General features: G+C 49.1%; 1 protein-coding gene across 1 annotated transcript; it reads right to left on the bottom strand.

The window, feature by feature from the left end:
• Nucleotides 1-14,301: 14,301 nt before the first annotated feature.
• On the bottom strand, nucleotides 14,302-68,525 carry LOC113929243 (ferritin, mitochondrial-like). The gene is made up of 4 exons (XM_035727538.1): nucleotides 68,446-68,525; nucleotides 67,698-67,897; nucleotides 67,435-67,548; nucleotides 14,302-15,189 (listed from the first exon to the last, which is right to left on the bottom strand). Exons 1-4 carry the CDS (start codon nucleotides 68,523-68,525, stop codon nucleotides 14,462-14,464), a joined length of 1,122 nt encoding a protein of 373 aa, XP_035583431.1. The 3' UTR covers nucleotides 14,302-14,461.
• Between the last annotated feature and the right edge of the window lie 301 nt (nucleotides 68,526-68,826).

The raw sequence follows: 68,826 nt of genomic DNA, 5'->3' as shown, positions 1-68,826 counted from the left end.
ATTCGCTTACAGGGGACACACAAGAATGTTTAAACACTCAGCTGTTATATCTATTTTCAGATCATTTTGAAAATGATAATTAAAATCAGTGAAAATTTTAAGAGATACTGTTCAGTGACAACCATCCAGAAATGACTCTAATGGGACTCTGAAATTAGAAAAAAAATAAATCAGATAACAGATTTCAATTTTTACTTACAGTAAAATTCCTACCAAGACAATTCAATGGGGAAAGAACAGTCTTCTCAACAAACGGTTCTGAGGTAAGTGTATATCCACATGTGAGAGAATGAAGCTGGACTCCTACCTCACACCATATACAAAAATTGACTCAAAGTGGATCAAACACCTAAATAAAAGACCTAAAACTACAAAACTGTTAGAAGATCTTAATCTGCATGATCTTGGTTTTTGTGATAGCTTCTTGGATACGGCACAAAAAGCACAAGCAACCAAAGGAAAAAATAGACAGATTGGATGTCATCAAAATGATAAACATTCATATCAAAGAACACTATCAAGAAAGTGAAAAGACAACCCAAAGAATGGGAGAAAATATTTTCAATCCATATATTGATACTGGCCTAATATTCAGAATATATCAAGAACCTTTAACTAGTTAACAATAAAAACACAAATCACCCAAGTTAAAAATTGGCAAATGATTTGAATAGAACCCAAAGAAAGTATACAAATAGCCAACAAACACATAAAAAGATATTAATCATCAGTAGTCATTAGCGAAATTAACATTAAAACTGCAATGAGATAGTACTTCAAACTCTCTAGGTGGCTATGATAAAACACACACACACACACACACACACACACACACACAAGTGTTGGTGAGGATGTGGAGAAATTAGAACCCTTGCTGGCGGGAATGTCAAGTGTGAAAAACAGTTTGGAGTTTCTTCAACAATTAAACATAGAATTATCACAGAATCCAGGAACTCCACCTCTAGGTAGATACCCAAGAGAATTGAAAACTTGGTCACATAGAAATGTGTACACCAATTCCTGGCAGCATTGTTCACGGTGGCCAAGCCCAGCCTGGAGGATCACCTTCACAATACACTTTGTGAGAGACAATGATAGTTCTCTCCCTTCATGTAAGCTTCTATTAAGAGCCTCATAATCATCACTCTTTTAAGAAATCAAGAAAGCCCCAGTTTTGCCAGGAGCCCTCCCAGCACCACCTGCCACAGCCTCTGGCCACCGTGTTTGAGGCTGCCCTGGTGCCTGGATTCTGCCCCTCTGCCTTCATCCCCCTGGGATTTTGGTTGCTGTGGCTCTCCCTGGTCTGGATCTCAGCGGAAGGACAAGGTCTCACAGAGCCCAGGGTGGGGCAGTGCAACCATGATTTGGCAAACCCAGGACATTGCGGAAACTGGTTCAGATTTCCCCTCCCCTTGTCCTGGCACTACCCAGAGTCAAATTTAGAACTCAAAGGCAAACCTACTAACGCGTGGATTTCTTTTCTTCTCAGAGATATTAAACCATTTCTAGAGCAGGGTCTCCTTTTGTTTTAATGACTGTATTTTATGATCGATCCCAAATTGTCCACATTGAGTCTCTAAACAGCCCAAATTCATGAAAGAGTTTTCATTCTGCCTTTTTGTATTAATACAATTTGTGGTGCAGTTGATTAAGCTTGGCAGCTTCATTGTGGGGCCTCCCTCTCTCCTAAAGATTTGAGTCCAGAAGAAAAATGTGTGGGTCTCCAGAGAGCCAGATCCTTGGCCAGGGAGGTGAGGATCTCAAAGGCAAATAACTGAGGAAAGCCATTCATCGAGCAATCCCTTTATGGAAAAATTTATTGGGATGTGGCATTGCAAAGAGATTGGAAGTAATGACGGGGGAATCCCAGGAGAGCTGAGCGTGAACACCAGCGCACTTTTCCCAGACCCCCCACAACTTCCCGCCCCTCTGGGCCCCAATGGGCCTCGCTGTTTGTGGAAGCCTCCATACGCCTGCTTCCTCTTCACATTACTCATCATCCTACCATCACTCAACTACCCCTCACGCCCCCAGACAGCTAACAGAGCACCCTTGTCTCTCTTTTTCTGGTAATGGGTTCTAATGGATTCATCTTCAAGTAGCTGAAGAATTGATTGCAGATGGAAATGTGTAGCCTGGGCCACTTCCCCAGGCATCTTTCCTGTGACCTGTGTGGGGGTTCCTCAGACCCCAACACCCATGAGGGGTCTGGCACAGTGCTCACGGACACCTCTGTCCTTGATCAGCATATTGGGCGCTTCAAACTGACCGGGGAGTTGATTTTGAGGAAAGCTAGCCATTTTGCATAACTGAAACCTAAATTTGACATCTCAGAGCAACTCCAGGAATGAACGGACCACTGAGTCACTCTGCGACCGAGGGCCTTGGCAGGGAAAGGAATGGCACAGACACCCAGACACCTGCCCACAATACCTGCCTTCATAAGAGGAGACAATCATGACCTGCTAATGGAAGCTATTTATAGCATGGAAGGGAGCAGGGGGAAGGGGGTAGCTTCCCCTCCTGGTTGAAGCTCCCCTGTTTGCTACCCCATCGGTCAGAGACTATGACTGAACATTAGTGGGTCCAGGACCCTGTCCTGAGGCTGGATCCTGAGCTCACGGCCAGGTCTTAGGCTCCGACCCACCCACCCCCCCACCCCCCGCCTCTGTGTCCTGCCTCACAGAATTACTCATCCCCTGAGGCACTGGAGGGTGCTGGAAGGGTTCACCTGAGCCATACACCTCCACTGTCACCCATGATAGCCCCCAAAATGTTTGTATATTGTTTGGCTGAAATGTTTGGTGATCCAAAGCTGTGGTTTTAAATAAAGCTCCCACTATCTATTTTATAGATAACTTATGCATGCACTATGCCTTCTTCTTCTTTGCTTTTTTTTTAATTAAGACATAATTCACATACCATAAAATCACCCCTTTAAAGAGTACTGTTCTGTAGTTTTTAGTCTATTCACAAACCTGTGCAACCAGCACTGCTACCTACCTCCAGAACATTTTTGCCATCTCAAAAAGAAACTGTGCTGTCTGCAGGTGCTCGGCCTCTGGAAGCCCCCAGTGTCCGTTCTATCTTTATGGCTGTGGCTACTCTGGACTTCTCTTTCTGAAGGAATCGCACAGCAGATGGCCCCGTGGCTGGCTTCCTTAGGCGAACGTGCTTTCCACTTTCATCCATGTGGTGGCCTGTGTCAGTGCGTCAGTCCCTGTTACTGCGGGTAACAGAAGTTCCGCATTTTGTGGTTCCATTCTTCAGTAGGGGGAGGTGTGGGTGGTTTCTACCTTTTTGTTTTGATGAATGAATGATCGTGCACGTGTTTTTGTATGGACTGTTTTCCTTTCTCTTGGGTGTTTACCTAGGACTAGAATTAGTGGGGTCCTTTGGTGAGTCCCTGCTTAACATTTTGAGAAGCTGCCAAACTGATTCCCAAAAAAGTTGCACCATCTTGTGTGCCCAGCAGCGAGGTGGGCGGGGCCCACTGCCTCCACGTCTTCTTTATTGTTGTGTTTATGTATCTTTATGTATTGTGGATGTAGGGACAAGACCCTTATCAGGTATGTGATTTACAGATATGTTCTCCTACTCTGTGGGTTGTCTCATCACTTTCTCGAGAGTGTTTTTCTTGAGAACAAGTTACTTTTGATAAAGTCCAATGGATCTATTTTTTTCTTCTGTTTTTGCTTTTGGTGTCGTATCTCAGAAATGGAGGCCTCATCCAAGGTCATAGAGATTTATGTCTATGTTTTCTTCCAAGGGTTTAATCCTGTTTTGTTTTGTTTTGTTTTGTTTTGTTTTTGATAAGTCCAGTGATGATCTACACTTTTCAAGGAGGACCAGTAAGGAGTGGAAAGCATTACAGAGAAAATGAGTCAGTTCGTTTTATTGTTTTCTAAGTAACCCTAAGAAATTAACGCTTGGCGCAATAGAGAAGACCAGTACTTAAGGCAACACGGCCATGGCTTCACTGTGTAATTTAGGGAGACTCGCACTCACTCCTCCAGTGTCTGGTCCTGACACACCACTGAGGTTCTCACCGTTTGCATTTTGCGTGTGATATGGTTGAGCTGGTTCATGGCCCGGCAGATGGAGGCCCCAGCCTTTTGATGACATCTGTCTTTCTCCAGCCAGGGTTCTGCAGATGAATGTCCTCCTGTGTCCCCTTTCCAGCAGCATTACCTGCCGCTGTGTCCACTGCAACATGACCCTGGTGACTGGCCCTTTTCCAGCGTGTGGCTGGACAGCGGCACCCAGTGTGTGCTTCTCAGGGTCAAAGCGGATGGTCCCTATCATTTCTATGCTGCATGTTACACTGTGAACTTGAAACCTCTTAGGAAGGTGAATCAATCTTTTTCCAGGGCCTCCTGAGATCGCTCCATCGACACCTTGGCCCCTCAAGGCCCCTTCTTCTGAATGTAAGCGGCACAAATCTGCAAACTGGTTTGTGATCTCCCGCAGACCAAGAGGATTACAGGAAAGGTCCAGGCTTGGCTGCACACCACCTTTTCCAGCTGCCCGAACACGTGTTCGATGTCCTAGGCCCTCAGCCCGCGGTGTGGAATTTTGCCCCGCCCTTCCCCCTCTCCCAGACAGAGAGCCCAGCTGAGTTCCACCAAGGGGGCTCCCCAAACCCTTCCCGCATCACCATCTGGGATTCACTGAGTGGGCCGGGGGACGGCTGCAGCTTGATGCCCACCCCAGGCCTTCAGGGCTCACAACTATTGCCTACATATTCAGGAAATTAAGAAAAAATAAAACAAAAAGCCATTCAACCCACACATCCTGCCCTGGAAAAACCCAAGAATTGTTCTTTCCGGGGCAATATCCCTAAAGCCCCAAATTTTCACAGATTTTATCACATCTGCCCCTGGAGGCAGGAGTTTCTCATTAATACAGAGTGATTCCTGGAGTGTGTTTGGTTTGGTTTTCTGTTGCCATGCTGGGGGTTGGGGGGCAGTTAAAGCCAAATCCCAGCATCTTCACACTTTGCATCACGTCTGTCCATCCTGCCCAACTCTCTTACCAACTAACTTTTGAGAGGAAAGAGAAGGAGCTAATTTTAAACACATACACACACCCTAGGGTGGTAACAGATCTCAAATACACTCAGTCATCAGATCAGAAATATAATCCTACTACCTGTTAATTTGCAATCACTGCACATCTCAATGTGCTTATTTGATGTCAGAGGATGAGACATCCTTATTGAATGCCCTTCCCTACCCAGGATGCTTCTTTTCTGGCCAGCTTTCTCAGGCTTCCCTCTGTAGCCTTGAGATCATACAACTGACCCACCACGCCCTGGTGTTTGTCCAAATTCTCCACACTCAGACCAGAATTATGACCAAAATCACTCAAATAATTTAAATGTAAAATGCACTAGGTGAGCCTTGGTTAAGATAGATAGTAATTGCAAGGTCTACTCAGAATATGTGAGTATAAAATGGCAAAAATCTCTAATATGTCTGAAGAAAAAGTGTTTCCGGTCCCTTTGGGAAAAAAAGAACTAACAGAATTTATCATGAAAATATTCTTGTCTAGTTTGGGAACTGTCTTTATTTTGAGTTGATATTTAGGGCACATAACTTATCAGAGCAATATTAAATTACTAATGATGTATATTAATATCAGACTTCTAACTATGAGCCAGGCAAAGTGCCAAGTGTTTATAAACAGGGATCCAAAATGTATAAAATAGTATGAGCATCTTAATTTATAACACACTAGTATATATGCATGTAATTTATATTTCAAAAAGTAAAAGAAAGTATACATGTGTGTACACGTGTGGGTGTGCCTGTGCATGTTCCTGTGTGTACATTTGTGTGTGTATGTGTGGGCATATGTGCACATGCATGAATGTCTTTGGTGTGGTGTGTGTGCATGCATGTGTGAGCATTATGCATAGTGTGTGTGTGGATATTTTGCATGGTATATGTGAATGTGTGCATGTGTGTGTGCACGTGTGTGTGTGTAATTGTGCAACACATAGTAAATGAAGGATGCCGAGGGGTCATCTCTGGAGGCTAATGGGAATGGTGAAGAGCAATTTCTACGGTTTGGACTGATACGTACATGTAGCTTAAATCTTGCCCAGTAAAAATGTATTCGCGTATCACATACAGAGCTTTTCAAATAGAGAAATCTAAGAATGAATGGCCGGCAGCCCCAGCATGCAGCATCTGTCAGGGCTGAATCCCGGAGGGAGGGGGCAGGAGAAACCAGGAGCGGGGTGGGGCACGGGGGCCAGGCTGGGCCTGGGCTCTCAGTGTCGTGGACTGCACCGGCCTCACAGGCTCAGCTTTCGCCCCGGGGAGCCTGCTGCTCACTGCCACCACCTTGCCGGGCTTCTCAGCCTTCACGGGGCCTTGCCACCTGCCCAGAGGCAGCCTGACCGAGTCTGCCCTTAGTAAAATAGAGGGGCCGCCCCCCAGGTGTCATCCAAGGGCACCTTTGAGCTCTCCGCCCCTCAAGGGCTTGTCAGAAGCCATATTTAGGGAAGATTTCCTTCTGTAGGACGGCCCTGGGTCCTAGGCTCTCCTCCCATCCTGCACACACATACACAAACAGTTGCACTCCCAACACACAAATACACACATACACACACATTTACACAAGTAAATGTATCCCCAACACACACACAAATGCACCTCTGACACACAACACACATATACAAATATGTACACACACAGACACACAGACACACACACCTACACAGAGACACACAGACACACACACACCGAGACACACAGACACCACACACACACATACACACAGAGACACACAAGTTATACATTTAGAAATGTGGCTTGGTATAAATTATTTCACTTTGTAAAGAGCAATGGAATTTATTTAAAGTTAAAATAGATCATTGTGTTTGGGAGAACCAGGGTTTTGTGGCAGGATCTTAAAAGGGAGAGGAATCCACCCCACTTCCTCTATGTATGGGTGACTGAGAGCCAAGGATGGATGCTAAGTGGCTTCTCCAGGATTCCACCACGGGAAATGGACTCCCTACAGTCCTGCGTCTCTCTCCATGGCTCCAGAAAGCAACCCCTGTCTTCCTTGCCAGATGCTCTGTCTGTCCCTCCTGTAAAATTTTAGGGACTCCAATCCTTTCTTGTCAAAATTTATGGACACCTGAGCTATCCAAAGATCTACCAAGAACCTCCTAGAGGAGAAGCGCTCATAATTTGGAGGTAATTTGGAGCACAGGCTCCAGGATCCAAGGAGCTTCCCATTGGCCGCCCCCGAGGCCTGACTCTCCTGTGTTGATGGCCCCTCATCCACAGAGATGCACATGTGCCCCCCCCCCCCCCGGGTCAACCTGGTGGGCTCGCTGGCAGCCTCAGCCCTTCGAAAGGGCAGCAGGAAAAAAAAAAAAAAAAACAGATTATTAGACGATTAGAAGGGAAACATCGTACAGGGCAGGGCTGGCCTCAGTAGGAATTTGAAAGATGAAAACACCAGCCAGGGAGCAGGGGAATGAGGAATACCTTATTTCAACGTGGAGTCTCTCCTGGGGCTACTGGGTACCTTGAGGGGGGTGAACTCTCGAATTTGGGGGAAGGGTGACAGATGAGTGGGGGGTAGGATGAGGAGAAGGAAACGCTACCGGACTCCCATGCACCAAAGATGGAGAGTCTTTGAGGTTTCCCAGCCTCTCCGAGAATAGTCCTCTGTTCCCAAGCTTACTTGACCATGACCTTCTGAGTTTCCAGGGGAAATACTACCCAAGTCACGGTGCTGGAGCAGCCCGCAGCTGTCTTCAAGGGCTTGATGGTTTTCTCTTTTTCTGTTTGTGCCCATGATTCAATTCCCTGATCTTGTAAACTTTCTCAGGCACTTTGTTCTGAGATCCTAGCGACAAGCTATGGCGATTGTCAAGACGACTGATAAATGGACTCCCCGGGCTGACATGATATTTATAAGTCAGCACTAAATATCTCTGTCTGGGCCATAAACGTCTTAGGACTCTTTCATCCCACTGAGGAGTAATGTAAACAGTGTTTGTGTGCCTGTCTGACCCCCTCTCCGTTCTGCTTGCTGCAGGTTGCTGGCGACGGGGGCTGGGGAGGGCAATGGAATGACGAATGCCGTGGTCACCCTTCTTCTCTGTGACCCATGAGGCACGTTCAGACTCATCCCACACTGGGGGCCGGAGGGATCTTTCACCCTGGATGGTGAGCTGCCTTTCCCCTGGGGATACGCTCTGCCCACCCCCACCCCCCGCCACACACACACCCCAACAGACCAACGGAGGAGGGCTCACTGTGCAGAACTCCCTGGGGGGGAGGGGGGCACGGGGCCACATGTTTTTGGCCACACATTTGCAGATCGTCCCTTCATGCTGCCCATTTCTCTCCCGTGTCTCCAAATGGAACCGCTGACTAGTTATCTTTTCCTATAAAATTAACCTGTTTTTCTCCCCAAAGCAATTCAGATTCCTTTCCTTTCTAGGATCAGGATGACCCATCCGGCAGGCTCCACCTGGTCTCAAAGCAGAGGCTACTTGCAGGTATGCAGTGGGTCCTGACTTCACTCCCCGCCCTGCAGCAATTTCCCCAGTATCTGCACCAGTGCTGTTCTGGGGAAGGAGGGTGGGGCCTCCAGTCACACCTTTCAAGTGTGGACTTGGACTCAAGAGTTCGGCTCACCCTTGCACAACCTGGTGATCTGCTTCCAGTTCCAATGGGACTGGGGGTTGGGGGCGTTTTTCCACACCAAGCAAGTTCTGCAACAGCATGAAAAAAGGAAGGGGTTCTCCAAGCAAAAATCAGTTCATTGGGTGGCAGAAGCAGGAAGCAAATGCTGAAGGCAGAAGAGGCACCAACAAATGACTCACATTTCCACCGCCACAAATCCTTACTTCTGGGAAAGCTATGATGTGAGTGCCTGGTGCAATCTACTCCCACTTAGCTGTTCCCTATCAGCTGCCCACCAGCCTTGACCGCCCACCCCCATGTCTAAGGTCTTACGTAGACATCTTAGTGACTCTCATATTCTCTCCTTTCTCTGCTTATTTAACTTTACCCCATCCACCTTACAGCCACGCTCAGAGAGGGGTTCTTCCCTTCATTCTCCCTCAGTCTGCACCCCAGTCTGAATCAAATCATTGCTGCTAAAGCCAGTCCTTAGTGGGTCTAAGAAATTGACATCATTTCAAAACTTCCTCTGGTTCTTTCTTTCCTTTTGTCTGAGGCTAAATTTTAAATACTGGGATAACCTGATTTTTAAGTAGAGCTGTGATATTGTGATTTATAATAAGAAATGCATATCGTTCTTCATCCCCTCCTGGCACAGAGCTCCTAAAACCCTTGGAATTTCCTAAGCGTTGAGAGCAATAAAGGTGCCTTTTATACATCAACAAGATGACTTTTGGAAAGCCCTCAGGTAGCCGAAGGCTGGGGCTGGGGCTTGAGATCCAGCTGTGTGAGGAGATGTTTGGAACCTTCAGCCCCATCCCCAGACCTCTGGGGAGGAGAGAGGGACTGTAGATTGAGTTTAATCACCGATGGCCAGTGATTTAATCAGTCATGACTCTGTTAGGAAACATCCATGAAAACCCCGAAGGACGGGGTTCAGAGAGCTTCTGGCTTGGGGAACCTGTGGAGGTGCTGGAAGGTAGCCCGCTAGGAGAAGACGAGGAAGCTCAGGGCCCCTCCCACAAACCTCACCCTGTGCCTCTCTTCCATCTGGCTATTCCTGATCCACATCAGTTTATAATAATCTGGTGACCTAATAAGTAAATTGTTTCTCTGAGTTCTGTGAGTTGCTCTAGCAAATTAAATTGAACCCAAGGAGGAGGTCTTAGAAATCTCTGATCTAGAGTGGTTGGTCAGAAGCACAGATCCAACCTGGACTTGGATGGGTGTCTGAAGTTGGGGGGAACTGTATTCTCGTAGGATTGAGGGCTTCACCCGTGGAATCTGGCACTGTCTCTAGGTAGTATCAGGATTGAGTTGAATTGTAGGACCCCCAGCTGGTATTGCAGAATTGCTTGGTGTGGAAAAACTCCCCCAACCCCCATTCCCATTGGAACTGGAAACAGAATAATAAGACCACTCAACACAAAGCCAACAACAGCATGTTAAGGTGTAGTTGTGGCCTAATTGGTGAAATATGAAGATTTGGCTATAGGACTTAACCTCTTCTCTTCAAGTCATGTGACTTCTCATGGTCTCTTATGAGATATTCCTCACTATTAAAGGATCCTGATTTCCCAGGATGCCACAGCGGTCACCACCAACACAATGGTCTTCTAACCATAGCTACATACTTATCGGCAGTCCAGCAGTTACCTGGGGGGGGGGGGTGGGAAGTTGAGAAAAAGAACTAGGGGCCCTGTACCTCGATAGCTAGGGAATGTGCAGTTTGATATTCTCTGACCACAGAGGATCTAATAATTGCTTTATTTGGGTCAGTTTCAACAGAATTAGGAATTGGCTCTTTCAAGTGGCCCTAGGTCCTACTTAATGGTCAGTCTAGGCACATGATACATGTCTCCTCTAGTTTTTGGCAAGATGGGAGGAGGCGGTAAAGTGGGCACTGATCGGACTGTGAGGAGTCTGGCGTCAGTTACTGTCATCACTGTGTTGATCATGTCACACAGCAGAAGGCAGGTCGGATGTGAGCTGTCGTCCAGGGAGCCCGGGTGAGCTAGGGGAGCGGTACCTTGCTGCACCTTTTTTCATGCGGAGGCAGTGGGTGGGGAACGAGGACCACTTCTCCAACTGAAAAGGCAGAGAGAACAGGCCCTATGTGGCACTGAGCTTGTACGTGCGGTTTTGTGTGTATGAATGTGGACGTGTGTGCGCGTGCGTGTGCATGAAAGTATATACAGGGAGTTCTGTTATAATGTGACATGGGTGTTCCTAAAAGCCACCGAGCTGTGTAGAATTGTAGTAAAGACAACAGGGCTCATGGGGCGATGGGGCCGGTGGTAGGACACTAAAATTCTTCATTATGAACACACTAAGAAAAAAGGCAGAAACCTGGCAACCCCAGCTGTACAGTTTCATGCATGTTCAATGGCCAGGAAGCACGTACATACTACAGACTCTACCTTGGCAAAGACCTGAATCGAGTTTGACCTGCGAGGGCACCCCAGCTCCACCTGCCTCCGCTGACCCCGCCAGCCCCCTGCCCCCATGCCAGCAGCCTAAGTGAGAGAAGAAGAGAGAGTGGGAGCAGTGGACGCAGGTGGAACCCGCCACGACAGGCTGAGGAGGGAAGGGAAGGGAGGGCCCTGTGCCACGGAGCAGGGGTGGCCTTGGATGCGAAGGGCACCAGGTTCGGGTGACAGCGAGGGCTGGAAGCAGGGTTATCTGAAGCTGGGCTGGAGCCACCACACCAGACAAAATGGGGTGTGTGTGCTCGCTGTCCTGGGGAGGCATTTTGTGGATGCCAACATGGCAAGGTTCACCTGGGTCCACGTTTCTATGTTCATCTAATGTTCGTCTCCGACACATGTACATGAGCGGACAGGGGACTCATGCCACATATGACCTGAGCCCACTCTTTGACTGAGATCCTAGCTCTGCTGCATACTGGCTTTGTGACCTTGGGCAGCTCACTCAATCTCTCTGGGCCTAGGCTGCTTCTGTGGATCAGACAGGGTCCCACCAGGAAACCGTGCGGAGTGTTTAAAGACAAAGGAGACAGGAGGCAAGGATTGGGTTAATCAGGGAGGGGTTATCCGACTAGGGGGTGGTAATGATGAGGGAGCAGAAGGCAAGCTGAGGGCAAAGCACAGGCTAACACCCCACAACCCCTAGGTGGGGAATATGTGACATCCCTCAGGCCCTCCTGGCTGCTGGAGAACAAACAAATGGTTAATTAATCACAGTCCTGCAGGACGGGAGTCCCCATCAGTCTGCAGCTGTCTCAATGACTTACAAGAAAAAAGCAATGCCCGGAAACCTATAGACTCCATTTCCTGGAGCCCTAATGTCACCCTCCCCTCCCAAGGAGAGACCACCTTATCTAATCAGTCACTCCTCCGGGCCCCAGGGCAGCTGTCCTGCCCAAAAGGGTCCTGTCCCCTGCGCCTTAACAAAACCACCTCTTTGCACTGAAGACATCTCAAGAGTTCTTTCTTGGCCGTCGGCTCCGAACCCCAACCTTCAAACCACATCAGTAAGGCAATCCGGAGAACAGCAACAGGAACCTGGGCCGCCCTAAGGGCATTTTGCAAGAACATGGCCAATGCCTTCAGCCCAATTTCCCTGGTGATGGGCAGGACAATCTGTGCTGACTCAGGCTTCTGTTCCTTGTTCTGCCCTAAAGCTTCCTCGCTGGCTGCAACAGCACGTCCTCGCTGGCTGCAACAGCACGTCCTCGCTGGCTGCAACAGCACGTCCTCGCTGGCTGCAACAGCACGTCCTCGCTGGCTGCAACAGCACGTCCTCGCTGGCTGCATCAGCACGTCCTCGCTGGCTGCATCAGCACGTCCTCGCTGGCTGCATCAGCACATCTAAACTGCTTGAGTTTGAATCAGGATCCTTTTGGCCCTTCAAATGCCAAGAAAATTAGTTTCTATTGCTATCTAGTGGTTTGGGCATTCGGGAGATAGAGTCACAGAAACATTAGCCGTGCTGGCACTTGAGAAACTCCCACTGCTGGGATTCTAAGGAAATCGAGACACTGTCCAGGAGGGAGAGAGGGGGTCAACGTGCTGCCCACAGTCGCAGCAAAGGCCTCTCTGAGAAACACACAGCAGAGTCCCCAAGAACCGATGATGGGTTCTGGAAAGCGGTTGGGCTGGAATTACCACTGATGCACCATGAGGTCCCTCCAAGTGCATCAAAAGTCAACCCCCCTGGTAATCAAGCAGAAAGAGATACAGGATTTCACCGGTTCCAACTCTCTTCCGCCACACATTGGCCTTTGCCAGCCCCGCCATGTTCCAACACAGAGCAGAGCTATTTTACCCGCATTGGTGCATTTGACCTTCAGGGAAAGCAGGTGACGTGGGCAGGACGCGGTGCCTTTCCCCTTTGGACAGACGAGAAGACGGAGGCTCGGGGTGTGGGGCCCTGCCCGTGGGCCTGGGCCCCCGGGGCACCTGGAGCTGAGCGCAGCCTCCTGACTCCATTCCAGAGAAAGGCTGCCCCACTCAAGCCTTTTCACAGAAATCGGCTGGGAGGCAAAAGCACCCAGCCTTACTAAGTCCTTACCTTTAGGCCTGCCCTCCCCTCGCACACTCACAGAGTCCACCCCCCGAGGCACACATATACGTGGGCACACAACCGCGATGACAACTATAAAAACAAAGTCTCCTTAAGGAGTGATTGTTACCAAACCTCTGAACTGTGTCACTGAGACGCGAGCAGGAATGAGCACGGATGCGGATTTCCCATCTCACTAAACAGAAAAACAAAGGCTATAGAAAAACTGTTTTTCCTGAAGACAGTTTCATTGGTTACCAATTAGGAAAATGGCCCCTTGGAGAATCTTTAATGTAAAATCCCCATTTGCTTGGAGCAAAGCTGAGCCCTCATTACAAGCCACAATCCCTTGGGGACCCTCCCCTCTGGCAGCGCCAGCCTGCTGTGGCCAGGCCTCCCCCGCTGGTGCTCGCCTACACGCAGGGCCGCCTGCCAAATCGTGCAGCCCCCTCCACTTTTCCCCTCATTATGGAATTATCACATACTCACTGTAGGTGAATTTGGAAAGCACTGGGGAAAAAAAAAAGAAAAGAAAAGAAAAGAAAGAAATATCCTCACTATCGCATCAGCTGGAAATAATCACTCTTAAACTTTTTGTATATTTCTTCCCAGCATTTTGAAAAGTATTTTGTGATTACAAACTTGTGGATGTTAAGAGTCCTACTCCATTCAAAAAGTGAACTCCCTTATTGGTATTGGATGCCCAGAATCTCCCCGGGGGGAACCTGAAGGGGCTCCCTGGCCCAGAAGCTGTCGGAGGAGGGCTTGGGAATTGTGATTATGCATCAGCTGGGGGGCTGCTGGCCTCAGACTAGCCCCCTCTGTCTCCCCTAGCTATTGGGGTTCTGTGTACGCTTATATCTGGAGAAAGGATTTTAGTGCTGAATTCTTTTTTTTTTTTTAAGATTTTATTTACTTATTTCACAGAGAGAGAGAGACACAGCGAGAGAGGGAACACAAGCAGGGGGAGCAGGAGAGGGAGAAGCAGGCTTCCTGCCGAGCAGGGAGCCCGATGCGGGCCTCGATCCCAGGACCCTGGGACAGTGACCTGAGCTGAAGGCAGACACTTAATAACTGAGCCACCCAGGCGCCCCTTTAGTGCTTAATTCTTTTTTTGGGGGGGTACCAAATTACTTTATTTGAAGAATGGTACAAATGAAAGAAGTTAAGTAGATGTTTTGGTACAACTTATAGAAAAGGTAAAGGTAACCCCAACATGCATGCACTGCCTTGGCGACCAGGGAAGTCACCCTTGTGGCTATGGGAAGACAGCCTAAGGCTTAGCTTTCACTACCACTGTTTCCCAAGGTGTGCTTGTCAAAGAGATACTCTGCCATGCCAGATTCGGGAGCCCCCATCTTGCGCAGGTTGGTTACGTGGTCACCCAATTCTTTGATGGATTTCACCTGCTCATTCAGGTAATGAGTCTCAATGAAGTCACACGAATGGGGGTCACTTTTATCAGTGGCCAGCTTGTGCAGTTCCAGTAGTGACTGATGCACGCTCTTTTCCAAATGTAATGCACACTCCATTGCATTCAGCCCGTTCTCCCAATCATCGCGGTCTGGTTTCTTGATATCCTGAAGGACGATTCGGCCACCTCGTTGGTTCTGCAGCTTCATCAGTTTCTCAGCATGTTCCCTCTCCTCATGAGATTGGTGAAGAAAATATTTGGCAAAGTTCTTCAAAGCCACATCATCGCGGTCAAAGTAGTCAGACATGGACAGGTAGACGGAGGAGGCGTAGAGCTCCAGGTTGATCTGGCGGTTGATGGCGGCCTCCGAGTCCTGGTGGTCATTCAGGCGCACCTGCAAGGGGGACGCGGTCATCATGGCGGTGGCTGAGAAAAGGCGGCGGCGAGCGGCGGCGGGGGCCTTGGAGCGGTCCGAGGGCGCGACGAAGAGATGGCGGAGGGCTGGCCCTGAACGGCCGGCCCGGGTGGGGGACGAGCGCCGGCTTCCGTCGGAGCACTGTTGAAGCAGGAAACCGCGGCGACTCTCGGCGGAGACTGTCAGTGCTTAATTCTTTTAAAAGCCCATTACAGTAGAGTTGTTTAAAATGCTATCTGCTTTAGTGAAGGGGAGACTCACACTTTGTCCTGATAGCTGCATGGTGTACCTATGATCATCGAGCACAGCCCATTTCCACTCGGGACACGCCTGCCACAGGCCCGTGAACTGGGTCTCGAGGTCACACATTTGACAGCAGGAGACAGAGACTCTAGCTTCCTGGAAATTTAGTTTTGTGGAGAGAATTTGTTTTTGAATTTTTTGGATGCACTCAGACATGCTGATCAAGCATGTGGATGAGTATGCAGGCTGAAGTGTACAAATTCCACTCAAATGGGACTTCTTGCTAAAAAGAGTGGATTTTTTTTTTTTTTTTTGACAGAGAGAGGAAGAGAGAGAGAATGATTGGGAGAGGCAGAGAGAGAGAGAGACTCCACACTCAGCATGGACCCTGACGTGGAGCCTGACATGGGGCTCCATCTCACAACTCGGAGCTCATGACCTGAGCTGAAATCAACAGCCCAAGACTTAATGGACAGGGCCACCCAGGCACTTCATTAAAGAGTAGATCTTAAGGGCTGTTATCACAAGGAAAACTTGCCATTCATTAGGTGTGGTGATGGATATTAACTAGATGCATTGTGGTGAGCATTTCACAATATACACAAATATCAAATCATTAGGCTGTGCACCTGAAACGAGTATAACCTTACACATGAGTTATCTCTCAGTACAATAGATGTGGCCCCTATACTTCGTAGCTGACCTGAACTTCTCCAAGTGCCCATCGTATTGCTGACGGCAGAGGTAGACTAGTTCACCGTAGCTCAGACTGTTCTTGCTGCAGCTTTCCACAGAGGTGCATTTAGCTCTAGTAGGGACCAGACTCTGCCCCACTTCCTCTTCTTATAAAGATGCCGCCGGGAGCCCAGGACTCTGCTGCCCCCACGTCCTCCCTCCCTCCCATGCTTCCCGCTGCCTCGCTCTGTCCCTAGCCAGCCTGAGGTGTCCAGGGCTGGACGGCCTCAGCGCCTGACAATGTTCTATCCAGCCAATCGAACGGGCGGGGACATATGGCATCGCCTCCGGGCTTCCTGATGTTCCCCCGGCCCTTGCATCTGATGGTGTTGAGCCTTGTAGGCTATGTACGTATTTGCCATCTGCACATCTTTCTGGCAAAACATCTCAAATCATTTGCCCACTTTTATTGGATTGTTTTTTATTTTGAGTTTTGATTATTTTGTATAGAAGCCCTTTATCAGACACAGGTTTGGCAAGTGTTTTCTATCTGTGGTCTATTTTTTTTTCCTTCATTTTCTTAACAGCATCTTTCACAGAACAGAAACTTACCATTTGATGAGTTAATTAATTTTTCATTTTTGTGAATTGTGCTTTTGGTGTCATATCTGAGAAGTCTTTGCCTAATCCAAGATAACCAATATTCTCTCTCATGCTTTCTTCCAGAAGAATTATAGAACTAGGTATCCTCTTTAGGTCCGTGATCCACTCTGAGATTCTTCTTGTATAAGATGCGAGGCTCATTTTTGGTGGAAGGACATTGACGGCTCCAGCACCACTTGTTGGAGTAGCTTTTATTGTTCATATTACATATCACAGCTACACAGCCATGCTCGAGGAGTTTATGTAAGCTTCCTCCTAATCTTCAAACCAGTGAGTGAGGGGGTGGGGTGCCTCCATCCGTGACAGACAGGGAAACCAAGGCAGAGAGTGTGTGAGTGGTTCCTCGGGATCACCCAGCAGTAAGAGGTAGAGCTGGGGTCCGCGCAGTGCCTCACTGACCCCCGATCCATTTCACATTCCACTTTGGGTGGAGTGAGGAGGCGTTCAGGCCAAGGCACTCTCTTTGGCCTCTGGGCAGCAGACTCTTCTGGGCACCCCAGGCCTCGGCAGTGCTAGGGAACGCCCCAGGAGCCTCATTGCATTGCCAACTCTGTCGGGCTAAACATGACTACAAGTTTCAGCCTGTACATAACCTGTACACCCTACAGCCATCAAGACTGGCATTGACTCGCTTTTCCTCCACCTGGGGGTGGGAAGGGAGGGGGGAAGGGGGACATGGTAGGCAAGGGGAGGGGAGACAGGAGGGGGAAGTGAGAGGTGGTAGGCGAGGGAGGGAGGATGGAAGGGGGGAGGCAAGGGAGGGAGAGGGGAAGGGGGAGGGGAGACAGGGGAGGGAGGGGAGGTTGGGTCAGGAGCCAGGGCTCCCCCTAGAAGCCAAACAACACCTCAGATGAAGAAAAGGTATTGCTTCAGACCAAAAGAGAGAGGGCCTCCTCTGGTGCCAAGGCCTTACTCTCTCCCACCCGGGATAAACATCTTAATGAAAAAGCCCAGGGACTTGTATTTTGTTGCATTTTTGGGCTTCCTTTATCCTATTCTAAACATTGGTTTTGGACAGTGTGCTAAAGCCCCACTCCTATTTGATCTTACCCTTTGTAAAATCATGAGCATCCCAATGGTCTTGTACTTCTTTTAAGTTTTCGGTAAATAAACACAGTCTGGCACTGTTGTCCCCTGCAGAGTGACACATCCCTGCCCCAAATATGTCTCATCAATCATAGGATGGTGAAACCCCACTGATGTTTAAAAAGTCTCATAATTGTACATGTTTCTGATATTCTTTTATTTAAGAAAATCATGGACTCAGCTATTTAAAAATGACTTTTCATCTTAAATCACTCAAGAGAAATACCTGCCCATGAAGCCCAGAAATATGTGATCCCTTGCATTTTAGATCTTTGATTCACTGAAAAGAACCCTAGCCTAACATTAACCACTGATATTTCTCTCTGGAGAATCAAAGTGTGCATTTGACATTGGATTTAGCCATTAGACTGATTTGTTCCTTGTTCTTGAGAAAACACAGTGCTTCATCTGATTGTTACAGTTTGATGATAAAGTTGGTGTGCTTTCGCCCATCGGTCATTTGCCGTACTATCGATATCTGTGCTGACCACAACCACGACCAACGACCTTCTCAGAGGCTCTGGTCATGGATAAGAATTGGTTCCTCGTGACCAATCCACAGCACTTGCCCCAGCGGCTCTTCCTGACCCACCACAAGCCCCAGTGATGGTGAGAGGGTCCTCGGCACCCCGGGTGCAGTGAGAAACTACCTGCGCTTCCAGGCAGACATGCACCTGCTCTCCAGATTGCGCTCCAGCTCCAAGAGTCAGATGAGGAAGCTCTGTGTAGACACCCTACTTGGATACCTGTGCCTTAGTCGTTCAGTCGGCTCTAACAAATTATTACAGACGGGACGGCACACACAGCCGGCAGCTCCCCACAGCTCCGGGGGCTGGCGGTCCGAGAGCAGGATGCCAGCAGGGGCTTGCTTCCTGGTTCACAGAGGGCCGTCCTCCCACTGTGTCCTCCCATGGCACCGAGAGAGCGAGTAGCCCTTTCCTATCAACAGGCCACCGATCCCGTCATGGGAGCCCCGCCCTCATGACCTCACCTAACCCTTCTCACCTCCCAAAGGCCCCTCTCTCAGATACCATCACACTGGGAAAAGGGCTTCAATGTATAAATTGAGGGGGGACAAAAACATGCGGCCCTTGGTACCCTCACATCTATGGTCAGTCCTCAAAGCTCCACCCACAAGCACATTCGTGGCTTCAGACCATCTCCAAGCTCCCCACCATTCTTGTAATTCTGTGTGTTCCCCTAACTCTTGGAACTGAATGAATTCTGACCTGAGAGAAGGAATGAAGGGATGAGCTATGTCTCAGGATCCATAATTCTCCACATTATTCCCCACAACAAAAGGAAAACCCAACTTACTGCATTTCGAGAATAAATGATTGAATGGTGGGTGAATGAAAGGGTGGATAGATGGTTGTAGCCACAGAAATTGACATGGCTGGCAAATTGACATTATTTGGTTTAATAGGGCCAAAATATTTGGAAGTTAAGGTCACAGAGGTTTCAATTACTCAAATATCAGAAATTTGAGGACCAAGTTATATTTTATTTTCTGTGAAAATCATTTCACCAAATTCCACAGTCAATCCTGTAGGGATAAATTAAAGTTCAATTTTGCTAAATTCTGGAGAACATGCCATTCTTTTCTCAAGGATCATAAACTATCTGTTAAGCCCCTGAATTAGGTGCTCATTTTTTAAAATGAAAACCCATTTTTTCAACAATGAAGTAATCACAGTTATGAATATACTTGTATATGTTTGTGTGTGTGTGTGTTTCTATAGTCTTCTTAGAAATAACCTATGATCATAACATTTAATATCTGTTCTTTACAGAATACAAAACCCAATCAGCCATCTTGTATGTCAAGTCCACAGACTTGAAAGGTTTACCTTCTGAAAGATGATTTTTGTTACCATAAGTTTGTCAACTCCTGGGAATGCTCACCAAGGAACACTTTGGTCTTTTCTCAGAAGGTAAAGAGGATGGCATATTTCAGAAACTGGAGTGAAGTCTACTCATCGAAATGCTTTAAAATGTAAATAGTCTATGATCATGAAACAGACTCACTTTTGGACTTGGGATATCCTCACACCTAAAAGCAAAATAAACCCGCTGCAAATATGCAAAACCAAAGCACAATGTCACCAAGGAGGGGCTAAGAGAGTTCTTATCTTGCTGCAGGTCATGAAAGATACAGACATGTGGACACAACCTTATCTGCAGTTAGGGCAGCCCTGAGCAACTCTGTGCATCCCCGCTCATCCCTGTGTATCTCTGTGCAGCCCTGAGCAACTCTGTGCAGCCCTGTGCAGTCCTGTGCAACCCTGTGCATCCCCTGCAGCTCCGTGCATCTTTGGGCAGCCCCGTGAAGCCCCGTGCAGCCCTGTGCAGCCCTGTGCAGCCTTGGGCCGCCCCGTGCAGCCCTGTGCAGCCTGAGTAGCTGAAGGATCTTGCCAGACACCGTGTGGGTGTAAAGACAAAGAGAGCTCAGAGAATCAAGCTGCCCTGTCAACACAGAACATTTTGATAATCCCGACTAACGCAACAATTCCTTTCAAGTCACATCATGATGAAATGTCCACAGTCTCTGACATTCCAAGGAAAAATTTTTAAAAAGGACATGTATGAATTTTTTAATGTTTCGGGCTGCCTTTTAAAAAACGTTGATTTGGCTCATCAGTCAGTTATAGCAGCTGAATCACTGTGTGTGATTAGACAGCCTGGGTGCTGTCCTTCTACTAAGGACTAGCAGGTTCACGGCCATACTTAAGTGGGGAATTAAGATAATTTGTGGGGGGAAACTTTGGCACACTACTTAAGTCCATGGCCAAGGGGTGAGGGGACAGGGAGCTCAATGGGTCTCTTTCCAGAAGGACATTAATCCCATTCATTAGGGTCCACCTTCATGATCTAATCACCTCTCTACCAGCACAGTGGGATTAAGATTTCAACATATGAATTTGAGAAGACATAAACATTCAGTCCACAGCACCAAGGAATGTTCCTTCCATGAGCTTGGTTCTCGATAGGGAAAAACAAAGTTAAGTTGTGAGTTGTAACTACTAGGATGTCAAGGCTGTGAGCCTGCTCGGGAGGGCTGTTAGTTAGTGCTGACCCTTTCATTTCACCTCTGTTCCCCGCCCCCCAGTCTGGGTGCAGGATCCAGTACCCCGGTGTTCTGGACTTGCCAAGACCACATAAATTCCCAGCATGTGTCTTGCGCATTTTCGCACACCGTGAGCTTCTCCTGGAGCTGATTGCCATGCTGTGGTCTAAGTGATGGAAACCAGTGAAGACAGCAGAGAGGCTGGGAAGGGCAGGAACCTCACGGGGTCAAGTCAAGGAGAGCGAGAGGAAGGGAGAGCAGAGGAAGGGGTAGGAAGGCCCAGCCCAGGGGTGCCTGGTGCCTCCTCCCCAGGGAGCCTCCCCCGGGGAGGGAGAGGGAATGGGGTTTCCCACCGTAGCAGCCACACCCCCAGATCCAGAGTGAACAGCAGGAGGTGTGCCAGAGCGGGGCTATGGGCAGCCTGAGCACCACCATAGAGGAGAGAGATGGCTGCAGGTGGGGGACTGAGGGCCGGGGCGTGGCTTGGGAATGTGTCAAGGGCACCTGCTCAAGGCACCAGAAACACTGGAGCTGCTGGGTATGTTATGCTGACTCATAGAACCGCACTAAGAATTCTACATCTCTAGTTCCCACATAGTCTTGCCTCCTGAACCCCATTTTCACGAGCCTGCCTTGCTGACAGCAGGCCTCTGCAGGGGCTGCATCCCACTCCCAAGACAGCGGAGACGAGTAGGGTCGGTGGGCTTGCAGACGGCTCCTTCCCCTCTGGATTTTCTGGACTTTTACGGTCAGGCTGAGACCCGCCATCACATTTGATGGAAAATGACCCACAGAATACAGAATTGCCTGACTGCTGCTCCCCGACACCCCTAAAATCTTCATAAGACGTCTCTACAAAACATCACGTCCTGATTTAGACGTCTAAAACGCAAGGTCTTTAAATGATGAGTTCTTTAAAGGTGATTTAGGGTCCCAAGTTCCTCCACCCTAAGTAAAGAGGTGAGTGAGCAGATTCAGAGAGTTAAACACAATAACAGAAAAGAATGGAGTGCTTTTTCTAAAATACACGGAGGAACTGTGAGGTGTCTCCTAGAATGTGAGGGGCTCAGGGAACTTTGAACATACGAGGCTCAGAGCCTGAGAAATTGAGACAACTCGAGGCTCAGGTGGTCCCTACCCTGTTGACGGCTGGTCTCTGCCTCTAAAAGCTCATTCTGTGTGTGCAGGAGACAAAAGCATCACCAGGGGGACCAGACGTGGTCGGCAGGTAGAGCTGGCTGCGCACAGAAGGTGCGGTCCCACAAATCTTAATCTCCCATCATCTGCCCAGAGACACAGATGTCTGTCGGGGACGGTCACCTGGAACTCAGGGACGGAGGCAGGGCTGGGGGTCCGAAGGCTGACCTGCAGTCAGGTCCATGCGAGATGTCTTCTGCTAAGGCGGGGCAGGGCGCATCTTCAGTCCCTCTCTCCCCCACACCCTGCACACGCAGATTCGGATCCCAGACTCCTGGTGAGTCAAGGCCCTCTGTCATGGGGGCTTCACGTACCGTCTAAGAAATTGAACGTAGAGAGTGAGACTTATCGGAGGTACTCTCAGCCAGTGTGAAGCCCTGAGGCTGGGGATTCTGTGTCCAAAACTTCATTAAAAAAAATAAGTAACCACATCCCAACTGAATGGGGAACTGGCTTCTTTCTAGTGTCTTGTGGGTTGGTTCTGCTTGAAAACCATTGCTCTTCTGTGATAGTCTCAGATGGTGGTTATTTGTAGCAGCAGTAAAAGAAAAAAAGTCTTAAAATTTCCTTCAAGTAAAAAAAAAGATAAAAACGAGCGCTCTATCAGAGCTCCCTTTATCTATGCACGTTAGTTAGGTTTTACTTGAAAAGGATGTATATTTTACACTCAATTTGTTCATCCAAGCCACGTGATTTATTTAAAGAAGTTCACGAATAGAACTGAGTGAAGGGATTGAAGTCTAGCCACCCTGCATCCAGACACAGACTCAGGTGTTGCTGTTCTGCTTTACTTTTCCTCATGATAGGTTCCTTCTGAGGCGTCAACACAATCGTCAATTAATGTTCCCAGAATGATGAAAAAGTCTCATTTGCAAAAATGGGTTTGTGGATTTATTAGGTGCTTCGCTTTTGGAGAAAGCTATGTCTTTGCGATTCTTTTTGCCTTGTGCAAATATTTCCCATTCTTGGCAGAAGGTTGAGTTAGGTTTTTGCCCGTTGCAAACAAATTTGTTCGATCTGACATATGACATTTGAAGAGAGCTTTACTGAAGACGGTCACATTTCTGTGTCCATCTTTTCTGTGTTCTCATTACATTGTGCCCGGAGGGGTCCTGATGGCAAAGGTGATGGGGGTGAGTGACAAGAGCCCTCTATGCCAGAGCTGACTGGGGGATTTTAATTGTGGTTCTGCGTAACTTCTGTTTGACCTCAGGAACAAGCCTTCCATTTTCTTCTGAGGAAAAAGAAGAGGTTTGGGATTGCTGTTGCCTGGGGTCCCTTTCAGCCCGAAGTGACCTATGGTGTCTTGTCCATGGGCACCTGCAGGCTGTAAGCGCCCCTCAGACAGTCACCCAGACGGTCAATTCTTCATTCATGTCCACAAGCCTCTGGGTTTTTTTGTTTTGTTTTTTAAAGATTTTTATTGATTGATTGATTGATTGATTGATGAGAGAGAGAGAGAGAGAACCAGCATAAGCAGGTGGGCGGCGGTGGGGGAGCATGGCAGGCAGAGGGAGAAGCAGACTCCCGCTGAATAAGACTCGATCCCAAGACCCCAAGATCATGACCTGAGCTGAAGGCAGATGCTTCACTGACTGAGCCACCCAGGTGCCCCCACAAACCTCTGGTTTTGGATCCAGAGTTGGAGGTGAGTCTGGGGGGCTGTGACTCCCTGGAAGCACATCCATGCTGCCGGGCCTCCTCGGTGACCATGTAGGCTCTGCCCACCCCACTGGGTGATTTAGAGACCCAAGTCCCTCCACCCTGAAACCAGTCTGGTCCTGGGACCCCCCTCCCCTGGGGCTGGGCCCACTGGTCGCCTCCCCAGTCCAGTGGCACAGCTGCTGAGTGTCCTCAGAGTCGGGCAGCCCCAGGCTGGAGAGGCCCACCTGCAAGACACACCTCGGCCTCTCAGCGGATGGACCGTGGGCAGGTGCAGGCTTTCTGCAACCCGATGTGGGCACTTCACTGAGGCTGCTTCAGCTTGACGGCAAATAAAATCTAATCCAGGCTCAGTAAGGGGAGACTTTATTCAAAAAGATTATGACAGTGTGGGGAACATTCTGACGCTTGGCTCTGCACACGTCTCGGGAATTAAAGAGAGGGGGTCTTTTCTACGGAGGTGCCACGGGGCTCAGAGGAACCCGGTGTGGGGGGTGTGAGAGTGAAAGGTAGCCTGAATGGATAGGGGTCAGAGGATGTCGCAGCCCCCAGGACAGACAAGGGGAGGCTTCTCGTGGGCAGAAGCCTTAGAGCTGGGGGAAGGCCCCTGGAACTGGCCACAGACATAGGGCCACGAAGAGAGATCTAGGCTGCTAGAGGGCCCCATCCGCTTCACCTTGAACACCCGGCACCCACATGCAGGCCTGGTCACCTGGGGCACAATTTTGCTGCAAAAGTAGCACATACTTAAGAAGCTGTGGTGAAGGGTTCTGTACCTGAGCTCTGAGAAGAGGCTTCCTGCAGCCCAGGCAGCCGCACGAGGTCTGTGGGGAGGGGCTGGTGACAAGACTTAGGTCGGGGTCCCCCACAGGTCACCAGATTAGGGTTTCTGGGGGAGACACCAGGCATTGGCATTCTTTTCCGAAACACCAGTGTTGAAGAAGCGTTCCATAGATCCTGCGGATGGTGGGTCCAAGGGGCTGGAGTAAAGGGGAGAAAGTTCCACACAGAGGAAAGGATTTGAAGAAAAGATGGAGGTGGAAATTAGTTTCCAGGAACCAGAGAATATCCTGGGGACCAGAGTCAGCTTACAGGGCAGGGCTGGAGGCTGCCAGGGAGAAGGGCAGAGCCTTCCGGAAGGTTCCAACACTGTCCACAGAGCCAGGGGCTGCTTCTTCCAGCCGCGGCCAAGCCTGTGGGCGTCCCCTAGAGCTCCAGCCTTACTGTGTGCTATTTACTAAACTCTTTTTCTGGGAACGTTCATGTAGTCAATCACCATTTTACTTCTTTTCAGGTATGCAATTCAGTGGCATTCAGTTCATTGACCTTTTATTCTAGTGTAGGAGTTTGTTCCCGTATAATAATTTGCTGTTTTATTTTTAACTCAACTCTTAAATCTGAATGTCAGAACATGGTTTGACTTTGTGAAAGTAGTAGCTCATTCCAGGGACGTGCGCTTCGAACATTCTCTACGTGGGGTTTGTGAGGGAGGGAACACATTTTCACATCATCTAGGTGTGTTTATTTCATATAATAGTATCAATAACATCTTATTAATAGCCACACGGCCTGATGAAGAACTGAGGGGAAGCCAGGAGCACTGCTGGCACCCGGCAAGCCTGGCTTCAGAACGCAGAACCTGCCCCCACTGCCCTTCCCCACGAGCATAAATAAATGTTTTCTGTCTTCCCTGACAACATCTGTCAAACTAAGGTGTCAGTTCTCTACAAAAACAGAACAGAACCAAGTACAGAAGAGACAGGCAAACGTGGTGCCACCGCCATCCGCCCAGGGCCCCGTTCCCGCCTGGGCAGCCTGCTCCGCGGTCACAGCACACCGGGGCCTGTGAACTGTCCCCCTTCTGTGCTCCTGCCCTTACCCGCCCCGCCGCCCTGGCTCCCCTCCCACTCAGAACCGGCCACTAAGACTGTGTGGGTGTTTGATGGTTACAAGGATAGTGGACACATGCTCACACATGTATACACACACACTCATATGTGCACTCATGCACAACACACGTTTCCTATATGTACACGATGGCACGTGCCACATATACACGTGTGTGCAGCCACACACACGTGCACACACATACCACATCGCAGGCACACACTCTTACCCATGCACGCACACATGTTCACATGCACATGCATGTGAACATGCAACACACACATATGTGCACACGCACACACAGTACATCTGCACACATGCACACGTCTCACCGTGCGCACACATGCACACACATGCACACATGCACAAGTCTCACCGTGCGCACACATGCACACACATGCACAAGTCTCACCGTGCACACACATGCACACACACACATGCACAAGTCTCACCGTGCGCACACATGCACACACATGCACACATGCACAAGTCTCACCGTGCACACACATGCACACACATGCACACATGCACACACACACATGCACACACATGCACAAGTCTCACCGTGCGCACACATGCACAATTGGCTTCGAGTCCCACTTTTTTCAGAACTGGGCTAGGTCCAAGATTCCTCTTTTCCAGGCCCACAATCCATTTCCCTCCTGTTTCTTTTTTTACGAATATATATTTTTCCATCAGTAGACTTGTTAGTTTTGAGGGATGGAGTGCAACCAGAGGTTAACTCTCGTTGGAGTAAAATCTCACGTCCTCTTGTGCACCTCTGGAGGTGCTATCCTTTCTGCATGGGAGCCGCTTCCTGAGCACGCATCACACCTGCTCTGTTCCTTGGAACCACCCTGGGCTGGCCGTTCTCCCAGTTCTCCCGCTGCAGACCTGTTCTTGTGTGGCCCCTGCCCGGAGGCCATGGAAAGAAGCACCATGTAAATTTAGGATGGAAGAGACCCAGTGGCGACAATTGAGGGGTGAATAAACACGGGTTTTATAAGGAGTGCGTGACTCCGGTGTTACCCCCAGCCAGCCGGAGCGGAGATCTGCCTACATTCACAGCTCTCTAATTTCTGAACTTGATTCTGGCCCTTGCTCCTTAGACCGTGCAAGGCCTCCCCCTGACGTCTGCCGCCAGGCTCTGTAGGTGCGCACGTGTCTGATGGCAGGTACGGCCTGTCCTGAGCCACCGCGTGTGGGTGTATCCGCCTGCCCCCCCCCACTCTATTGTGGCCTCCTCATTCCCTATTGGCTATGACTTTGGGGAGGGGGTGGGGCGTCCACAGGCGGGTCAATGGCTCTGAAAATGCCTATGGAGATATTTCTGGTTTATAGCTTAAGTTTTACCTCATTTCATACTTAAATGTTGCTTTTCCCATGGAGGCAGGAGAATGACACCTTATCTCTAGTGCACAGATTCATTCAGGTGTATTTATTGGGCACCTACTGTGTGTCCTGAATGAAGGCACTGGGGTACAAAACAGGATGGTGAGATGGCATGCATGGGAGCCCGGGGCATGGGAGCCCAGGCAGGGGGACATGTGGGCAGGGCAGCCACAAGGAAGAACCTGATGCATCTCCCATTTTATTAAGTATAAACCAGGGCCCCTCACTTCCCTCAATTTGTCCTACAAGTAGTCTTGGCCCAAAGTGAAATGAAATACACAATTAACACAAACCAGAGTGGGTAGAAGGAAACCCCATTCCAAGGCCATGAACAGAGAATCCAGGAAGTGCAGGACATCCCGCCCCACCCGGCTGAGTCCTTGCTGCCACCAGTCAGAAACGACCCAGCCCCTCCCTGAGCAATGATGGGGTCTCGTCATATGTGGGGCGTTGGGGGGCAAAATCGGGGAGGGAGCATTTGGGGATGTTAGAGAAGCTTACATTTTTCTTATAGCCAAGTTATGGGTTTTTTTGCATTTGTTTCTCGGCTTTGAAGGTGAGCTTATTTAGAGGGTCATGGAATGCACGGACAGGGGGGTGGGACCCTTGCCGGGGCCGTCACAGGCAGATGGAGACACTCAGGCTCATTGTCCACCAGCCTGGGGCTCAGGGTGGAAGAAGAAAGAGGGGATTGGACCCAGGAAGACCCCAGCAGAACTCTCCTGGGGGTGTGTGGCCAGATGAGTGGGGGCTGTAGGGGAGAAGGAGCATGGATCTGGGGGTGATGGAGTAAAGCCCTGCTCTTGGGGCGCCTTCCTCATGGGGAGCAGGGAGAAGCCTACAACAAGGCAGTTCCTGCCTAGGCCTCCCTCCCTAAGTTCCTCCCACTTGTGCTGACAGGGCCCTGCTTCTTGGGCTACTTTGTAAAGAACTTTGTATTCCCGTCACAGCCTGCGCGGGTGTACTGTTCCCAAGGAACGGTCAGAAGTGGAGCTCTGGTCACGGGAGATGAGGGGACACACTGGGGAGAGGATGCGGGAGCTCCTTTGCCCCGTGCCCACCCTCTCCGTTGAGTGAGGAAGTCTCCGCCTCCCTGGATGGACCACAGTGGACTCCGTCATGGGTCACTGTGGCACCCGTGATCCCACGGGCACCCAAAAGACAAAAGAGAGAGGGACTCTGACCCCAAACTCCCCCGTGGCTCTGTAGCTTCCCAAAAGGCACCCTTTAAGAAGGGAAGCATGTCCCCGTGTGTGTGAGCACAAGACTGTGGACCCACCTCCCCACACCAGAGCCCCATATGTGCAGAGCTCCCACCAAGTGGGGTCTGCAGGTGGGGACCCCGCTTCAGGCCAGCCCCAGCCACTCTCCTGGATGCCCATAGGCACCTGAATTGTGTGTGGACTCCCCCATTCCGGGCTGGGGCGTGGCCTCAGCTCTCCACCAGACGGCCCCCTGTCCTAGCACGGTCCCCGCCAGACCCTGGGGGGCAAGGGTGTCAGGGGCTGTCACACTTTTGCCAGTCTCTGCACGTGCCCGTCAAAATGAAATCCGACATGCCCCATGACTGCCGGTCTGTTGAGATATCAATAAAAGAACAAGTTTTTTGCTTGTCATGTTGCAGCAAGGTTGAAAACGCCTTTGCACTAGGTTAAGTCCAGTGTGTTGTAATTTTGAGTCAACAAAATAAGAAAAAAAGAGGTGGAAAATAGAAGCGATCTGGCCAAATCCCCTGAATTCACAGTAAGCCCAATAATTTGACTTGATGGACCCAGGGTCACAGGGAGCAATAGGGGCTAGATGAAAGCCTGTCTCCTTGAGCAATTGACATTTCCATGAAAGTAAACACTAAGAAAGAGAAGTAGCGCAGTGATTCCCAAACTGTAGCGGCCGTGGAAGTCCCCCAAGGGCTTGTTAAAACCCACCTCAGAGCTTGGATCCCGCAGGTTGTGTGGGGCCGTATCATACGCTTTTCTTAATTTCCCCCGGTGATGCAGATGCTGTTGACCTGGGGACCCCCCTCTGCAAACCCCTGATGCTGTCCCTTCAGCTCAGCCACATGGCAATTCCTCAGCCTCCTAGACTCTAGATGTTGTGCTGACAAAGGAAGTAATGTGTGCAGGAGTGGCTGATGAGTCATATGGGGCTCAAGGATGCTTGCATATAGGTTGGCCCTATGACTGTTTCTAAACCAGAGGATCCCTGAAGTTTTGGGGTCGAAGAAACTGGATCCTTTTATTCTTCCTCTGACATCCGGGGTTTCAGATTTTGGCTATGGTTTACTTCCAGTTGATGTCAGCTAATATTGGACAGAATTACATCCTCTAAATTACTCTTAAACGTGATGTTTAAAATATCTTTTGTTTCCAACATCCCAGAATATTTAACCCTTTTCCAGATCAATAACATCGCCTGCATTCTGATTTATTTACAGTTTTTTTGAGGCCGCAGGAAAGCCAAGCCTTATTGTTGGCACACAGCTGGGTGTTGTCCACCCTCTGCCACCTGCAGGTTAATTGAAGCGAACATCCTAGAAAGGAGAAAGTCTCCAGACACATGGCAGAAAAGTGAGGGGCCTGCTGCACCATTACCAAGTTCAAACAGCAAAAATCCCAAACGAGGGTGCAGCAGCGTGGCAGTGACCCCCAGGCAGGGCTGGGTTCCCTTCTCTGGGAAGAGATCGCTCTGATTCCGCTGTTTCCTTAATATTTTATTACGAAATGACTGCAGAACTGGAGAAGAAATTTAAAACTAGAACAAATAACACCTGTATATCCTGTACTCAGAATCAACTACGGTTTCCTTTTAATCCATCAGCTTCTTCGTTCTGTGTGTGTGTTTGCGTGTGTGTAATATTTTCTGAGCCATTTAACAACAACTGTCAAACATCACGTCTCCTTACCCCCAGAAAATGGATCTGCTTTCCGCCGGCCACGGTGCAGTTCTCCCCCACAGCGGATGTCACATGGAGATGGCCTCCGATCTGGCCCACAACCCACATTCCATCTGTGGCCATGGGCCTAGTGATGTCCTTTGTGGCCTCCCCCTCCAGCCCCGGAGCCGCGGTGTTGACCACTCCCTGCCCTTGGCGGTCAGGCGCGTCCATCTCCTTTCCCCTAAAGCAGTTCGGCATCGGGATCGTCTTGTTTTCATGGAACGTGTTCTCAGCGAGTGGTTGCTCACATGGGACCGGTGTCTGCATTGGGTCGCGCCCAGAGCATAGGCTGTGGTCCCATTTCTCCGCTCTGCACAGACTAGTATTTCCCTGGCATCTAATAAGGGATCTGTGCAGAGGCGCTCTAAGATGTGTCCATATCCTGCTCCTCATGGAGACCCAGCCCTGCCCCGGAGTAGCCTGAGCGTTCACTGAGGACCTTGCCTAAAGCTCTCTGTATGGCGATGGCTGCCCAGCGAAGTTCTTCTACCCAGCACCCTTACAACAGTTGTCACCCTGACTTGGCATTCGGCTGCAAGCCAGAGCCCATCTACTTCTTACTGGCATAGACTCATGGATACTTAGCAGGAACTCATTGTCGTCCTTGAATATACTGGAATGCAAACAGTCCCGGGCTGGCTTTTGGGGGCTCCTTCTAGCCGCTCCTGTGTCCTTTTCACAAGCCTGTCTCTCTTTTTTTAGTATTCCTTACTTTTCTGACACAATAAGATGTTCCTTGTTCATCTTCTACTCTCTCCACCCAATATCCAGCATCTGCCATTTTTGTGACTCAAATAAGTTGCTTGATATCTAACCAGTTTACTTCAGTGCTACAGAGAGTTTTCTTGAAAAAGGAATTAGACTCTACAATGGAAAGCTACTAGTCCAATAGGACCCCTCTGATGGCAAAAAATAGAAAACCTGACGTGAATGAGCACAAGGAAAACATCAATTAATTGGTTGGCAGAATCCAAGGAAGGGGTGAACATCTAGCCCCTGGAAGTGGGCAGCACTTCTGAGCCCAGGGGGTACTGAGCCCTGGACATAAGTGTTCTCAGGCTTCTGTCCATGGGCTGCCATGAGCCCCGACCCCTTCCTCTAAACAGCAGAAACCACGGTGCCCAGGGTGCCCTTGGCCTATGTTGTTCAGCTTCCATCCCCGAGGTAATTCCTGTTCAAAACCCTGGGGAAGAGATTCAGCATTTCCTGACAAGGACCAGGATAAATCAAGGGGCCCTGGAGATGGGCTCATAAAAGAACAGGACAGCTTCTGAGCTGGACGAGCAGAGGCTGAGGAGGAGGAGGAGGCCAGGGAGCATCGGGCCGACATGAGAATGGTTGGCTGGATTTCTGCTCACTGTTCTCCGCTGCGGCAGATGACTTATTTTCTTTCTCCTAAGTGATGCTGGAATGTAAAGTTTCCAACAACTACAAAATCATATTACATCCCTGCTGGTTCCTGGGGCATAGCAGCCACGTATCAGAGTAGAAGCCACCATCACCTCCTTGTGTTGCATTCACCTGTCTGCACTGTGGCACTTAGGTTTTAAAAATTTATTTAATCTGGAGAGAGGGGTGGAGGGGAGAGAGAAAGACACTCAAGCAGATTCTGCAGAGCCCGATGAGGGACTCAACCTCACGACCCCAAGATCATGACCTGAGCCAAAACCAAGAGTAGGGTGCTCAACCGACTGTGCCACCCAGGCGCCCCTGCACTGTGGTGTCTAAACAAACGGTGGAGAGGTCACTGGGAGGGAGGGAATTTGGTGACTCGAGCAACCGCCCTGACCTCATGGATTGTAGACTCGTTTGAAAGTCACTTCCTCCTCTGCAGGGATCGTGTGGTCTGCCTTTGACCAGAGTCATTGTTTTGATGACTGTGGCCTTGCCTTCACATAGACCTCCACCAACCACGACTGTTGGTGACCACAGATGGACAGAAAGCCCAGTCATAGACTAGCCCCTTTCCCTCCCTATTACTTAATTCCCAACTCCCTTCGCGCATGCCTTTGACACTCTTTTGGTTTGGACCCAATCTCTGGGTCCTGTTTCACGTGTCAAATTCCAAACGAGGTGTGTCCAGGGCCATTACTAGGAGTGGCCATTGGGAGGCCAGCATGCCAGGCCTCCTCTACACTGAAATGGCAACCACTGCTCTTGTCATCTCAAGAAAAGCCCACCCCGGGTCCTCAGACCACATCATCACCAGCCGTGGTGGCCCTAATAGCAACCACTCCACCAGCAGCTGGCAGGGTCTCCATGCGTCCAGAGCTCCCACCCGGGTCATGGAAGCTGCAGGAAGACATTTGGAAGTGGAGCTGGGTTCCAGGGCTAGGTGACTCGTGTTTGGACTTTATTATGAATGTGTCATGTTTCCAGGAGTATGAGCTTGCCTGAGACTAAACTATCGGCCCCACCATGAGGGATGGGATTAGCGGTTCCGGGGCCCTGCCAGAAACACAGCTGTATAGACAAGCCACGGTGACCTAATCTCCCAAACTATGAGCTGGCCCCGTCCAGCTGTCATGGGGAGTGTGAGAGGGATCTGGAGCAAGTGTTTGTGGATACGGGGTGGGAGGGAGAAATATACTTTATGATCCCAGGGAAGGGCTATGTGAGCAGATGGTGAGCATCCCTGTGCCCAGGGAGAAGAGAACAGCAGCAGAGAAGATAGCGAGGCTGTAAGCAAGATAAAAGAAGGCAGTGCCTTTGGGAGGAACACAGAGCAGCCGAGAAGGGGGTGGACTGCTTGTGTCCAAAGGAAGTGAGTTATATTTCATTTCCAGAAAAGTAGCTAATAAAAAGAAATCCCTGGTAAAATGAGTGAATTTTATTATTTTTTTAAAGGTTTTATTTATTTATTTGTCAGAGAGAGAGACACACACACACAAGCAGGGGGAGCAGCAGACAGAGGGAGAAGCAGACTGCCCGCTGGGCAGGGAGTCCGATGTGGGACTCGATCCCGGGACCCCGGGATCATGACCTGAGCCGAAGGCAGACGCTTAACCGACTGAGCCACCCAGGCGTCCCTAAAATGAGTGAGTTTTAAAATACTTGGTTATTGGGGCGCCTGGCTGGCTAAGTCAGAAGGGCATGTGACTCTCGATCCCGGGGTCATGAGTTCGAGCCCCAAGTTGGAGGTAGAGATGGCTGAAATTTAAAGGTATATATTAAAAATTAAATAAAATAAATGATTATTTTTAAGAAAGGGGAACTGAGATGTTGAGTCCTCATCTTGACAAGGTTTTCTTTCCTGGGGACAAGTGTGGACAAGCTCACATCTCTTGCCCACCACTTGAGACTTAATGAGTAGGTGGTCTGGTGGGTATCTCTACCACTCACTCAGTTGACATCTGCTAAGCACCTACTATGCATGCTATAACCTCTGTATGGGATGCAGGGGACACTGCATGGGGAAGGCATCGAAACCCAACGTGAAAGAAGAAGAGATGTGACCAGATGACAGGGTGGCAGGGCTCATGCTGCGTATGGCATGCGGTGAGAGTGGGGTGTGCCCACGGACGATCGGGAAACCCAGGAGATGAGCAGCCCCATCACCCGGGGAGATCAGGGAGTGTGTGGAATGATGCTGGCCCTCCGGATCCCTGCAACAGGCTCACAGGGCGTTAGCATGGGGGCTTGAGGACGTGGCCGGATCCGTTATTTCCTAGACGGAGGGTTAGGGACTTGGGTCCAAGGCAAAGTAGATACAAACACAAAAGCTGTCTCCTGGCCCGGGATGCCCATCTCAACTTCCTGCCCCTGTTGATTCTTCTCCTACCTCTGCCATCTGCCCCCACATAGCTGCTCAGATAAGAGGGACCTGCCCCGCCCCAACCCAAGCCCCTGCACAGTGCCAGGCTACAAAGCCCCTGCTCAATTACTCCAGTTGTCGTTCCGTCCGTCACTGTGGAAGTGTTGGTGGGCTAGTGTTCTCTCCTTCCTGCCCTCCCTCAGCCCCTCCTGCAAGGCTCCTCTCCCCAAGACACATTTCTAGAACCAACAGCCCCTGAAGGAGAGAAGTCTCATCAATACTTCGTTTGCTTTTACTGATCTTTTCTATTTATTTTTGGACAGTCATAAAATCATTAAGGTATTATTGAAAGCATGGTTGGCCAGCCCTTCTGAGTCAGAAATTCAGAACAATGTCCCAAGAAAAAGAAACCACTGAAACTTCTAGACAACGAGTTTCAAAGATTCACATTTTCATATATTTCTTTATTTCAGAATGAAATACTTGAACTAGAAAGATAGCACCTGTGATCCACAGGTTGACTGTGGATCACTCTAATAATACACGTGACCGATTCGATGAGAAGGGGACATTTTGGAAAGAAATGGAGTGAATTATGATAATTCCTGAATGACTCCAATTAACTGGTTTCAAACGTCCAAAATTTAGTCCAAATGCTAGAAACAGACTCCCGTAAAATTGGAGTCTTTTATGCAAATAAATAAGTTCCATAAATAGTTTGCGGGCTTCCCCCTTTATCTTTGTGACCAATACGGAGTCAGCAGTGTTGTTCGGGGCGGGGGGACACAGAAGAGCCCTGGTGACCTTGGCTGGATGTGTGGGCTCACCTCCCCCCACCCCTGTCCTTCCTTCCCGGGGCGGCGGGGTGGGGGTGGGGGTTGCTGGCATAGATTTGACTCAAAAGCAACTTGTTTCAAGGAGAAGGTGCCAAACTGAGCTGTTGAGCTTTCTGCGGACTTGAACAGTAAGGGGGTCACTGATCAAACCTGTTAGCAATGAAGAGTATTTTCAAAACCAAGGGATTTGGAAGTAGTAGTGCTCTAAATGGACAGTGGATGCAGGTGCCTGAGGCTCTGATCTGAACGCCCAGGGAAAGGGCAGGGAGCGGGATGTGGGGCTTTGAACCACAGCAGAGCGCTCCATAGTCATCCTGTCCTTAAACTCATTAGCAAGGGAGGCTGACATCCTGTGAGCTACCCTCCAGTGAAGTCACAAATACACCTGAGGGTAGGAGTCCCACGGACCTGGAAGGTACACGATTAAATTGCTTAGAAAACAGGAAGTACTTCCGTCTTCGTGAAAGTTATTTGAACACCTGAACATCCTCTCCAGCTACATTTTTGTCTCCTTGCCGATTTGGTGCTGACACATCAATCTACTTCCATGAAGATGTACTGGACCGAGCTTCTGCTCTGCACTTGAATTCCCAGGCAGTAGTGCAGGGCTCAGGGGCACCCCTGATGCTGGCTATTGGACCAGAGGTCAGGGTTCACTCCACCTCAAAACACGCACTGTCTCCCAGCCTCTGGACTGGCCAATCTTGAAATGAAATAAAACCCAATCTTCTCTCCTGTCAGCTTTCGGCTTCTTGGTGAAGGTTGATAAATGGTTTTCCTGGTTAAATTTGCAAAAACCAGAACAATACTAGGGTTTTTAATAAACCCAAGTGGGGAGAACCCAGAGGGCTGGGCGAAAGCTCGATAACGAGTCCGCTGATCGCAGAGCCACCAATGCAATGACTTGGGTCACAGCCAGCACGTTCCCGGAGCAAGCCAGAACAGCCCGGAAAGAGACTTGCAAGCCTCATCGAGTTTACCTGGCTATGTCTGGGCTGCTTTCCCCATTTGTGCTGCAAGATAACCTGCCTTCTAGGTCAACTCTGAGGAACAAAAAGGCAGACTTCAGGAACCAAAAAGATAAAACTGCTTGTTCAGAGTGAGATTAAATCTGCACCTGGATTCCATCCAACTGGTGTGATTAATTCAAAGAACCCACTGGAATCGGAGACTGAAGTATCTCAGGCTGCTCTCTTTCCATCACTCGCTCCTACATACCACAGTTCAGGGGCTTAAGAAGAAGCCAAATTCAATAGGGACAGATATTTGAGAAAAAAAAAAAACTCATTTTATTTAAAACTTCGTTTTATTAAACTCAAGGAATTTGTCTCTAGGTTTAGAGAGTTGATCCCGTAACTCAAAGGTTTTGTGCTGGCCTCCTCGGAGGGCTTGGGAAAGCCTCGTGTGCCCACAGAGGACACAGCTGATAAAACAGAGACAGCGCTTAGCCCCACATCAATGGGCACTTTCCGTGGGCTCAGATGGGATGGAAATGCCCCATTTGCACTGAGCCCTCCAGTTGCAGGAAAACAGAAGCATGAGCCTCTCCGCAGGCTAGGAACGGTGTCCTGGTTCTTCGTTGGCCACGTCTATGACTCTTTCCTAAATTGAGAAGCTGGTCCGGCTGCCACATGTGTGCAGATCTCACTTCATCACCGTGTCCCTTCCTTCCGTGTCCACTCTGCAGAAGGGCGACACGAAAGGATGTCACAGATGAGCCAAGTTGATTGGCAGCTCAGCAGTGCACCCCTGCCCCTGGAGGCGAAAGCCGAGGGCAGAACGGGAGACGCCCCTCCCCTGCGGGCGCAGAAAGTGTGTGCTCCGGGAGGCTGCTTTGTCTGCAGCTTTGCGTTTGCAATCACCAGGAGACACGCGTTGCCCACAGCAAACACCAAGCCCTGCCCTGTGTGTGCACAACAGCAAAGCACAGACGTTGTCTCTCGTAGGACATGTTTCACAATGGAGCCAATTATTGACATTCTTTGGTCTTCCTTAATCACATAAACCAACCTTGATGAGCACATATGTCTTTTTATCAACCCAGAAAGTGCTGAGTGATGCCTGGTTGAGAGGGGTGGGTGAGACCACACGCCTCTGTCTCATGCGGAGAAGGAAACGGCTTTCTTCCTGAAATGTCTCCGTAGGATGACTGGAGGTCATTTTCTTAGAAAGCTTAGTGTGAGGCAAGGCAAACGGGTTTTGCCTGACATGCACACACGCGCCCCTTGCAAGTATCTGTGCCTTTAATTATTATAATTAATTAGGAGAGTAGATTTCACTCAGAAGTGCTTAGCTGAGACATTTGTTTGCGATGAGCACTTCCCCTCTTTGGAACTCGAAATTTCGTCGTAAATGTGGCGATTAACATCTCTCTCTCCAGCTCAGAAAGTGTTGACACAGATGTTTGGCTAATCATTCAGAGCAAATAGCTATTCCCATAAAGGCTAAGATTAGTCGGAATTGGCATGCATTTCTTTCTTCTGTGAGCCTCGTTTGATTATAGATGATGTTTTGTTAGAGTGTATCCATGCAACCTCATAAATGATGTAAAACCCAAGAAAAACAGAGACTCTGTGCCAAGACCAAATTAAATACACATCAGAAAAATGCGGGCTTGATTCGGGTTCAGGTACCATGAAGCTCGCCTTGGTCGATTGTTGCTAAAGCCTTCAGGAAAACTATAAAAAGCAACCTTGACATTAATATCAATTTGAAGTTGGTGTGGCTGCCAACATTTATTCAACACCACGCTCGGCTGGCTGTATCCTCTCGCACACAACATGTAGTGGCAGCAATCACAGCCTCCAAAAGCTGTGACAAACGGCCCGTGCGGAGCAGGCAAGGAAAAGCGTTCTTATCGGGGTCGGTACCCGGCGACAGCCACCATCCGCCCCGCGGGCGGTAGCACAGACAGGGCTGGGAGGTGCATGCAGAGCTTGTGCTCTCGGTGAGCACCTCCGAGGCTCCTGCCCCTGCTGTGTGCCTCTCTCCTCCCGTCAACCAACCCCAAGACACACCGCATCCCGGCGGCCGCCCCTTCCCTCCTTGGCTGGTTCTCCTCACACGGATCCCTGGAGACCCTTGTTGAATTACCACAGGTGCCCTCTGGCACTTCTCGGGGAATCTCAAGTCCTCGGTCTTATTGCCCTGCTCCCCACAGTGCTGGTGGACGGAGTTCAGGAGGCCCGGAGCAAGGCCAGCCCCCAGCTGAGGACTGGTGCAGAGCCCGGAGGGCTGGTGTCCACTGACCACGCTCCAAGGTGTGGGCTCCCATGGCAGAAGCCTGCTGCCGGGAAGCACCCTGCCAGCGCTGGGGAGGAAGGAAGACCAGGGTGGGAGCTGAGGGCATACACGTTGCCAGCACTTGGACCCCATGGAAGCAAAGGCCCAGCGGGAAATCACGTGAATAGTTGAAACTCCTGGATGATGGGCAAGCTGGTAACCAAGTATCCTGGCAAAAAGATAACTGTATCAGGTGAGCAGAGAGAAGGCTGATTGAGCTTCTTTCTGGGGGGAGGCTATATGAGCACGGGGGCCCCCCGTGTGGATGGACCCCCACTCTACAGCTGCGATCACTGCTCCCACAAGGTGCTTTGCCTGCGGGATGTGTGGACTCCCACTGCCCTCATGGTCTTACCTAGAGGCATTTTGTTCACATGACGATCTGTTACCTCCCGCTATCTCACGCTGCCTCTTCTATCTCAGCCACGCTAGTTAAGCTGCTTCCGCATGGAGTAACATGTCTCGACAGCCCCAGCATTTGGACTGGGCTGTGCCTCTCTCTACATTAATCCAAGGAACACAAGGGACATGCTCTTTCTCTTGAAGCAAGGTGCGTAAGGAAGTGGTGGGATAATGGGTAAGCGGACGCAGGCTTGAGGTTTTACACCTGTGTACATCTATATTTATTTTCAGGATACTTGGTAGGGTTGACCCCTGATGGGTCACAGTCTGCTCCACCTGGTGGCTCCTGCTCATCCTTAAAAGTTTGGCTCAGGGTTGGCACCTGCTGGGCCCACCGCTGCTTTGATGCTAAGTGCTCGGCACCTGTGCGTTCATCTCCCGGGACTAACCGGATACCATTTCCCCGTCCATCCTCCAGTAGCCAACTCTGAACCCCGTCCGAGAGCATGATGGAGACCCTCCTACCACTTGGCATGGCCGCTCTGTGCGGTAGGACTTTGGCAGCGATGCGGGAGCTCCGCGTCTGTACCTGTGAGCAGCAGAGACATGTCTGGGAGCTGGATAGCTAACGTCTTAGGCAGCTCAGGCTGCCATGAGCAAGCATCGCAGGCAGGGTTGCTCAAAAAACAGACATTGTTCACGGCTCTGGAGGTGGGAGGTCTAAGATGAAGGTGCCATCCACTTTAGCATCTGGCGAGAGCCCATTTCCTGTCTGTGCCCACGTGGGACAGACGGGAGGGCTGTGGTCTCTTCCTCTTCTTATAAGGCAGAGCACTAACCCCGTCATGGGAAGGAGCCCCACCCTCATGACTTTATCTAACCCTACTCACCTCCTAAAGGCCATGCCTCCAAATGCCATCTCCCTGGGGGCTTGGGTCTCAACATGAAATGGGGGGGGGGTCATTTAGTCCACTAGCCACGTGTGGATTCTTCAATGTGCATAGTGAAACTGAGGGACTGGATATTTCATTGTGGTTTACCCTAAGTCGATTAAATGCATATTTCTATAGCTACATGTGGCTAGAGGCTCCCAGATTGGACAACGCGACTCCAGAAGCTTCCATACTGCTTGGAATAGAGTACGTAGTCCTGAGGTGAACTGAACTTAGGAGGGGAGACTATCTTGGCTCTTAGTTTAAACAGTTAAACCTTCCAAGATATCAGGGAAGTGACACATCTTCCTTTATTCCTTTTTCAGACTTTGGTGGGGTTGCCCTGTGCAAGCCAGGATCACTCTTGCCTTGGGGACTCCTGCCCCCTGGGGCTCCCATCCTGTGGCAGCAGGAGCTCTCTGGAGAGGGGACATCTGAGCAGAGGCCTGTGTTCCTTGGGAAGATCTGGAGGGAGTGTGTCCGGGTAGACGGCCCGGGACCTGCGCGGGCCCTGACGGGGGAAGAAAGTGGGCAGAAAGGAGAGGCGCCTCTTGGAGGCCAAGGGGAAGAGGAGGCTGCAGCAGAGAAAGCAGGCTGCAGGCCGCTGTCGTATTTGCATTTTCTTTTAAGCAGGATGGGCAGCTGTTGGAGGACATTGAGCGGGGGCACAAAGTGATGTTATTTGGGTTTGGAACTCATTCCCCTGGCCCCCGGGAGGACACTAGGTATTGGGGTGGGAATCCCTCCCAGTGGTCTGTGGCCGAGACGTGGCCTAGCCGGAGGAGGGAGGCGGAGAGACGCAGGGCCGGGAGGACATCCTGTCAGGGGATCTGAGCTCGGAGAACACGGGAGAAACCCAGGAACACCTCCCGAGTGAGGTGTGGGGGCGGGGGGCGGCTGCTGACAGAGAAGGGGGAGAGCTGGGGCCCGCCAAGGGGGAGAGGGAGGGGTGTGTGCCGTCCAGGCCCACGGGGCACCCGTGTGGGCACGTGGAAGGGAGGAGGGGCCCGGAATAACTGACCTCACAGCCACCACCCTGCTCTTGAACAGGACAGGGCACGGCACGGGAGGCAGGGCTGCAGGGCGGCTGGCTCCAGAGACGGGGTCTCTGCAGGCTCGGGGGGCAGCCAGCTCCGCTCCGCAGCACGGTCGCTGAGGGCTGAGCACCACGGAAGGCCCTGAGGGAACCCCCCCACCCACTCTCCTGGCCACACGCTGAACCGCTAGATAAAGTTGTTTAGAAAATCTGGAACGCCCCCCAGATTTCCGTACGGTTTTATTTCTCACAGTGGACTATCAGCAGTGAGATAAATTTAGACTCCCTGCTAAGCGTGACACACCATGGTAATTGTACAAGCATGATGTCTTAAATTACAGTTTTATTATCTTGCATTTCTCTTCCAGCTTATAATTCTTCTTTCTCATCACTCTCTGCCTGTGCCTGATCTGTGTCCCTTCCTCCTCCTCACAAGACAATCATTAAACTTCTCCAATCACCAGGAAATGGTGGAAAGAATGAAAGAGTTTGGCTTTAAACACTTCTAAGTAGACAGTTGGGAAGTGGTTGCAAATTAAAACCAGGCAGCTTAATGATATTAGCGTGGCCCTGCTTGAGAAACCCAGCCTGGCCCCGTTCTCTGGGCCCGGGGTACCTATGATATCAGAGCTTGGAGGGGATGGGGGGGCAAGTGGTGCAGGGGTCCCTGCGGTGGGGCTTGTGCACTCAGCGCCCGGGGGGGGCTTGCTTCGTGTTGTAGCAGGAAATCCATGGCAGCTTCCTCCAGTTGGTGGGAAGTTGGTGGGAAGGCAGATGATTCCTCCAGGGGAGAGGAGGGGGCTGTCCCTTCAGCAGTTCCCGGTTCTGCCGCCCCCTCCAACACTGGCTGGACAGGGGGAGCTACAACCAACCAATCAGGGACCCCACGGAATCTGGTTTGGCTAAATGTTTTCACTTGCTGAATTTCACTAAAAACGTAGAGCGACATTTACAAACTTGCAATGAGGAACTCGGGAAGGTGAGGCCAGGTGAGCCAGGGAAATCTAGCAGTGCCCAGACCTGACACTCATGGTACACAGTCCCCGGGTGCGGGCTTGGGAATGGCAAGGCGATCTCCATCGATTGACCATCAAGGACAAACAAAATGTGAATGATTTTAACATCCTATAAAGAACAGCAGTGCCATAATGGTGAATGATTTAATTGCCCCCATATACTGAGCATTATTTCTGCCACAGACAACAAATGGAGCTTAAAATAAGGTCTTAAAAAAAAAAAAAGTTGTTTTTTTTTAAAAAAAGAGACTTTAAAAAGTCTCTTTAAAAAAACAAAACAAAACATTAAATGGCGACCATTGAACCATTGCACAGATGCTTTCCAACCCCAGGACAGCAGGGGCAGGGAGCCCCAAGTGAAGCGGTTTTGCCAGACGTGGAAAGAACATGGCCCGGTTGTCAGCAGCGGCTTCTCTGGAAGTCTCATGTGTTCTACTACTTCTAACTGAGACTAAATCTCTTCTGACTCATTTTTTATTTCCCCAAACACACACGGAGTATCTTAGCAGCAGGGAAATGTTCTAAAGCAAGTGCTGTCCTGGTACCCCACCCCATAGGAAGTGAAGGTGGTGGGCAGAATTCTCCCACAGCCTCCCCAGACAACCACCCCTTCCCCCAACACCACTGTATACACAAAGTGTCTCCCAGATATGGGATCAGCACTAATGTAGACACTGCGGTGGCTGGATCTTGCAGGTGGGATTAAGGTCCAAAACACATTGACTTCAAGACAGGAGATTCTCCTGGGTGAGCCTGACCTAATCAGGTGAGCCCATAAAAGGGATGGAGCTCTTCCTGAAGCAAGAGACATGTTGCGTGGGGGGATTAACGTGAAGGAGATTCCCTGTGGCTGCCTTGTAAGGTGAGGGATCACATGGCAAGGAGTGTGCACGGTCCCTAGGACCTGGTGTCCTCAGTGCTATAACCGTGAGGAAATGAATTCTGCCAACAGCCCACATGAGTTGGAAGCTGAATCTTCCCCTGAGACTCCAGAAAGGAAGGAAACGCAGCCAACCCTGATTTCACCGAGTGAGCCCCTGAGCAGAGAACCCAGCCGCACTGTGCTGGATTTCTGACCCGGAGGACTATAAGTTAACACGTGGCTGTTGGTTTACGCCATTAAGTTCTGTCACTTTACACAGCAAAGCAAAACTAACAAAATCTGTTGGGCAATCAACAGATGCAGATTCTCGCGTGGGTGCCACTGTCCCGTGGCCACGGGACACCATCAACGTTCTCGGCAAAGAGGGATGATAAATCCTACCCTGCACTCCTGACGGGGGAGCGGGGAGGGCTGCCAAGAAAGTGTACAGAACTCAATCGGGAAAACTGAAACTGCCACCAAAGATAGAGTGGATCGTGTTCTTGTTGTCAATGATTACCATTAATTATAGCTATTTTCTTTTGCTCTGTTGGCGACATTTTGTCTTTTTCAGTTTTGCTTGAAAAATAATAGTATCTGGGAAATAGTGCCTGCCAGGCTGCAGAGCTTAGACAGCCTAGTGTTGACTGGGATCTTGGAGAAAGAAGCCAAGGTCTAATAACCATCACACTATTGGAGAGTCACAGGATATGAACAGATTAAAGGTCCTGAGAAGTCCTGCTGCAGAGAACCTTGCTCAACATGGTGTAACAGGGCATTTTCTCACCTTCCTATTTTGAAAGAACTTTTATCCGGCCACTCCGATAAATCATATGGGACTGGAGGAGTCATGTTTGAGAAAACTGGTTCAGAGGTTAATACAAACAAACAAAACAAATACATAAAGAGCTGCTGACTCCCCTTTGCAAGCACCCTGATCATGTTGTGTCATGAGCGTAGGAGAGTCTGCACCTACTCAAGTGCCCGGATGCCCTCCCTCAGCCAATTTCTGCATACCCCTCTACGATCCTGGGCCTAAACATTCCCAGACACTCAGGCATAGGAAAAGTGTGCCTGGTGAGAATATTTAAGACAAGTGGCACAGCCTTCCACTCCACAGAGAGAAATTCCATGCCCTCCAAGGGTTCAAGAAGAAGTGAAAATCTTCTCTTTAATAGGAAAATAGTTGGTCTGATAAGATAATGAAAAACCACCATCCATAAATAAAGAACACCTTTTTACTTATCTAAATTCTATACAAATAGTCACTCTATCATTTGCAAATAAAAGCTATGACATTTAAAATGAGACCTGCTCTTGCAGATAAAGAAGTGTATGATGTATCAATAGCGATTTACATTCTGTGGCCTGGGGCCAAGACGGCAGGCAGATCAAGGGAATAGAACAGGCTGTCCAGAATCAGACTCTTCCACACAGAGACTTCACATCTGAGCAATAGGACCTAAAAACATGAATAATTCAACAGAGCCAAGAAAACTGGCTAACTCTTCCTGGGGGTGTGGGGGGGCGGGGAGGAAATAGTTGTATCTCCAACTTTCATCATTTAGAAAGGAGCTTCGGATGGAACACAAACTTAAGTATAAAATATTAACTTCTAAATATATTAGAAGGAAGCATAGGTGAAGACTTAATCCCAGGGCTGAGAAAGGGCTTTTCAACATAAAATCTCAGACATGAACCCATGAACACAGATACCGGTGGACCGGATTCTGTATCGATTTCTTTATTAAAGGGAAATTTAGAAAAAGCAGTTCTAATATTTATAAGAGGCAAATGATGCATACATAAACGGCTTGCAAGTGTATGAGGAAAAGTGCGACTCTCTGAAAGGGAAATCGCTAAAGGACATGCAGGCAGAGTAAATCAGAGCGGAAATGGCCCACAGATGTGTGAGAACATCCTGAAGCTCACAGGAGCGAGGGAGATGGATCTAGGACTCGAGGCACCTGTCTGATGGGCGATGGGCGCTAAGGGAAAGGGATGCTCCTCCCCTGTGCCGGTGGATGCTGGGGGGGCGGGGGCGCAATCAAAGGGAGAGGACAGTTGGCACAATGCCAGGAAGACAGCGCTAAGAGAGAAAAAGATGGAAACGCAGAAATAGGCAAGAGGGTGGCTCTGTTTCTTTCAGGGTACATGGGGGTGTGCGCCACAGCCTCCTGAGTTGTTTCGGAGTCAGCAGGAGCCACCGCGTCTGGTCTGACTTCCCGTTTCCATTGATGAGCGTGTTTCGGGCCCTGTGAGAGTCCATGCTGACGCAGGGAAGGCTGACCGCAATGCAGACGACCCGCGCTCTGGAGCCTCACGGAGGACACAGCCCACAGGGAGAGCTTCATTGTGCAAGAGACTGAACAACTCCCCCCAGGGTTTTCACCGTGATTTGGGGCACCTCTCTTTGTTTCCTCCTGAACCAGCCCTCCGCAGCCTGCAGGCTCTCTCACTGAATGAGACAAAGAAATCTATGACGTAGGCTCCCCATATACGTGAGCGACAATTGTGCTTTCAACTTTTTAAAAATGACACTTGGATAGAAGTTTGGTAAAAATGGATCGGAGTTCTCAATGGATACTTCTTCTCCAGGATAGTAATATAGCATCTAGGGATGTACCGTCTGGGTGTGCTCGGATAGAAGCAGAAAGGGGGCTGTAAAGAGATTCAGGCAGCTTTGTGTAATGACAGTCAAAGCAAAAAAAAAAAAAATAAATAAAAATAAATAAAACGAATTATGCTCTCTCTCTAAAAAATAAACAAATAAAATCTTCAAAAAAATTTTTTTAAAAGGGGGCGCCTGGGTGGCTCAGTCAGTTAAGGGTCTGACTCTTGGTTTCAGCTCAGGTCATGATCTCAGGGTCATGGGATTGAGCCCCGCATTGGGCTCCATGCTCAGCACAGTCAGCCTCTCCCTCTTCCTCTGCTCCTCTCCCTCTCCCCCCAAAAATAAATAAAATCTTTAAAGAAAAAAATTAAAACAAACAAAAAAGCAACTTACATCTGTGGTTCTCAACCTTGGGTGATTCACCCTTGGGGGACATTCAGCCTGTGTGGAGATAGTTTTGATGGTCACACTGGAAGGGGTTGCTCCCGGCATCCAGGGGACAGAGGCAAGGATGCTGCTCAGTGCTGTGCATGGGACTGCCCGCCGCACACGGTGGTCTGGCCCGGAGAGCCAGAGTGCTGGGGCTGAGGCACCGTGTCCAAAGTGCACAGATGTAGAGACAAGGTCGAATCGATTAAGTGAGATGTTTTGCAAGGAAAAACTGTTAATCATATTAATGCTTAGAGCTCTTTGTTAAGTGAAAAAATGATTATAAAATTATATTTGTGATGGTCACATGGCTAGAAAATGTAAATACGTTAATAGAGTATATAAATATTTATAGAATATTATCTTTCACATTTTTCATAGAAAAATGTATTGTATATGTCTCTATAGAAAGTAGCATATGAAAGAAATATATACTATTATATATGTAAATGTATATATATTGTATACACACATATGATAGTATTTATTCTTCTACACCTTTTCCAATTTATCTCTCTCTCTCTCTTTTTGAGCCTTCTTCTACGGGGTGCTGAATTCAGCCTGGGGTCCCATCAGGAAGGAGTCTTGCCTCTAAGTGAAGACACTGTTGAATCTGTAATAATACATGTGTCTTGGGGAGATGGCCCACTGACTCCTTATCAGCTGGGCGCCCTGCCTATGAAGCCCCCGACTGGATGGGCTGGCCTGCCCGGCACTCCGCACCGCCCTGAGGGGCAGACAGGTGTGGTGATGAGCTAGAACTGGCCCCTCTGCGTGGCGCTGCTCCCAAGAAGGGCCCACCCCCAAGGAGCACAGGGGAGAGATGAGGCTGGTCCTGCTGCCTGCCCGGAGGCCAGCCCTGTCTGGCCACTCACTGCGTCAGCCTGACAGCAGAAAGCACAGAGAGGTGGGGAGACACAGGACCTTCTCTCCCAGATCCGGCCTCCAACCCTGGCTCTCTGCCTCTGATCCCAGGCTTCTCATCTGCAGAATGAACGCGCCGACCCAGCTGTCTCCAGGGTATTTTCAGTGCTCAGATCCTGTGAGTTCTTCGTCTCGTGTCTCTCCCCGGATTTCGCAATGAATGAATGGTTTACATCCTTACTGCTGATGGGCCTGTGGAAATCATGCCCTTGGCTTGACAGCTTTCTCCTGTTACTTTTGAATGATCACAGACTCCAGGGCGAGAGTTTAGGTAAGCCGCTGTCCAAGTGCTGGGCCCCAAGTGTCCCAGAGAAACGTCTTCCTACAAAGCTTTCTGAAGGTCTGGGATGTGACCGTAGAAATCCAGAGAGCTGGCCAGCCCTGCGGCTCTCATGGGAAGAAAGCAGTGGAGGAGGCTGGCTCTCTAGTGCATTTTCTAGTCTTTGGTTGGTTCTAATCTATCATTCGATAACATAATTTTCCTTTTATTCCTTAAGCCCAATAAATCTTTTCCCACTCTGCAGCACTTACAATTTTTGCCTCATCGGCTAGTGAGTGTGAATGTCTACCCAAGATTGCTATGGGATTTAAAACGTGCTGAGTTCACTAGGTGCTTTGCAACCAGCTGTTTGCCACTCTTCATTTCCATTGGGTTGAGCTACGAGGAGCCGTGATTGAGAGAGAAAGGATCACCTCTGTAAACACCCTTCCTGCCCCAGAGCATCTCCAGCTTCACATTTCTCATGTAAGGATTGAGACCAGGGGTTCTCAGCCTCGGCACCGTGGTTGTGTGAGGCGGGACAGTGCTTTGTGTTGTGCGATTTCCCCCCGTTATCCCTAGGCCCCACCTACTCGACACCAGTAGCCCTCCCTCTACCCCGAACACTGCGATAATCAGAAATTCAAAAATGTCACATCACCTGGAGCTCTATTGGCCCAGTTGGTCAATGGCCTCCACTAGCAGGTGGAGAAGGAGCTCCAGAAGTTTCTCTCACCAGTGAAGATGGAAGCCTCCTCTCTGTGTCCTATAAGAATGTGGCTGGGCCCCCACTGTATTTGTGAAGAGTCCTCAGTCCACACTGAACAGTAAATCATGACTGAAAGAAGTCATAACACTTAAGTGTCATAAGTGATCATCTCTTCATGGTAGAAATAGTAATCACTGGGAATGATTTTATTTCCCTCTTTGGACTTATTCATGCCATCTACATTTACTATATTTATTCCTTTTGTAAGTTTTCAATGCATAAGAAATGGAAGGGTTCATATAGCTGTTTAATAGACTCTGAAGTGATGCGGTAGACATACCATGAGGCAACCCTCACCAATGATTGATATCCTACATAATCCCCACCCCTTGAAAGCGAGTGGGGTTTGTGACTGATTTTGGATGATAGAATATGGCAGAGGTGATCGCTGTCACATCCGTGGTTATAGGTTGTATAAGACTTTGAGGAAGAGAGCCTCTCCCTTGCTGCCTTTGAAGAAGTGAGCTGCAATTTTGTGAGGCCACCTGTGAGAAGACCATGTGGCAGGGAACTATGCAGCCTCCAGGGCTGAGAGTGGTCGGTCCCCTGATGACATCCAGTAGCAAGATGGGGACTTCCGTCCTGCAAGTCCAGCCAATAACCTGAGAGAGCTTGGAAGCTGATATTTCCCCACCTTGGGCCTCTGATGAGACCATGACCCTGCCCAAGGCCTGACTGTAGCCTGGTGAGACCCAAAGCAGAGGACCCAGCTGGGCAGTGCCCAGATGTCTGACCTGCACAAAGTATGAGATAATTAACATGTACTGTTGTAAGTCACTTCATCGGTGGCGATTTGTTATGCAGCAATAGATTAACAAAATGTGGCAAGCTTCCCTCTCCTTTGAGAACACATGAGCCAAAAAACTTCATTAAGTATTACAGCTATCTCTATATACAGGGAATAGTGGGCCCTTAATCATCCAAGACCTGATGGATCAGAACCTATGAATACAACGGAAAAGAAAAGCAGACTCCAGGTGCTGGCAGACCCCTGGTACCCTTGGCCATGCTCATGCCCCCGCTGAGATTAAACAGTGTCAGAGAGCCCTGGCGTCACAGAAAGCCACTCTGTGGGCTTGATGGAGCCGAGCAAAATGAAGACCCCTCTGAGATTAGTCTGGGCACGAGCAAAGAGCCTTGTCAAAACCACAAACGTGGCTAAACGTCCCTCCACCCTGGCTAATGTGAGTGGCTGTTGCTTTTTAACCAGAGACCATTAGCCTCACTCTGCTCTTCCCACCTTCTAGTTGAGAGTTATTATGACATTCAGCCCTGGAGTCTCATGAGCCAATTCCTTAAAATCCCTCTCTTTCCACCTTCTCTCCTAATAGTATGTATCTCTCTCTCTCCAGTGAGATATTTCTCTGTCACCCTCAGCTAAGTGTCTGCATCTGATCCCTTCCCTTCCTCATTTCTCCTGGCTTCTTCCACTCAGTGCCAACCCAGACCATTTCTTCGATCATTGGGTTACACATCCAGGGAAAATCAGTTGTGAAAGCCTAAGATAAATTGAGGGACATCATTCTACGGCCACTAACATTATGTAATTAATTTAAAAGCTGAACAAAAAGAACTTCAGAGCTTTGTAGTGTTTGGAATCATCTGTGCAGTTGCTTTCTTTTACTAACAAAGCACTTTAAGGGCTGAACATCTTGCATGGTAGAGAAAGTGGTAAATCATTCAGTGATCTGATGGTCAACAAAGAATATTACAGAGGCTCGGCTGGCCTCTGAGTCCCAGAGTTGGAATGGACAGACATCCTGCCCACATGCAGCTTTGCAGACATAATATACTTGTTTTTAGATAGAGATATAATAGATGCAGTAATAACACTCAGTATTTACTGTCTGACACTGACCTAAGTGCTTTATATGAACTGACTCACTGAACCCTTGTAAAAGCCCCTGGAGACAGGTTCTATCTCTACATGCACTTTAAACGTGAGAAAACTGAGTGTATTTGTTAGTTTCCTTCGGCTGCTGTGACAAATCACCACAAACCTGGCGGCTCATAACAACACAAATTTATTCCCTTACAGCCTGCAGGGCGTAAGTCCTCAGGCAGGCTAACATCGAGGTGTCAGCAGGACTGGTTCCTTTTGGAGGCGCCAGAGACTTTGTTTTCTTGCCCTTTTCAGCTTTCAGGCCACCTGTATTCCTCGGCTTGTGGCCCCTTCCACTGTCTTCGAAACACCTCACTCCAAGCTCTGCCCCTTCATGTGGTCATCTCCTCTTTGCTAGCACTACCCTGGTAGCCTTAGATTTGTGTTGGAGGGGTTTGGAAAAGGTGACATATTTAGGAAGTTTCTAATGTTTGGTTTGAGGCCAGTCTTCCAAATGGAAGTGCAGCTAGATTACAATTGGTCAAGATCCATGATATAATTCAGTTGACCCTTGAACAACATGGGTTTGGACCATATAGGTTCACTTATATGTGGATTTTTTTTTTTTCAATAAATACAGTAGGAATGCCTGGGTGGCTCAGTCGGTTAAGTGTCTGCCTAGGCTCAGATCGTGATCCCGGGGTCCTGGGATGGAGCCTCACGTCAGGCTCCCTGCTCCGCGGAGAGGCTGTTTCTCGCTATCCCTCTGCTCCTCCTCCTACTAGGGCTCTCTCTCTCTCTCTCTCTCTCTCTCAAATAAATAAATGAAATCTTTAAAAACAAATAAATAAATTTTCTCTTCCTTAACTTTTTTTCTCCAGCTTATTTTATTGTAAGAACGCAGCGTATAATACCTATAACACACAAAATGTGTGTGAATCAACTGTTTATGTTATCAGCAAGGCTTCCAGTCAACAGCAGGCTATGAGTAGTGAATTTTTGCGGGAGTCCAAGTTATATGGAGGAGTTCTGACTGTGGGCGGGCATCGGCACCCCGACCTCTGCATTGTTCAAGTGTTACCCATAGTTTAGGAGAAATAGACTCAGAAAGCCTTGAGAACTTATCATCATGCAATGTTGTTTATTGTAAATTGAGTGGCCTGGTACCCATTTAAATTAATATTGGGGAAGTTCCTGAAGTTAGCAATAAAGTTATTTGCAAGTTTTCTCTTCCTGGGCAAGAGTTATCTAGAGTAGTGAGGTCAGATTGATTAAGACAGTGGAATAGTAAGTAGATGTTAAGGTTGACAGTCAGTTACGTGGGTATAGATGTTTTGATTCTTGGTACTCAGCCAACCAAAAATTCCTGAATCAAATTAAGCAGAGCATGCCTCTGGGAGGCCTATACCACACAGAAAACCCAGAAGTCACTCCTGCACCCCAAGGGAGTCCAATGGTGGGCACCGGAGGGGGTCACCTGGGTATTTTGCAAGGAAGGCAGCTGTTGGAGCAGAACATTTTCTCTGCATGACTTCCAAAACCCATACCCTGAATGACTTCCAAGGGTGTGTCCAAATGGCAGAAAGTGTGGAACAGAAGACAGAAGGGGGACGAATTCCGTAAGTGACAAGGGCATCTGCGGCAGCCCAGCCACAGACCTGCGCTGCTTGCCACCTGGCCACGGAGGGGTGCCTTCTGCACGGGGAGCGGGGCTGCCAGGGGCTGAACGCTGCGGCCAGGTTGAATGTCAACAACGTGTGAGCCCTTCTCATTATTTAGAAGAACAAGGGGGAGCATTTCGGCAGCCGTGTAGACCTGCTTCCAGTGAGATCGCCACCTGTGGCAAAGGGCTAGAGAGAAATTCACAAGTACCGAACTTGTGATATGTCTTCATAGCTCAGCATCTGTCACTTCCTAAGTAACCCTACTTGCTGGTCAGGTACATTATATGTGCAACTGAGTCAACACAAAGAAAGGTGCTGTTGCCCCATCTTACAGCTGCGTGAAGAAACCCTCCCCGAGGCTGAGTGTTTGGCCAAGGCCACACATTGAGCAGCTAAACCCGAAGCTCTTAGCCTCTGCACAATGCCATACTGTCCCCTGGCATTTCCAGAAAGCCACGGTGACACCCGCTGCCGTACTCTGCTGGGCTTGCACCCTCTGTTCCTATAAATACCCACGTTGACATAAATCATCCATTGTATTCCATGGGTGTTTTTATTTCTGTCCCAGAGAAAAGAGGAGTCTATCCCAAGGAAGCTCTCTTCCTCAGAAGTCCAGATTGTCATTCAAAACCCTTCTCCTCCCCCCCCTTCCCACCGAATACGGTGTCTTTGGCACCCAAACTCTGTTTCTGGGACTCAAGGAGTCCCGCAGTCCACCTTTGTTGAGCCCCTCCTCCCTGCCCAGCACAACCTCCTTTCTAGCTTTGTGGTGCCATCCAGCTCCCCTCCTGAAGCCAATACCTCTGCCAGGCCGTCCCTCCCCCAGGAATGCCCTAGACCCTGTGGCTCTGCTCTTGGCAAAATCCTTTCTTAGTTGTCCACCTCAAAATCCTGGGCTCATCTCCTTTGTGAGGCATTCCCGGATATCCAGTGAGATTCCTGTCTCTGACCATGTGGAACCTCTCTGTTCCTCTAGCATCAGGCACAGTGCAGAGCATCTCAGCTTGCCAGTGCTTAGCAGGCCAGGAGCGGAGCCCCAGCACCTCCACAGCCCAGAGCAGTGCCCCACCTGAGCACACGCTCAGTCTGCACGGCTCAGTGAGCAAAAGCAGGGCAGGCAAAGGTTCTAGCATGAGCCCTTGCTGGGGACAGAGATGCTTACACGAAGAAATCGTACATTCTACTCTTATAACATATGGATGCATCGTCAAACCTAGTGCAAAATGGGAATTCCCCTTCCAAGAGAATAGGAAAGACTTTCAGATAAGTGAATTAAAAACATAAACTCTGGCAGAAACAGGGATTTTTTTTTTTTTTTGGTCTTCTTTGCTAAATTAGTACCACTTGGGTTCAAAGATAATCATGTTTGTCAAGTTTAAGATTTATTAAGTTCTCTTTGCTTTTCCCAAATTTTAGATCCGTGGCCTAAACATACTTCATAGAGAAAATTACACTGTCCTTTTCATGTTGCTATTTATCAATGAGAAACAAGGTACTTTATAAATAACAGTGCGCTTCACAGGATTCCTGTTAAGTGAGTCAATATACATCCGCCACTTTGGGGGCAGAAAATCTGAAACATAAGCGAAAAAAATTTTTTTTAAGCACACAAGAAAGGCACAGCCAAGTTGATAGTAGGCACGAGATATTTACCACCAGCCTCCAGGGCTGATCGCACGAGCTACCTCCCATCTATCGTATCCAAGTGTCTGTACCCCCTGTGGTTACAGATTACAGCCTGCTGATTTGCCATATGCACCGTGGCGGATGGTGATACCACTTGGTTCTGAGGATCTGTGCCCTACTCACTGAAGAGGGCAGAGCGGCCCAAGAGGGACTCTTGATGACACAAGGCAGGGCAGTGTTTAGCACAGGGCTCAGATGGGTGGGGCAGAGTGCTGGGCTAGATAAATTAGGGAGGCAGCCCCCCCATCCTGTGGGGCTGGGGCAGGAAGGCAAAGGTAGCAGCTCTTGGAAGAAGTTACGGGCAGGAGGGAGAGGGTTGGAACGAAAGGTGAGATCATCCAAGGCATGATGGGAGTCTGAGGGTTGATTTAATGTTCTTTTGTTTGTTTGTTTGTTTTATTTGACAGAGAGAGACGGTGAGAGAGGGAACACAAGCAGGGGGCAGTGGGAGAGGGAGAGGCAGGCTTCCCGCCGAGCAGGGAGCCCGATGCGGGGCTCGATCCCGGGACCCCGGGATCATGACCTGAGCTGAGGCAGATGCTTAACGACTGAGCCAGCCAGGCGCCCCAAGAGTTGATTTAATGTTCTAATTGATAATTAAGCTTCAAAGAACTTCCGGGAAGGCTGGGGGAGGGCGGGAGAGGAGGATGTTAACCTTCTACAGCAGCAAGGCTTTCTCTTGTGGGTTACCTTAGTGACCGCTTTTAAGACAGGAGAGTAACTTGCTTTAAAAAAAGAAACCCTTGGGGCGCCTGGGTGGCTCAGTCGTTGAGCGTCTGCCTTTGGCTCAGGTCATGGTCCCAGGGTCCTGGGTTCGAGCCCCACATCGGGCTCCCTGCTCGGCGGGAAGCCTGCTTCTCTCTCTCCCACTCCCCCCTGCTTGTGTTCCCCTCTCTCGCTGTGTCTCTCTGTCAAATGAATAAATAAAATATAAAAAAACAAAACAAAACAAAACTGAAACTCTTCAAGAGAACTAGCGTGTAAAGCATAAGCAGGGCGCACAGGGGCACACACTTTGCTGTGATGAGAAGCAAGACAGGCAAGCAGAGAGGGAGCAAGGGAGCAAGGGAGCAGGTGAAGTGCAGGCTGATGGGGAGAAGTCAGGAAGGCGAGCGGGAACCAGCTTGGGGCCGGGGTTCAGGAGTAGCATGCGTTCCTGCCTCCAAAGCCACGTCACATTAACAAGCAAGCAGCAGGAATCACAAGCTATTTTAAACAGATTTAGTGCAGAGAACTGTGCGCTTCCTTTGGGTCAGAAGGAGGAGTGGTCTGTGCCCTGGGCTGCAGGAATGGGTCTGGAAGCCCTTTCTTAGAGTTGCATCATATCCCAAGGGGAAGGTGAGGCAGGGTGAGGCCACCACTGGAACGCTGCTTCAGGATCACCCAGCCTTAGTTGCATCCCAGACACCAGAAATCTGCCTCTGGGGCGCAGCAAGTGAGGCCTGAGACAGGGGGCTGCAGAAACCCAGCCTCTCAGTCCTGCATCTCAGCGGAGATGGCCAAGGCAGCCGTGAGGTGGGCACCCCGTCCCCTGCCTGACAGCGTGCCCATGACAATGGCTGCTTCTCAGAAGGTGACAAACATGCAGAATGGAGCTGGATTGGAAGGACCCAAACGCTGTTCAACCTTGGACCTCCGGGAAGGCACCTTAGTCGGAGTCTCGAATGGACCTTGGGTGCCGATCTGCCAATGCGCCACAAATCAGAATCTACGCACACTGAAGCTGCCACACCACCCCGAGCACACCTCCACGCTCCTGCCCAACGTAATGGATTTATTCTTCATACAAATGAGAAGTGATTCCATCTTCTCTGCAGGAGGGAAGAAAGAAACCTGTACTTAAATATTTGACTTTTTTCCCATCATCAACCATAAAATGCCCCACTGGATAGAGAATCTCTTCTCTAACAGAAATTCCAAATATAACAACAAATTCAGCAGGATACATCCAAAAGATATTTGGGGGTCATACTTCACTATCTTGTTTTCAATGAAAAACATTAAGCTAATCTATGTTTTTTGTTTTTTTTTGTTTTTTGTTTTTTTTCATTCTAGTATATGTTGAATGATGGTCTCCGATTCTTGGAGCATCCGCCACAGATCTGGAATGTACTGTTCAAGTTTAGCACCATTTTTCTTTATCGCAGGGTTTGAAGATGAGCCCAAAGGAAAATTTCGGGCCAAAGAGGTTTGATATCATTTTGTCTAAAAGTCAAACAATTGCTAGACACTTATTCTAAATGAAAGACACTTCCCCCGCTTCTTGGCAATAATTTTCTGCCTGGATAAATTACAGAATGTACTATATTCTTATGATCTTAGAATAAAACCATTCCAACTCACAATCTGAATCATCAATTTCAGAAATAGGGAAGTTCTGAGAATCATGGCTTCTTAAGACCAGTAAGAAATGCAAAACACTGCTCTTCAAAAACTTCTTGTGAACCTGGGCTCCAGATGATTTTTTTGTGTGCTTTTTCCAGAAGAAAGGTAAACAACCTCTTTTAAGTTACATACATATCTGAATGGACACATCCTTGACTTTCCTACCCAGTGCCAATTCTTCATTCCCAATTGGGGAGATGGCACCCAGCATCCACTCTATTTCCATATGACCACCAGAACAAAAGTTTTTTTTTTAAAGATTTTATTTATTTATTCATGAGAGACAGAGGGAGAGAGAGAGAGAGAGAGAGAAGCAGAGGGAGAAGCAGGCTCCCAAGGAGCAGGGAGCCCGATGCGGGACTCGATCCCAGGACCCTGGGATCATGACCTGAGCCGAAGACAGACGCTTAACCATCTGAGCCACCCAGGCGCCCCAGAACAAAAGGTTTTAATGCAAATCAGAGAATGCCTTTTCATTTCTTAACACTCCTTAATGGCTGCTTTCTGCACTTAAAATCTACAACATTTCTACCCTGGCTTACAAGACCCTGTGCTATGGGTCTGTGCCACCCCTGCCCCTTGAGTACCTATACTCCAGACCCTGAACTGATTTCTGATGCTTTGATATGCCAAATTCACTCCTAATGTGGAGACTTTCTATTGTTATCCCCACTGTCTACAACTTTTTGTTCTTCTTCTTCTTTTTTTTTAAATTTTTTATTGTTATGTTAATCACCATACATTACATCATTAGTTTTTGATGGAGTGTTCCCTGATTCATTGTTTGTGCATAACACCCAGTGCTCCATGCAGAACGTGCCTTCTTTAATACCCATCACCAGACTAACCCATCCCCCCACCCTCCTCCCCTCTAGAACCCTCAGTTTGTTTTTCATTGTCCATCGTCTCTCATGGTTTGTCTCCCCCTCCGACTTACTCCCCTTCATTCTTCCCCTCCTGCTATCTTCTTCTTTTTCTTTTTTCTTAACATATGTTGCATTATTTGTTTCAGGACAGATCTGTGATTCGACAGTCTTGCACAATTCACAGCACTCACCATAGCACATACCCTCCCCAATGTCTATCACCCAGCCACCCCATCCCTCCCAACCCCCACCACTTCAGCAACAGTTTGTTTCCTGAGATTAAGAATTCCTCATATCAGTGAGCTCATATGATACATGTCTTTCTCTGATTGACTTATTTCACTCAGCATAACACCCTCCAGTTCCATCCACGTCATTGCAAATGGCTAGATCTCATTCCTTTTGATGGCTGCATAATATTCCATTGTGTATATATACCACCTCTTCTTTATCCATTCATCTGTCGATGGACATCTTGGCTCTTTCCACAGTCCGGCTATTGTGGACATTGCTGCTATAAACATTGGGGCACACGTACCCCTTCGGATCCCTACATTTGTATCTTTGTGGTAAATACCCAGTAGTGCAATGGCTGGATCGTATGGTAGCTCTATTTTCAACTGTTTGAGGAACCTCCATACTGTTTTCCAGAGTGGTTGCACCAGCTTGCATTCCCACCAACAGCGGAAGAGGGTTCCCCTTTCTACACATCCCCGCCAACATCTGTCGTTTCCTGACTTCTTAATTTTAGCCATTCTGACGGGTGTGAGGTGGTATCTCCTTGAGGTTTTGATTTGGATTTCCCTGATGCCGAGCGATGTTGAGCACTTTTTCATGTGTCTGTTGGCCATTTGGATGTCTTCTTCGGAAAAATGTCTGTTCATGTTTTCTGCCCATTTCTTGATTGGATTATTTGTTCTGTGGGTGTTGAGTTTGATAAGTTCTTTATAGATTTTGGATACTAGCCCTTTATCTGATATGTCATTTGCAAATATTTTCTCCCATTCTGTCGGTTGTCTTTTGGTTTTGTGGACTGTTTCTTTTGCAGTGCAAAAGCTTTTTATCTTGATGAAATCCCAATAGTTCATTTTTGCCCTGGCTTCCCTTGCCTTTGGCGATGTTTCTAGGAAGAAGTTGCTGCAGCTGAGGTCGAAGAGGTTGCTACCTGTGTTCTCCTTTAGGATTTTGATGGACTCCTGTCTCACGTTTAGGTCTTTCAACCATTTGGAGTCTATTTTTTTTGTGGTGTAAGGAAATGGTCCAGTTTTATTCTTCTGCATGTGGCTGTCTAATTTTCCCAACACCATTTGTTGAAGAGACTGTTTTTTTGCCATTGGACATTCTTTCCTGCTTTGTCAAAGATTAGTTGACCATAGAGTTGAGGGTCCATTTCTGGGCTCTCGATTTTGTTCCATTGATCTATGTGTCTGTTTTTGTGCCAGTACCATACTGTCTTGAAGATGACAGCTTTGTAATAGAGCTGGAAGTCCGGAATTGTGATGCCACCAGCTTTGCCTTTCTTTTTCAAGATTCCTCTGGCTATTCAGGGTCTCTTCTGGTTCCATACAAATTTTAGGATTATTTGTTCCATTTCTTTGAAAAAAGTGGATGGTATTTTGATGGGGATTGCACTGAATATGTAGATTGCTCTAGGTAGCATTGACATCTTCACAATGTTTGTTCTTCCAATCCATGAGCATGGAACGTTTTTCCATTTCTTTGTGTCTTCCTCAATTTCTTTCATGAGTATTTTATAGTTTTCTGAGTACAGATCCTTTGCCTCTTTGGTTAAATTTATTCCTAGGTATCTTATAGTTTTGGGTGCAATTGTAAATGGGATCGACTCCTTGATTTGTCTCTCTTCTGGCTTGTTGTTGGTGTATAGGAATGCCACTGATTTCTGTGCATTGATTTTATATCCTGCTACTTGACTGGATTCCTGTATGAGTTCTAGCAGTTTTAGAGTGGAGTCTTTTGGGTTTTCCACATACAGTATCATATCATCTGCAAAGAGTGAGAGTTTGACTTCCTCTTTGCCAATTTGGATGCCTTTGATTTCTTTTTGTTTTCTGATTGCTGTGGCTAGGACTTCTAATACTCTGTTGAATAGCAGTGGTGATAGTGGACATCCCTGCCGCCTTCCTAACCTTAGGGAAAAGCTCTCAGCTTTTCCCCATTGAGAATGATATTCGCTGTAGGTTTTTCATAGATGACTTTTATGATATTGATGTATGTACCCTCTATCCCTATACTCTGAAGAGTTTTGATCAAGAAAGGATGCTGGACTTTGTCAAATGCTTTTTCTGCATCTATTGAGAGGATCCTATGATTCTTGTTCTTTCTTTTGTTAATGTATTGTATCACGTTGATTGATTTGCGGATGTTGAACCAACCTTGCAGCCCAGGGATAAATCCCACCTTGGTCATGGTGAATAATCCTTTTAATGTACTGTTGGATCCTATTGGCTAGTATTTTGGTGAGAATTTTTGCATCCATGTTCATCAAGGATATTGGTCTGTAATTCTCCTTTTTGATGGGGTCTTTGTCTGGTTTTGGGATCAAGGTAATGGTGGCCTTGTAAAATGAGTTTGGAAGTTTTCCTTCCATTTCTATTTTTTGGAACAGTTTCAGGAGAATAGGTATTAATTCTTCTTTAAATGTCTGATAGAATTCCCCTGGGAAGCCATCCGGCCCTGGGCTTTTGTTTGTTTGGAGATTTTTGATGAGTGCTTCAATTTCCTTAGTGGTTATAGGTCTGTTCAGGTTTTCTATTTCTTCCTGGTTCAATTTTGGTAGTTGATACATCTCTAGGAATGCACCCATTTCTTCCAGGTTATCTAATTTGCTGGCATAGATTTGCTCATAATATGTTCTTAGAATTGTTTGTCTTTCTTTGGTGTTGGTTGTGATCTCTCCTCTTTCATTCATGATTTTGTTGATTTGGGTCCTTTCTCTTTTCTTTTTGATAAGTCTGGCCAGGGGTTTATCAACCTTGTTAATTCTTTCAAAGAACCAGCTCCTAGTTTCGTTGATCTGTGCTACTGTTCTTTTGGTTTCTATTTCATTGATTTCTGCTCTGATCTTTATTATTTCTCTTCTCCTGCTGGATTTAGGCTTTATTTGCTGTTCTTTCTCCAGCTCCTTTAGGTGTAGGGTTAGGTTGTGTATTTGAGACCTTTCTTGTTTCTTGAGAAAGGCTTGTATTGCTATATACTTTCCTCTCAGGACTGCCTTTGCTGTATCCCAAAGATTTTGAACCGTTGTGTTTTCATTTTCATTGGTTTCCATGAATTTTTTTAATTCCTCTTTAATTTCCTGGTTGACCCATTCATTCTTTAGTAGGATGCTCTTTAGCCTCCATGTATTTGAGTTCTTTCCAACTTTCCTCTTGTGATTGAGTTCTAGTTTCAAAGCATTGTGGTCTGAAAATATGCAGGGAATGATCCCAATCTTTTGGTACCGGTTGAGACCTGATTTGTGACCTAGGATGTGATCAATTCTGGAGAATGTTCCATGGGCACTGGAGAAGAATGTGTATTCCGTTGCTTGGGCTGGAATGTTCTGAATATGTATGTGAAGTCCATTTGGTCCAGTGTGTCATTTAAAGTCTTTATTTCCTTGTTGATCTTTTGCTTAGATGATCTGTCCATTTTAGTAAGGGGGGGTGTTAAAGTCCCCCACTATGATTGTATTGTTGTCAGTGTGTTTTTTTGCTTTTGTTATTAATTGCCTTATATACCTGGCTGCTCCCACGTTAGGGGCATAGATATTTACAATTGTTAGATCTTCTTGTTGGATAGAACCTTTAAGTAGGATATAGTGTCCTTCTTCATCTCTTATTACAGTCTTTGTTTTAAAATCCAATTTGTCTGATATAAGGATTGCCACCCCAGCTTTCTTTTGGTGTACATTAGCATGGTAAATGGTTTTCTACCTCCTCAGTTTCAATCTGGGAGTGTCTTTGGGTCTAAAATGAGTCTCTTGCAGACAGCATATCGATGGGTCTTGTTTTTTAATCCAATCTGATAGCCTGTGTCTTTTGATTGGGGCATTTAGCCCATTTACAATCAGGGTAACTATTGAAATGTATGATTTTAGTGCCATTGTATTGCCTGTAAGGTGACTGTGACTGTATATTGTCTGTGTTCCTTTCTGATCTTTGCTGCTTTTAGGCTCTCTCTTTGCTTAGAGGACCCCTTTCAATATTTCTTGGAGGGCTGGTTTCGTGTTTGCAAATTCCTTTAGTTTTTGTTTGTCCTGGAAGTTTTTTATCTCTCCTTCTATTTTCAATGACAGCCTAGCTCGATATAGTATTCTCGGCTGCATATTTTTCTCGTTTAGGGCTCTGAAGATATCATGCCAGTCCTTTCCAGCCTTCCAGGTCTCTGTAGATAGGTCTGTTGCCAATGTAATATTTCTACCATTGTAGGTTACATATCTCTTCTCCCGAGCTGCTTTCAGGATTTTCTCTTTGTCTCTGAGACTCGTAAGTTTTACTATTAGATGTCGGGGTGTTGACCTATTTTTATTGAATTTGAGAGGGGTTCTCTGTGCCTCCTGGATTTTGAGGCCTGTTTCCTTCCTCACATTAGGGAAGTTCTCTGCTATTATTTGCTCCAATATACCTTCTGCCCCTCTCTCTCTTTCTTCTTCTTCTGGGATCCCAATTATTCTAATGTTGTTTCATCTTATCGTATCGCTTATCTCTCGAATTCTGCCCTCGTGATCCTGTAGTTGTTTCTCTCTCTTTTTCTCAGCCTCTTTATTTTCCATCCTTTGGTCTTCTATATCACTGATTCTCTCTTCTGCCACATTTATCCTAGCAGTTAGTGCCCCCATTTTTGATTGCACCTCATTAATAGCCTTTTCGATTTCGACTTGGTTAGATTTTAGTTCTTTTATTTCTCCAGAAAGGGTTTCTCTAATAACTTCCATGCTTTTTTCAAGCCCAGCTAGTATCTTTAAAGTCATGATTCTGAACTCTAGGTCCGACATCGTACTAATGTCCTTATTGAGTAGGTCCCTGGCTGATGGTACTACTTCTTGTTCTTTTTGCTGAGGTGATTTTTTTCATCTTGTCATTTTGTCCAGAGGAGAATAGATGAATGAGTGAACAAAATGCTAACAGATTAAAACGTCCCCAGCAAATATACTCTATACAAATCAGAAAAGACCTGAAACCAGGGGAAAAGAAAGGGAAAGAAAGAAAAAAGAAAGAGAAAAAAAAAGAAAAAGATAAAAATAAAAACAGAATAATACAAAAAAAAAAAACAGAATATGATCAAATACGATCAGGCTAGTGCATAGATCAGTGCCACACACTAGATTTTGGGTATATTTTGGTCTGTTAGAAAAAAGTGCCTCCTAAAATTTTAAAGGAAGAAAGACTTATATATACAAAATAAGGGCTGATACAATTAAGGGATGGCAGATGAGTGTAAAGATGAAAAGTATAAAAGAGTTTATAAAAGGAATTGATAAGATAAGAGGTTGTTTGAAAAAGAAAGAAGAAGATTTAAAAAAAAAAAAGGGAGAGAATGTGATCAGGCAGGAGACTAGAGCAAAACCATACACTAGTGATTTAGGGTATATTTTGATCTGTTAAAAGAAACTGTATCTCAAAATTTTAAAAGGAGAACAACATATATATATATGCCAAAAATAAGGGTAACTACTATGAAGGGATAAAATATGACTCTAAAAATGAAAAATAAAAAATGTTTTTTTAAAGAAGGGATTGATAAGATGTTGGTTGAAAAAGGGAAAAAGAAAAATTTAAAAAAAAACAGTTAAAAAAATTAACTTTGAAACCTAATGAATCATGGTAAAAAAAAAGCCATGAATTCTATGTGCAGTATTCCCCTAGCGCTGGATTTCTCCCATTCTCCTTGATCGGTAAACTTGGTCTTGGCTTGCTGGCTGTTCATGCTGATCTTCTAGGGGAGGGGCCTGTTGCCGTGGTTCCCAAATGTCTTTGCCGGAGGCGGAATTGCCCCGCCCTTGTGGGTCCGGGCTAAGCAAGCCGCTCGGGTTTGCTCTCAGGAGCTTTGGTTCCTTGCAAGCTCTCGGTACAGCTTTGGAGGACCAGGGCGAAAATGGTGGCCTCCCAATCTCTGACCAGAGGAGCTGAGAACTCGGGCCCCGCTCCTCAGTGCGCCCCCAGAGAAAAGCAGTCACTCCCGTGTCCCCGGTCTCCGGCCGCACTCCGTGCTCACCCGGCCTGTGACCGAGCGTTTCTATCTCTGGCACCCGACCCCGTGTGGAGTCTCCAAACCCAGCAGATCCCTGCAGTGCGTTCCCGCGCCGCTCCTCCCCGGGGGAGGAAGGGGAGTCTCCCCGGCTCTGCCGCTTGTTGTGTCCCTGCTGGAGGAGCAGTGGCCCGACTGGGCCGCGGATCACAGTTTATGGCCACCCCGAGCTGAGAGCCCGCGCCTCGGCTCCGTCTCTGCAGCCGGCTTCCCCGCTCCGATCCCTGGGAGCTCTGCCGCACTCAGGCACCCCCGGTCTTTCTGTGACCCCGAGGGTCCTGAGACCACACTGTCCCGCGAGGGTTCCACCCCCCGCTTAGCCACTGGAGCGACGTCCCTCAGCGGAGCCGACTTCTAAACGCTCCGATTTTGTGCTCCGCGGCTCTAGCACTTGCCAGAAGCGGCCGACGGAGGCCCCTCCCCCGCCGTCTATCCTCCCGAATATCGCCTCGGATTCACTTCTCCGCACGTCCTACCTTCCAGTAAGTGGTTGCTTTTCTGTTCTGTTCAGAGTTGTTGCTATTCTTCTCTTCGATCTCCTGTTGAGTTCGTAGGTGTTCAGAATGGTCTGATCCCTATTCAGCTGAATTCCTGAGAACAGAGGAAATCCAGGTCTCCTACTCCTCCGCCATCTGACTCCAACCCTTCTTTTTTTTTTTTTAATAAACTTTATTTTTTAGAGCAGCTTTAGGTTCATAGCAAAATAGAGTGGAAGGTACAGAGTCCCCACATGGCCCTGCCCCCGCACGGTGTGTAACCTCTGTCTCTGTCAGCACCAGTCAGTACATTTGTTACTGTGGACGAACGTGCGCTGACACATCATCATCAGCACGTCCATGGTTTGCATTAGGGGTCACTCTTGCTGCTGGACCGTCCATGGATTTGAGCAAATGTACACTGACATGTTGGTGTCATTACAGTACCATAGAGTGCCCGGAACGTCCTCTGTGCACCACCTGTTCATCCCTCCTCCCTCCCCCAACCCCTGACAACCCCTGATCATTTTACTGTCTTCATGCTTTCACCTTTTCCAGAATGACACAGAGTTGGAATCATACAGTATGGAGTATTGTCAGACTGGCTTCTGTCCATTAAGAATATGCATTTAAGTTTCCTCTGTGTCTTTTAATGGCTTCATAGCTCATTTCTTTTTAGCATTGAATAATATTCCACTGTCTGGATGGACCCCGGGTTATCTGTTACCTACTGAAGGACATCTTGGTTGCCTCCAAGTTTTGGCAATTTTTAATAAAGCTGCTATAAATGTGTGTGCAGGCTTTCATGTGGAAATAAGTTTTCAACTCATTTGGTTAAATCCCAAGGTGTGTGATTGCTGGAGCTCTTGGTTCTTAATCTCACTAGCTTTATACTTTTATTCAGATAAATATCCATTTATTTATCTTCTCAGTGACTCTTTCAGCAACTATTTGTCGATTGCCCACCACATGTGAGGCATGATCCAGGTACTGGGGTGGGTAGGGAAGCACAGAAGAAGCTAAGGGTGGGTATCTCTTCCACAAACATGGGTTTCAGTGGAGGAAAGCCCTCCACAAATGGGTGAGGGCAGGTGCTACTGAGAGCTCGGAAGACAAGGAGTCTGGGGAAGGGACAGAGATTGCCCAAACTTGCTGCTTTGGATGGATCTGTGGTCACATGACATTGCAGCAGAAACAAGAATGGGGTAAGGAGAGAGGCCAGTAGAGGTCAGGGAGAAGAGCATTCTGTAAGAAGGAAGAGCAACACAAAGAGGTGGGGGGTGCCTGGTCTCAGCCCAGAGACCCCCGGGCATGATGAGGGTGCATGGGGAAGTGGGGTGGGAAGGAGGACAGGGAGGTCACAGGTCTTCCAGGAAGGTTGAGACTTTCTTCTTTCCTGGTCCACAGAGGAACCTATGCTGGTTTATGTTTGGAAGCATCACTTGCATGAGTATGTGGGACAGACGTGAGGCACAGGAGTGGGAGTGGTGGGGGCTGCAGGTGCTTTGACTGCCCAGCTGTCTCAGGGGCAGCTGGACGAGGGGTGAGGGATACTCCCCAGCTCTGGGCTCTGCACGTGCAGAACGTGCTGCCCTGCAATGCAGCAAGCTGGGGAATGTTCAGGATTCCTGCCACACATTGCAGGAGAGAGCACACGGGCCCCCCGAGCACCTGCCTCTAGAGTCTAGGCCAGAGGCCTCGGCTAAAACTGGTCACTCTAAGTCACATGACTGGAGGAAACCACCCGGGGTTGGGTGGGAAAGGGGAGAGAGAGTCAAGGGCCGAGCTCTGGAGCACTACCACATTAGGGCTGGAGATGCAGAAGGGACAGGGGAGCCAGGGAGAGCTGAGAGGGAACAGCCTGTGGGGGGGGGGGGCATCCTGCCAGAGGATCCGAGGCCCTGAGGACATGGGGTCAAGTAGGAAGGGTGACAAAGTTGTGACAAAGGGTGCTGTGAGCTGTGCCAGACTGCAGCTCAAGGCCAACATGTGTGCCCCCAGCTTTATGGATCTGTCCCTTGGGGCCAGGGACAACTCTTGTAGGGCCTTCTGGGGCACTGGAGAGTGTCTTATTTTATTCTGAGGGGGAGATCCAACATTAGAAATGACACAGGAAGAGCTCCACGGGCTTACACCATGGTCACTTTCAGGGACAAGACATGTTGCATTGGATCCTTTTCTCTCCTTTTCTAGGAAAAGAAAAATATCTCTCCCTCGACTCCATATTCCCCCTTCCGGCCACCAAGAAAAAACTTAAAAAGCGACCGCTGAGCTGTAGAGCAGTGGTTCCTCCATCCCTGAGGACATGGGGCAAAGTCCAGAGAGCTTCCATGATCTTGGCAGGGCTGGGCCAGGGCGCTCCTGGCATTGCATCGAGTGTGAGACGCAAGGGACGCTGCAGCACAGGGCCCAGGACAGCCCCCCGGCCAAAGCCCCAGCTCCCGAGAGCCCCAGGAGACCCACCTGGAGTAGCCACCATCTCCAGGCCCTCCTGGCAGAGCCCAGGGGAAACGCCATGCCAAGCTCACAAACCCATGAAAGTATTTCCTTGCGTGGGACTGAGGACACCAGCAGGCCAACTGTGTCAAGCCTCGAAAGGGGTTCCCCAGAGCTCAACTTCAATAATAAAAAGATGGCGGTGAAATGCTGTTCAGCATGATAACCGTCAAGATGTTTTAGTTAAATGGACAAGGGGTCCTCCTAAATGACAGGGAAGCAGGGAAGGGGTGCTCAGAGAGGGGAAGGGGTGCTCAGAGAGGGGAACCCGGGAGTTGGCAGGCAGTGCAGACACAGACCATTTCCAGAGTGGGTCCTCAGGGGGCATGCGGATGCAGGATGCAAAGGCAGAAGCCCTGGGACCGAACCCGTCTGGCTGTGAGGACGCACAGTGGAAGCAGTTGTTGGGGGGGGGCAACCAGGATCCCAAAGCACAGAGAGGATGGGAATTAGGCACAGTCTCCAAGGAACAATAGAACACAGAATGCCCAGAACCCTGTGAAAACCATGGCTGAGGGTGAGCAGAGGGCTCAGACTACCTGCTGGGGGCGGGGGGGAGGTGGCAGCAGACACCCGGGGCGGGGATGGAGCCTCCAGTGTACCTCCTCCAGGGCTGCTGGGGGGAGAGGGTGGGCAGCGCGGCCAGGCGGGGCTCCTGGCCTGGAACAGCTCCCCTGGTCCTGGTGTACCTGCTTCTATGCAGCAGCTGAGACTCCCATGAAGTAGAACATGGGAGCCCGTCCTTAAAGGAGCACCACCGGCCTCGGACAGTGTCCCTTAGAGACCCTCCAGACCTGCCTAAAAGGATCAGGGGGTCAGATGTAACTTGCAGGCAGGCGCCAGCGGATGACTTTAAGGTAAGGGCAGCTCTTAGTGTGGATCTCTTGTGCAATCTGCCTTCCTCTCATCACAGGGTGTCAGAACCCACTCTCTTGGCCTTGAGGTGGTTGTACCAGAAGGTTCTTTATAAGGCATCTGATTTGGAAATGTCCTGGTGGAGTTCCTAAGAGCAAAACCCCCCTCAACTGGCCTTGGCTCTGACTCTGGCAAAGGACCCTGTTTCTTCTGGGAGTCAAATCCCTCCTTGAGATGGCATCTTGGAGAAACCCCAGTGGCTGATCTGCTCTGGCAGAAGTAGGCATGAGGGGACAGTAGCTGCCTCTTGTTCTGACAGTCTCTCCTGACCCAACGTTGGTGATGTTCTGAACTCTCAACGAGGCCCTGACTCCTGGGCTTCTGTGCTCATCTCTGCACTGTACAGTCTTATCCAGAGTCCCACTGAGTCAGTCTAACCAGAACCTCCACCTCCTACCCCTCCCCCCCCCCCCCGACATCTGACCCTCTTGAATCTAATCCACTGTTCTTCTGGAGATATCTGGTCATCTGGTCGGGCTGGCTGCCTCTGGCAAAAATCCTGTTAGTTCAGTTTTGCCTGAACGCCCCTCCCCCTGATGTTTGCTCTTAGAAATGTTCATTCTTTACATCATGAGCACTGGGTGTTATATACAACGGATGAATCGCTGAACTCTACCTCTGAAATTAATAGTGCACTGTATGTTCATTAATTGAATGTAAATAAAATTAAATTTAAAAGAAAAGAAAAAAAAGTGTCCCATGCTTGAGCTACTCCGGGGTCATACTCAGTATGTCCCAGGGCCCCCTGGAGTCTTCAACCTGGCCCCAGGAGAGAGGACTAATATATAGCATGGGCGGGAGGGGTCCTGTGTAGCCAGAATTGTGAAGCGCCTGGACAGACAGGTAGGAAGGAGAAGCATGGATCTGGAACCAGAGTTTGGCGAGGGTGAGAAATCAGTCAGTGCCCTTGGACTGGCCAGACGCTGGTGCCTAGAATGGGGAGCAGGACTGGGGAGATAGGGGCAAAGGTCCGTTACAGCGCGCTGAGTCTGAAACTGAGGGTGGGTTGGCCGTGACTCTGGCCAGGGAGGAGGTGGGACCACCTGGGGGCTGAGATCAGGTCAGGCTGGGAGGGGGCTGGCAGTGCCGCTGCCCCGGGGTGCCATGCATTCTCACCAGGGCTCTGCTCTTGTTCTCACGCTTTGCTGCTGGCATCTTAAAAGCTTTAATAAGTTTTGAATGAGGGGCCTGGCATTTTCATCTTGCACTGGGCCCCACGAATTGTGTAGTCGGGCTTGGTGCTGGAAGGAGCTAGAAGCTAGCTGGGCCCGAAGTGTAGGTGCTTTCAAGAAGCAAGCCTGGTGAGGCGGGTCCAAGCCGACAAAGCGGCTGAGGAGTAAGGGGGGGAGCAAGCTGCATGAGGGCAGGGGTGTGTGTCCCGTGTCCCCTCCCTGAGGCTTCCCCTGCACCTGTGACAATCCCAGGCACAGGTTCTCATCCAGTAGCCTTTGCTGCGTGACGAATGAGCACTGGGGAAGGTACGAGAAGAAGGTGAATGAAATGTGGTCTCTGTCCCCGGTCTCAGTCAGCACACAGGTGAGCAGGGGAGCAGGCCCATGTTAACGTATAATTGCAGCATAAAGACCCTACCGGAAAGACCCTAGCATATCCCAGGTGGCCCTGGGGATACGCAGGAGGGAGCCGGGTGGAGGTGGGGAGCCCGGGGGACCCGCAGATGGGAGCTGATGGGATATTCGGGCCAAGTCCAGAGAAGAGCCAGGTGGAGGCTGAGATGGGGTGCAGAGGCATGCAGGGATGCTGTGTGGCCCCTTGGACGCGGCTCTGACACCTCCTCCCTTTGAAGTTGGGAGACAAGCCCCTTCATGGCTCCTAGTCTCAGCTCTTTGTTTATAAACTAACATCCACTTAAAGCTGCTGAAGGAGCACACCTGCCCCCTCACAGAACAGGTGCTCCTGGCTCCCCGCACTCCCTTTGGGAAACACAAGCTGAGCAAGTGGCTGCTCCCTGGCTCCCATTCCGGGAGCCCCTTCACCTCTCTCACGTCTGTCTTCTTCCTGGGAGAAGTGGGGTACTGTTGTGAAGGATATACAAGAGCCGTATGCAAGGGGCACGTGGGCTGAGATCCGGACCAGGGAACAAGCCAGCCCCAGGAGATCTAGAGGACAGTGGGGGAGCATGCACAAAGCCGGGTATGGACCAGACCCAGGGGAGCCTTGCCGGCCTTGGAAGGGGGTCCCAACTTTGTTTCTACTGCAGTAGAGGTGATGCAGGGAATCCGGAGCCTGTCCACCTCTCTCCTCTTGCCTGCGTTGCCCGTCATGAGTCCATGGATGTCCCTCATGCTGGTGGGAAACGGCTGGGGCTCGCCGTGAGGGGCTCCCGCGCCATGCAGGAGCTGTGGTCCCTGGAGGCCAGGGGTGGCTGCGGGGGCAGGGAGGTGGACGGCTGGCGAGCGGCCCCCACAGGGCCTGATGATGCTCAGCTGTGTGGAGTGGCGAGGGGGACTGGGGGAGAAGGAATGATATCACAGTAAGACCGTGAAATGAGACAGGAAGGGGCGCCGGCATGGCACAGTCGGTTAGGCGTCTGACTTCCGCTCAGGCCGTCATCCCGGGATGGAGCCCTGCGTCAGGCTCTGCGCTCAGCGGGAAGCCTGCTTAAAGTTTCTCTCGGCCTCTCCTTCTGCCCCTCCCTGAGCCCCCTCCCCCCGCTCGCAATCTCTAAAATAAATAGGTAAATCTTTAAAAACAATGAGACCTGCAGAACAATAGCAGGGAGATGCCCAGAGGAGGTGGGCGGGCAGGAGCCTCGAACTGGAGGCTGGAGCACCTGGGACGCCGAGCGCCACCACTCCGAGCGGCGGCCTAGGGTGGCGAGCTGTACGCGCCACGGAGCCGGGCATTGCCAGGTGCCCGGTGCCCACGGCGAAGCGCAGCACAGTGGGCTTAGGAAGGAGGGCAGCGCCCACACAGCGCACAGCCCTCGTGAAGCTGCAACTCTTGAGTTTTCAGTCCCCATCCCTGCGGCTCTGGCTCCCTGGGGCCGCGCTTACCCTAGACCACGTCTCAGGCCTGCGGCCTTACAGACGTTCTTGGGCAACACAAAGTCCAGTACAATATACTGGTCACTCATCTTCTGTCTTCAGCTTGGAGCTTCTGCCATCCCTGGAGCTCTGGTCTGCTCTCAGATGCCAGCAGCAGGGGTGGGGGAGAGAAAAGCCTGCCATGCCCACCAACCCCAGCCAGGCTGTGGGGTCCCTCCAGGGTTGGGCCGGGAGGAGGGGGGACGAGGAGACAAAGTTACCCTCTCTCACGGCTGGTTCTGCTGTGACTTGGGTTCACCACCGGCTGGGATCAGCGTGCGAGCTGGATGAACCTGTTGTTGATGTGAGTCCCCTCCTTCCACCCCTGCAGGGACCTTCTGTGTTGCAAGA

The sequence above is a fragment of the Zalophus californianus genome, chromosome 5 (genome assembly GCF_009762305.2).
Source record: "Zalophus californianus isolate mZalCal1 chromosome 5, mZalCal1.pri.v2, whole genome shotgun sequence".
Lineage (NCBI taxonomy): Eukaryota > Metazoa > Chordata > Mammalia > Carnivora > Otariidae > Zalophus > Zalophus californianus.
Note: the sequence above shows the minus strand (reverse complement) of the source record. Positions and strands in the feature narration are given on the sequence as shown.

Bases quoted from the DNA above. Each gene is read 5' to 3' on its own strand.
- LOC113929243 (XM_035727538.1), bottom strand. From the start codon at position 68,525: ATGAGTGACCAGTATATTGTACTGGACTTTGTGTTGCCCAAGAACGTC. The intron at 67,549-67,697 runs GCAAGAGGAGAG...ACTGTCCTCTAG, and splicing joins ACTCATGACGGGCAACGCAG to ATCTCCTGGGGCTGGCTTGT. The intron at 15,190-67,434 runs GTGAGAGAGGTG...AAGCACTGACAG, and splicing joins CTCCCAGGAAGAAGACAGAC to TCTCCGCCGAGAGTCGCCGC.